At 47.8% G+C, this 71727-nt stretch overlaps 3 protein-coding genes across 3 annotated transcripts; 1 reads left to right on the top strand and 2 right to left on the bottom strand.

The window, feature by feature from the left end:
- Positions 1 to 33613: 33613 nt before the first annotated feature.
- LOC125513895 (hsp70-Hsp90 organizing protein) lies at positions 33614 to 39688 on the bottom strand. Its single transcript, XM_048679104.1, has 7 exons — positions 38617 to 39688; positions 35330 to 35618; positions 35105 to 35190; positions 34444 to 34667; positions 34283 to 34349; positions 34137 to 34196; positions 33614 to 34053 (listed from the first exon to the last, which is right to left on the bottom strand). Exons 1-7 carry the CDS (start codon positions 39520 to 39522, stop codon positions 33940 to 33942), a joined length of 1746 nt encoding a protein of 581 aa, XP_048535061.1. The 5' UTR covers positions 39523 to 39688; the 3' UTR covers positions 33614 to 33939.
- Positions 39689 to 39909: 221 nt separating this feature from the next.
- Positions 39910 to 45282, top strand: LOC125513896 (vacuolar-processing enzyme beta-isozyme 1-like). The gene is made up of 9 exons (XM_048679105.1): positions 39910 to 40366; positions 41323 to 41487; positions 43033 to 43189; positions 43269 to 43354; positions 43428 to 43627; positions 43923 to 43971; positions 44047 to 44253; positions 44579 to 44785; positions 44872 to 45282. Exons 1-9 carry the CDS (start codon positions 40142 to 40144, stop codon positions 45052 to 45054), a joined length of 1479 nt encoding a protein of 492 aa, XP_048535062.1. The 5' UTR covers positions 39910 to 40141; the 3' UTR covers positions 45055 to 45282.
- Positions 45260 to 47354, bottom strand: LOC125513897 (plasmodesmata-located protein 8-like). Its single transcript, XM_048679106.1, has 3 exons — positions 46481 to 47354; positions 45621 to 45722; positions 45260 to 45532 (listed from the first exon to the last, which is right to left on the bottom strand). The coding sequence occupies exons 1-3, from the start codon at positions 47337 to 47339 to the stop codon at positions 45528 to 45530; spliced, it is 966 nt and encodes a 321-aa protein (XP_048535063.1). The 5' UTR covers positions 47340 to 47354; the 3' UTR covers positions 45260 to 45527.
- Positions 47355 to 71727: the final 24373 nt, after the last annotated feature.

The raw sequence follows: 71727 nt of genomic DNA, 5'->3' as shown, positions 1-71727 counted from the left end.
TGCTGGTCGACTCCGACACCACGTCGCTCGACGCGTTCCCCACCAATGTGGTGGTCTACGACGAGCCTCTCCCTCGCGCGGAGAGCGACATAAGCACCGTCACCGAGGTGCTCGTCATCGGTCATGATGAGCCTCCCGGCGGAGGAGCGCATGACCCACTTGGCGCGACACTACAAGACCTGACTGCGCCCATTCCGGAAGACGCTGACGCGAAGACGTTGGAGGCGCGCCGCCTTCAGCTCGTCGAAGGCGCGAAGAAGCTGGCTAGCATGAGACGCTTGTCAGAAGCCTACCAGCGTGAGATGGATCGCGCTGTGGGTGGCTCGCCAGCCCTAGCTGGGCCCAGCCGCCTTGGCGCGGTCCAGCAGCGCGGCATGGCCATCGCCAACCTGTTCGGGGCAAATAGCCCTATGTACGCCACGCCTGCAGAGAACATTCGAGCCGCCCAGGCGGCGGCGGACGAGCTGGACAACTTCGAGGGCGAAGAGCGCCGCCTGATGATGGAGCGAGTCCAGCGGCTCCTCGACGCGGCTGCTGCGCAGAACGAGGCCGGCTGCCGCACGGAGGCGCCGCAACAGCAAAACGACGACCTTCGCCGAGATCAAGGCGCGACGTCTTGGACGCCGACTGGTCGCGCCCAAGGAAGGAAAGACAAGGATCCGGCTGTCAGCCACAGTCGGACTCACATTACCATAGAGCGCGACCGAGACGGCCGCCCGAGAGCAGTGGAACGACGGGACGACTGTCCGCCTCCTCCTCCTCGCAAGGAAAGGCGAGTCTCCCCGCCGCATGTTGACCATCCACTCTCGGTGACCGCCTTGGCCGCCAAGAGGGAGTCGGAGAAAACGATGCCCGCCACCGGATTGACCGACTTCACCGATCCCTGGCGCTGGAAGAAGAAGACGAGTTGGGTCCGCCTTGTTTCAGGCCCCGCATTCGAGACGAGCCCTTTCCCAAAGGGTTCACGCTCCCAAGAGACACGCCCAAGTACACCGGCTCCGTGAAGCCGGAGGACTGGCTGGTTGACTACTCCACGGCTGTCAACATAGCGAACGGCAACAAGCGTGTCGCCGTAAAATATGTTCCACTCATGCTCCAGGGCACGGCCCGGACATGGCTGAACAGCCTGAAGCCCCGCAGCATCAACAGCTGGGTCGACTTCACCGATGCATTCGTGCGTAACTTCACAAGCACGTACAAGCGTCCTCCCAAGCCTCGTCAGCTTTCCTTGTGCATGCAAGACCCCAATGAGTCGACTCGCGACTACCTCACGCGTTGGGCCGAGCTTTGGAACTCCTGCGAGGGCGTGCACGAGGTGCAGGCTATCGAGTACTTCACCGCCGGGTGCAGAGAAGGCACCCTCCTCAAGCAAAAGCTCCTCTGCGACGAGCCAGAAACCCTCGACGAGCTGCTGATCATAGCAGACAAGTATGCCACGGCTGACTCCTCCATGAAGGCGGAGATTCAAGTTAGAGCGACTGGCAAAGTGGCCCCTCAGGTTCCTAGAACTCCGGTAGGAGACGCCAGTCGGCGGCAACAGCAGAACGACCATAAGCGCAAGGCCCCGCAGCCGGCAGGTCGCGACAGTTGAAGACCAGCAGACGGATGGGCAGCCTCCACCCAAGCGACAGAAAGGTGGCAAGCCCAACTGGTTGCCGGCTTTCTCATACGAGCAGACTATGGATGGTCCTTGCAAGTTCCATAGCGGCGCGAAGCCGTCGAATCACACCACCCGGAAGTGCCACTAGCTCACCAGGATCGCCAAAGGAGACGACCTCCTACCTCCCCCGCCTGCTGGGCAGTAGCCTCCGCCTTCGCCCCAGTAGCCGGCTGTCAGGCCAGTCGGTGCAGTACAAGACGAGTACCCCAAAGAGCATGGAGCCTACGTGATATTTACCAGCATGGCTAATGATCGATGCAGCAGGCGGCTGCAGCGACAAGAGGTGAATGCAGTAGCATCAGAGACACCAGAGTTCATGCACTGGTTCGAGAAGCCTATCAGCTGGAGCAGGACTGATCACCCAGAGGTGATGCCGAGTCCGGGCTCTTATGCCTTGGTATTGGATGCCACCTTTGCCACGGATAGACGAGCTGCTCGTTTCTCGTGAGTTCTGATAGACGGAGGCAGCAGCATCAACATCATGTACAAGGACACCATGGAGAAGTTAGGAATCAAGCAAAGACAGCTTCAGAACAGTCGGACTGTGTTCCACGGCATTTTTCCTGGGCTTTCCTGCTCACAAATCGGCAAGATCCTGATGGACGTCCTCTTTGGAGACAAAGATCACTTCCGCCGAGAGTCAGTTTGGTTTGAGGTGGTGGACCTCGAGAGCCCATACCATGCATTACTTGGCCGACCCGCCCTGGCCAAGTTCATGGCGGTCCCCCACTACGCCTACCTCAAAATGAAGATGCCCAGTTCCAGGGGGATTCTGACCGTAGCCGGCGACTACCGGAAGTCGTCTGCCTGTGCGGCTAAGAGTAGTCGGCTGGCCGAGTCCTTGGTGATCGCGGCCGAGAAGCGGCTCCTTGACCGGGTTGTGGCGATGGCCGGCAAGCAGCTAGAGGTGTCACCTAACCCAAAGGAGTCGGAGGCTGAGGGTTCGTTCAAGTCGGCCAAGGAGACAAAGAAGATACCCTTGGATCCGGAGCACCCAGAGAGGTACGTTGTCGTAGGCACAAACCTCGACAGCAAATAGGAAGGCGAGCTCGTCGATTTCCTCTGTGAGAATTAGGACATCTTCGCATGGTCCCCCAAAGACATGCTAGGTGTGCCGACGGAATTCGCCGAGCACAAGTTACATGTCCGATCTGATGCAAAGCCGGTCAGGCAGCCCTTGCGCCGCCTATCAGAAGAAAAGAGAAGAGTTGTCGGAGAAGAGATAGCCCGACACCTAGCAGCCGGCTTCATTATGGAAGTATTCTTTCCAGAGTGGCTAGCCAACCCGGTCCTGGTACTGAAGAAGAACAAGCAGTGGGGAATGTGTATTGACTACACAAGCCTCAACAAGGCTTTCCCCAAGGACCCGTTTGCTCTACCAAGAATTGATCAGGTGATAGACTCCACAGCCGGATGCGAGCTGTTGAGCTTTTTGGATGCATATTCAGGATATCACCAGATCAAGCTGAACCCGGCTGACTGACTGAAGACCGCCTTCATCACGCTATTTGGAGCCTTCTGCTACCTCACCATGACGTTCGGCTTGAGGAATGCCGGCGCCACCTTTCAGCATTGCATACAGAAGTGCCTCCTCAAGCAACTCGGCAGAAACGCCCACGTCTACGTGGACGATGTGGTGGTGAAGACGGAAAAGCGTGGAACACTGCTGGAAGACCTCAAGGAGACCTTTGAGAACCTGTGCCGATTCCAGATCAAGCTCAACCCTGAGAAGTGCGTCTACGGAGTACCAGCCGGCCAACTCCTTGGCTTCCTGGTCTCTGAACGTGGCATAGAGTGCAACCCTGTAAAGATCAAGGCCATTGAGAGGATGGAGGTACCCAGCCAATTGCTGGACGTGCAAAAGTTCACCGGATGCTTGGCGTCCATCAGCCGATTCATCAGTCGGCTGGGCGAGAAAGCTCTCCCCTTATACCAGCTCATGAAGAAGACCACTTTTTTTGAGTGGAACCACAAGGCGGACGAAGCTTTTCTCCAGTTGAAGAAGATGGTGACTACTCCACCCGTTCTTGCGGCTCCGACTCCTAAGGAACCTATGCTCCTGTACATCGCCGCCACCAGCCGGGTAGTCAGCACAGTCATTGTAGTGGAACACAAGGAGGAAGGCAAGGCACTACCTGTCCAGAGACCGGTATGTTACCTGAGCGAAGTACTGTCGGCCTCCAAGCAGAACTACCCCCACTACCAGAAGATGTGCTATGGCGTGCACTTTGCCGCCAAGAAATTGAAGCCTTACTTTCAAGAGCATCCAATCAATGTGGTCTGCACGGCCCCACTTGCCGAGATCATCGGAAGCCGAGATGCTTCTGGCCGAGTGGCCAAATGGGCCATAGAGCTGGCTCCCTACACCATCCACTACCAGCCCCGCACCGCCATCAAGTCACAAGCACTGGCCGACTTTCTCGTCGACTAGGCCAAGACCCAGTACCTACCTCCAGCGCCCGACTCCACCCATTAGCGGATGCATTTCGACGGCTCCAAGATGCGCACCGGCTTGGGAGCCGGCGTTGTCCTCACTTCTCCTAAAGGCGACAAGCTCAAATACGCACTGCAAATCCATTTTGCCGCCTCCAACAACGTCGCTGAGTACGAGGCGCTCATTCACGGGCTCCGGCTTGCCAAAGAACTTGGCATTCGCTGGATCCTGTGTTATGGCGACTCGGACTTAGTGGTCCAGCAGTCGTCTGGCGACTGGGACGCCAAAGATGCAAACATGGTGAGTTACTGTTTCCTCATGCAGCAACTCAGTGGGTATTTCGAGGGGTGCGAGTTCCTCCATGTGCCAAGAAACGACAATGACCAAGCAGACGCCTTGGCACGAATCGGCTCTACCCGACAAGCAATACCATCCGGCGTCGCCCTTCAACGCCTCCTCAAGCCGTCTGTCAAGTCTTCACCAGAATAAGACTCCATCTTTGTGCCGGCTCCTCCTGAAGAAGTCAGATCCGACTCCAGAGCCCCGGCAGACGGTACGGGGATTTTGGCAGACGGCTCCAAAGCCGCCACAGTCGAGGCCGGCCCAGGGACTGCAGAACCCGGCCCGGGGACTGCGGCGGCTGGCCCGAAGACTCCAGAACTCGGCCCAAGAGCTGTGCCAGGCGACCCGGGGACTTCGTTAATCCAGAAAGCAGTTGCTGATTCCAGCCTGCCACCTCCCAGCCCAGCCGCCCTCGTCCAAGTCACAGTTCTGGCGGTCGAAGAAATAGCAGCACCCTCATGGGCCTAGCCCATCCTCAAATTCCTCGTGAGCAAAGAGCTGCCGACTGATGAGACCTTAGCTCGGCAAGTACAACGCCGAGCGGCAGCCTACACCATAGTCAACAGAGAGCTGGTCAGGCGCAGCATCACTGGTGTCTACCAGCGCTGCGTAGAGCCAAAGCAAGGCCAAGCAATTCTCAAAGACATCCATCAAGGCGAGTGCGGCCACCATGCGGCTTCAAGAGCACTCGTCGCCAAAGCTTTCCGACACGGTTTCTTTTGGCCAACGGCCTTAGAAGAGGCCAAGGAATTGGTCCAAAAATGCAAAGGGTGCCAGAAGTTCCGCTCCAAGCCGCATCAGCCGGCTTCTGCACTCAAGACCATCCCCATTGCCTGGCCTTTCACAGTTTGGGGTCTAGACATGGTGGGACCATTCAAGACAGCACGAGGTGGCTTAACTCACTTACTTGTCGCGGTGGACAAGTTCACCAAGTGGATAGAAGCGAAGCCAATCAAGAAACTGAACGGTCCGACTGCCGTGACTTTCATCTCCGACATCACAATTCGGTACGGCATACCACACAGAATCATCACCGACAACGGCATGAATTTTGCCAAAGGCGCCTTGGCCCGTTTCTGTGCGACACAGGGCATCCGACTGGACCTAGCATCCGCCGCCCATCCACAGTCAAACGGCCAGGTGGAGCGAGCAAACGGCCTCATCCTATCCGGCATGAAGCCCCGACTGATCGAGCCTCTGGAGCGCTCGGCTGGCTGCTGACTCGACGAGTTGCCAGCCGTCCTATGGAGTCTGCGCACGACTCCAAACAAGTCAACCGGCTTCACACCTTTCTTCCTCGTCTACGGTGCTGAAGCCGTCATCCCAACGGACATAGAGTTCGATTCCCCGTGAGTCACCATGTACACCGAGGAAGAAGCAGAAGAAGCACGACAAGACGGCGTCGACCTGCTGGAAGAGGGCTGGCTATTGGCACTCAGCCGGTTCAGCATCTACCAGCAGAGCCTGCGCAGATACTACAACAGGAAGGTCAGGCCGAGATATTTTCAGGAGGGCGACCTCGTGCTTCGATTAATCCAGCGAACAGCCGGCCAGCACAAGCTGTCGGCACCTTGGGAAGGCCCCTTCATCATCAGCAAAGTGTTGGGCAACGACTCCTACTACCTGATCGACGCTCAGAAGCCCCGAGCACGCATGAGGGACGACTCCGGCAAAGAGACAGAGCGGCCATCGAATGCAAATCTCCTCCGAAAATTTTACAGTTAAACGCAGTATGTATCACGCTACCTTTTGTATTAAAAGTACCAAGACTTCAGGCCCCCCGAGAAGAGCTCGGGGACTGCCCTCTTTTATCTATATGATAAGAAATATGCCTTCGAGTATATTACTCTTTGTTATGTCGCTTGGCACCGGGTTCGACTAGTCAGCCCGGGGACTTGCCGACCTGCGCTATGAAATGCTTCCTGCAGCCGGACAAGTAGTGTGTGGCGTCTAAACCGTCTCCTTCCAGAAGCCGCAGCTCACAGAGCGACTGTCTGGTGGGCAGGAGTAAGGAAGAATGGGCGTCCACATGAAAAATGGCTAAGGACTCAAAGCACAAACCTAGCTTAAGGCCAGCTTCCAGCCTTTTTTCGCAAACCGACTCTTGAATAGTTGGCTTGCCGCCTTCTATCCGACTTGTTAAACAACTCTAAAAACGGCTAAGTACCTGCCTTCCCAAAGTGACCAAGAATTTGATCCAGCAACAGTTCGCAGAGCGGCTGTCTGACTGACAAAGACGGCAACTGAGGGAAGACGGCAAAGGAAAAAGCCAAAAGAACAATGAGCAAGAAAGATAGAAGTCGGATGAATATTTACATAACAAATGCCCTTGGCCGAATCTTCGAGCAGAATTTCAAAATACACCCCGCGGGTGGAATTGTGCGAATTAACAAGTTCTTCAAAAACTATTAGAACAGATAAAACAAAGACAAGGTGGCAGCCTAGGGGGCGGCAGACGGGTTTGGAGGATCGGAGGAGACGGCGGTGTTGGATATTGGGGCGGCCGGCTGGGCGGTCTCAGCTTGATCACCTCCGGCAGCAGTCGGCTCGGGCGGGCACGGCTCGTTGCTAGAGGCACGGTCGAGCTGAGGCTGGCCGTCCGCTCCATCTTCCGGTGCCTCCGTCTCGCTCCCGTCCTCTGCCTCGTCTTCCTAATCGACGCTGGAGCTGATCACCTCTGCCGAGTTCTCGCCGTAGTCGGGGTTCAGCCCAAACCACTCCGGCGGCACCTCCTCGCCGTCTTCATCCCGCTCGGGGACAAAGATGCTGGTGTCGGTTTACTCGGCGATCGCCGCCGCACGCTTGACAAGGGCGTCTTCCACGGCTGCCAGCTCCGGCTGGGCCTCTGACTGGAGTGTGGCCAGCCGGTCTAGGTCCAGCCCCGGATACCACGCATTGACGAATTCCAAGGCTTGGCGCACTCCGGCCCGGGCCGAGGAACCCTTCCAGGCCTCAAGACGGCCAGCCGCGACCTTTAGCCAGTCGGCAGTCCGACTGGGGGTGCGCGGAGCCTGCACGTCTGGCCACAGGGCGGCGATCGCTTGGGCGCTGACACATTGAAGCCGGCGCAACATCTGGTGGGCCGGCCGCAGGCGAGCCCCAATGCTCAGAATATGCTCGTCAAGATGCCGAGGGGCATCAGCGGTGATCTCTGCGCCACCCGCCCTCCGCTCCTCGCGGTCGGCCTCGATAGCTTGAATCGCGGCCTGCGCCGGGAAAGAAGTCTGCCAAGACGGAAAGAATGAAGAACAAGTCAAAAAAACCAGGAGTCGGCTCGACATATAGTCGGCGGCTCGAAGAAGGAAAGCAAAGAAGCTCACCGTCGACGAGGTCCTCAATCTCGTGGAAGCCGGAGACCAGCATTGCCTCCTTGTCGGTCCAGGAGGAGCGCTCTCTCGCGAACTCGGCCAGGAGGGCGGCTTCCGCCTCTTCCGCCTCCTTCTGCATCTTCGTAAGCAGCTCCTTCTGCTCTGCCAATTGTGCGGCCAGCAAATCGCACTCTGCGGCGAGCTTGCTGCACCCCTCCCCCTTGGCGCGCAACGCGGAGTTGGCTTCGCTCAGCTGCTGTTGAAGAGTGGCGTTGGCCTCTGAAGAGAAAGAAGAAAGAAGGCGTTAAGTCATCAACGAAGAAGGTCACCGGGGAGATCCGGCCCGACTGCTCAGCAGTCGGCCCGAATCTCGGGGACTACAGCCCGCGGGTGCGCCAGCGCGCCCCCGTAAAGAAGAAAAAGGACTCACTCCGGCTCTCCGAAAAGTCGGCAGTCCACTTTCCCAGCTCTTCAATGTTGCGATTGAAGGCGGTGACACAGAGGTTGTGATAGTCCTACAACAAGTATTCCAGAACAAAGGTTAGTACCCGGAACTTACCAATTGGAGTTCCGAGCCGCCTGCTCAGCAGCCGGCCCAAAACTCGGGGACTACACCCAGTGGATGCGCTGGCGCGCCCCCATAGAGAGGAACAAGAAAACAGGGACAAAGGAGAAAGCATACCCGGATGGCTGCCCGCGACGCCAGGTGCAGTTTTGGATGGCGTCGCTCTCTGCTCGCAGCTTCGTCTGGACATCCAGAAGCGCCTGGTTCAGCGGGCCCGTGCCGCCTCCTCGTACCCACCCAATGGGCGCGGCACTCGTCGCTTCGGCGTCTGGAATCGTCGAGCTGGCGGTGCCGGTCTCCAAGGGGCGTGGTGCCAAAGTCGCCTTCTCAAGACGGTGGCGCGTTGGCGAGCCGACTTGAAGGAGTAGCCTTGCCACGGCCTCATCTTCAGTCGGCGGCAAGGGCGGATCCACCGGCTGTTTGCCTTGCACGCTTCTAGACGGCGGCGGGGCCGGCTATGGCGGCGCGACCGCGTCCGGCATGGGGGCATCGCCGCCGCCCCTCTCCATGATCAGGAACTCGCCGCCGGCTTCCCCTGACTGCCCCGTGAACTCCGGGGGGCGGCGCGGAGTTCAGAGGGGTGACGAACACCGCCGACCGCCGGGGCGCGACTTCCTTGGGTGGCCGCTTTACCGCAGCGGCGGCCTCAGCCGCCTCCAACTTCTTCAGGGCGGAGGCCTCCGCCTTCTCGGCCTCCGCTTTCTCCCGGCGGGCGGCCTCGTCCTCCTCGTGCTTCTCCCGCGCGTTCCGCTCCATCGCCTCCCGAAGGTCGGCGGCGGGGTCAATCCGCCGAGTGGTGGCAGACGTCTCCACCGACCCCATAACGGAGGCGGCGGCAACCCTCTCAAGAGTGAGGGGAGCCCTGAGGCAAGAAAAGCATATGAAAAACTCAGACAAGATCAACAAAGTGAAAATAAAGATAAGGGATGGAGGCGCTTACGCAGAGACCAGCGGCGGCTTCTTCACTTCCTTGCGGAAGCGGTTGGCTTTCGCGGCCGCCTCTTCCTGCTTGGTCACGGCGGGCGCTCCCTTGAACTTCTTCGACCGGGCACCAAGCGTACTCGGCCCGGCCCGGCGCTTCTTCGCACCACCTTGAGCGTCCAAGCCGACGGAGGAACTCGCGCTTGGCTGGCTGGCTTTTGGCTGGCGATGCGGGATGACTTCTCCCTCGGCCTCGTCGTCAGGCCAGTCGACGAAAGTAGCCGAAGGCCTGGAGCCGCCTGCTTCTCCTCCTCCTCCTTCGGCGTCGGCTTCCATGGCCGCGGCCCCCAAGTTAGGGTCGTCGACGTCGCTCTCCACCCGATCGGGGACAAACTGACGAGCCGGCCCCGCGGTGCCAGCCAAAGGAGGGACGAGAGGGTTCTGATTCAAAACCAAAAACAGTCAGGCTTGACAAGTCGGACTCGGCAACAAGAGAAACAGAAGAAAAAGGAAGACGACTTACAATAGGCGGGGGGTTGGCGCGCGAATACGGCTCCTTGCCGAACCGCCAGTCCACCGAGAGACCACAGTTCGTGATGTAGTTCACCGTGTTCGCCACCTCCGCATGAGGCATGTCCTTGGAGCACATCCGACTCGGGTCCCGATGACCGCTCATCTGGCAGATCAGGTGAGGTTGGCCTTGGAGTGGAAGGACTCGGTGCGCCACGAAGGCGGCCAGCAAGTCGGCCCCGGTCAGGCCCTCCGACTGCGTCAGCACTCGGAGTTGCGCGACGGCGGCGGCACCAGCGGGAGATAGCATCCTGGCTCGGTGTGACCAGCTGGGGAGCCTTCCAGCCGGTGCGCCGGCTTCGTAAGCCGGCAGGTTGACCCAGTCGCCTTCTGGGGCGACGTTCTTCACATAAAAATATGACCGCTGCCACATCTTCACTGACTTAATCAGTGCGATGGTGGGAAACGGATTGTCGGCCACTGATCTCCGCATTGCGATGAATGCACCGCACTGGGCCGGCACGCCGGCGACGTGTGTGCCGAGCTTGGACTGGAAGAACTCACCCCAGAGCTCGATGGTGGGGAGAACGCCGAGGAAGCCTTCGCACAGGGTGGCGAAGGCAGCCAGCAGCACCACCGTGTTCGGAGTAAGGTGGTGCGGCTGGAGCCCGTGGAACTCCAAGAAGGAGCGGAAGAAGCCGCTCGCCGGCAGTCCCAGGCCACACATGAGGAGCGAGCGGAATATGACCCGCTCGCCCTCCTCCGGCCGGCGATATCTCTCCCTCCGGCGCGAGGTGGACCCGCACTAAGTCCCTGCCAGGCAGCCGCCGTGTCTGGCGGAGGATCTCGATGTCGTCGTCGTCAACCTTGGAGCCATCCCACACTCCGGAGCGAACAACAGGAGGCGTGGCGGCGGAGGAGGAGCTCATCGCTGCGGGCGCAGCATGGTTCGGAGCAGCAGCGGCAAGAGGAAGAAGAAGCAGGAAGGAGCAAAAGGAAGTGGGGAGAATGGGCGCGCGTGCTTCGCCGCCCCCCTCCCCCCGCCTATTTCTAGGCTCGTGGGCTGAGAAGTCGAGGGGGCGGTCGTGGGATTAACTGCGCCCGGGACCCCATGACCCCCACGATTTACCACACGAAGTTACCACGTGCAATAACCGCGCGGGAACCCCAACCGTCCGCGCGGCCGCAACGGATCCGTTCGCATGCTAAGGCGCGGTAGTGGAGGGCCCCGCCTATAGACCTGTCATGTCGCGCGCATGGGTGATCAGACTAGCTCCGCCACGTGGCGCCTCGCGATGGGTCAACCACGGGCGGCAACCCGGAAGCTTATCAGACATGCCGCCTGAACTCCGCCGCAACGTTCAAACTTTTTTAGGGGCAAGTCGGCCTTGAGCAAGTCCGACTCCAACTAGTCAGCTTGACAGAAGACGGCTAGCGAAGCCCAGATCCAACCACCGGAGAGAAGAAACTGTTGAGGCTCCACGACATGTCGCCCTCGGAGCCTCACCAGCTTCGGGGACTACTGTCGGAGTAATGGGCCATGGGTAGGCTAACCCAGGCCCAGAACCTTTCAAGACATTGAGGCAGACTACGCCCCTCGAGACCCCAGGATGAAGAGCCGCCTTCTGAGAGTCGGCGGCGAGGCGGCCGGCTGCCCACTCGCGGCCGAGTCCTAGGGACGACTTCAGGATGAGCCGACTCTTGACTGGCGACTTCCAGAGAAGCCGGCCTTGGGGAGTCAGCCCGCGACGCCAACAACCCCATGACCTCATAAAGAGGGACGGGACGGGGAGTGGCCACAGTAAGGTCCACTCCCACCCCTTTTCCAAGGGCAGGCGTGGCTACAGTACGCCGTGCCCGCAGAGATCTCCGCGCGGCGTGACACTATTGCCATGACGGCCCTGACATCAGCCCCAGGGGGCGGAGCCCTGTGCCCACGATGGTCTGCTGGTACGACCCAGGGATGATGGGTCCCACCAGTCGGCAGGCGTATGAAAGACGGCGAAAGCACCACAAGTCGGCCCGGATGGGAGTCGGCCACCAGAAGTCGGCCAGACCCTCCCACGGGCCCCACGCGCCATTAATCAGACACGACAAGTAGTGGCCACAGTGATCACCCGCCAGACGGCGGAGCTGTCGCCATGACCTCATGACCGAGCCTGCGTCATTAGAGGCATGGCAACAGTAATCTGCAGCCGGCAAGACCCGCCCGCGGCGGACGCGGCCTGTCGGCTCCATACCAAGCCAGTCGGCGGGGCCCACCAGTCAGCGGGCCCCAGGAGTCGGCGGATAAGACGGCGGCCAGAGAGACTGATGGCTGGGCCCGCGCCCAGCCGGATTACCATTGTACCCATGGGGGGTAGGCCTATATAAACCCCCAGGGCATCCATGCAAAGGGTTGGAATCCATTAGCACTAGACCAGATCATATAGGAAGGAGAGAGCTAGCCTTGCCTTCTCCTACCGCCAGGAAATAGCTCAAGGAGCAACCGTGTAAACACTTTGCCATAGTGATCATGCGGAGACCCCGTAGAGCAGCAGTAGGGGTATTATCTCCCCGGAGAGCCCTGAAGCTGGGTAAGATTCGTCGGCGTGCATGTCTTCGCCTTATCCCGTTTCCAGGCACCGGCAACGTTCTACTCGCCCCCACCATGATAAGCCATCCTTTGGCATATGTCGCACCCAACCCCCGACACCACTGGAAGCGGAGCTACCCCAAATACTTTGCGGATAAGAAGGATGGCAAAGTGAACAAAGGTATATTTGATATACAGATTATTGATGTGTACTTTACTAGTGTTCATAATAGCCCCTGTGTATATGATACTGGTTCAGTTGCTATGATTAGTAACTTGAAACAGGAATTACAAAATGAACAGAAACTAGTTGAGGGCAAGGTGACGATGTGTGTTGGAAGTGATTCCAAGGTTGATAAGATCACCATCACACACTCCCTTTACCTTCGGGATTAGTGTTGAACCTAAAATAAATGTTATTTGGTGTTTGCGTTGAGCATAAATATGATTGGATCATGTTTATTGCAATACGGTTATTCATTTAAGTCAAAGAATAATTGTTGTTCTATTTACATGAATAAAACCTTCTATGTTCATACACTCAATATAAATGATTTGTTGAATCTCGATCGTAGTGATACACATATTCATAATATTGAAGCCAAGAGATGCAAAGTTAATAATGATAGTGCAACTTATATGTGGCACTGCCGTTTAGGTCATATTGGTGTAAAGCGCATGAAGAAACTCCATGCTGATGGGATTTTGGAATCACTTGATTATGAATCATTTGATGCTTGCGAACCATGCCTCATGGGCAAGATGACTAAGACTCTGTTCTCCAGAATAGTGAAGCAAGCAACTGACTTATTGGAAATAATACATACTGATGTATGCGATCCGATCAGTGTTGAGGCTCACGGCGGGTATCGTTATTTTCTGATCTTCACAGTTGATTTGAGCAGATGTGGGTATATCTACTAATGAAACACGAGTCTGAAACATTTGAAAAGTTCAAAGAAATTCAAAGTGAAGTTAAGAATCATCGTAACAAGAAAATAAAGTTTCTACAATCTGATCGCGGAGGCAAATATTTGAGTTACGAGTTTGGCCTTCATTAACAATGTGGAATAAGTTTCACAACTCATGCCACCTGGAACACCACGGAGTAATGGTGTGTCCGAATGTCGTAACCATACTTTATTAGATATGGTGCGATCTATGATGTCTCTTACCGATTTACCACTATCGTTTTGGGGTTATGCATTAGAGACAGCTACATTCACGTTAAATAGGGCACCGTCTAAAAATCCGTTGAGATGACACTGTATGTACTGTGGTTTAGCAAGAAACCTAAGCTATCGTTTCTTAAAGTTTGGGGTTGCGATGCTTATGTGAAAAAGTTTCAGTCTGATAAGCTCAAACCCAAATCAGAGTAGTGCGTCTTCATAGGATACCCAAAATAAACTAATGGGTACACCTTCTATCACAGATCCGAAGGCAAGGTCTTTGTTGCTAAGAGTGGATCCTTTCTAGAGAAGGAGTTTCTCTCGAAAGAAGTGAGTGGGAGGAAAGTAGAACTTGATGAGGTAATTGTACCTTCTCTTGAATTTGAAAGTCGCTCATCACTGAAACCGGTTCTAGTGATGCCTACACCAATTAGTGAGGAAGTTAATGATGATGATCATGAAACTTCAGATCAAGTTACTACCGAACCTCGTAGGTCAATCAGAGTACGTTCCGCACTAGAGTGGTACGGTAATCCTGTTCTGGAAGTCATGTTACTAGACCATGACGAACCTACAAACTATGAGGAAGCGATGATGAGCCCAGATTCCGCGAAATGGCTTAAGGCCATGAAATCTGAGATGGGATCCATGTATGAGAACAAAGTATGGACTTTGATTGACTTGCCCGATGATCGGTGAGCCATTTAGAATAAATGGATCTTCAAGAGGAAGACGGACACTGATAGTAGTGTTACTATCTACAAAGCTCGAATTGTCGCAAAAGGTTTTTTGACAAGTTCAAGGTGTTGACTATGATGAGATTTTCCCACTCATATCGATGCTTAGAAGTCTGTCCGAATCATGTTAGCAGTTGCCGCATTTTATGAAATCTGGCAAATGGATATCAAAACTACATTCCTTAATGGATTTATCAAAAAAGAGTTGTATATGATGCAACCAGAAGGTTTTGTCAATCCTAAAGGTGCTAACAAAGTGTGCAAGATCCAACGATCCATCTATGGACTGGTGCAAGCATCTCGGAGTTGGAATATACGCTTTGATGAGTTGATCAAAGCATATAGTTTTATACAAACTTTTGGAGAAGCCTGTATTTACAAGAAAGTGAGTGGGGCTCTGTAGCATTTCTGATATTATATGTGGATGCCAATTTCTGGATAGCATAAAAGGATATTTGAAAGGAGTTTTTCAAAGAAAGACATCGGTGAAGATGCTTACATATTGAGCATCAAGATCTATAGAGATAGATCTAGACACTTGATAAATTTTTTCATTGAGTACATACCTTGACAAGTTTTTGAAGTAGTTCAAAATGGAACAGTCAAAGAAGGAGTTTTTCCTATGTTGCAAGGTATGAAGTTGAGTAAAGACTCAAAACTTGACCACGGCAGAAAATAGAAAGAGAATGAAAAGTCATTCCCTATGCCTCGGTCATAGGTTCTATAAAGTATGCTATCCTGTGTACCACACCTATTATGTACCTCACCATGAGTTTGGCAAGAGGGTACAATAGTGATCCAGGAGTGGATCACTGGACATCGGTCAAAATTATCATCAGTGGAATAAAGAAATGTTTCTCGGTTATGGAGGTGACAAAGAGTTTGTTGTAAAGAGTTACGTCGATGCAAGCTTTGACACCGATCTGGATGACTCTAAGTCTCGATCTAGATACATATTGAAAGTGGGAGCAATTAGCTAGATTAGCTCCATGTAGAGCATTGTAGACATATAAATTTGCAAAACACATAAGGATCTGAATGTGGCAGACCCGTTGACTATACTTCTCTCACAAGCAAAACATGATCACACCTTGGTACTCTTTGGGTATTAATCACATGGCGATGTGAACTAGATTATTGACTCTAGTAAACCCTTTGGGTATTGGTCACATAGCGATGTGAACTATAGAGTATTAAATCACATGACGATGTGAACTATAGGTGTTAAATCACATGGCGATGTGAACTAGATTATTGACTCTAGTGCAAGTGGGAGACTGAAGGAAATATGCCCTAGAGGCAATAATAAAGTTGTTATTTATATTTCCTTATATCATGATAAATGTTTATTATTCATGCTAGAATTGTTTTAACTGGAAACCTAGTACATGTGTGAATACATAGACAAACAGAGTGTCCCTAGTATGCCTCTACTTGACTAGCTCATTAACCAAAGATGGTTAATTTTCCTAACCATAGACATGTGTTGTCATTTGATGAACATGATCACATCATTAGAGAATGATGTGATGGACATAACCCATATGTTAGCTTAGCATAAATGATCGTTTAGTTTTATTGCTATTGCTTTCTTCATGACTTATACATGTTCCTCTGACTATGAGATTATGCAACTCCCAAATACCAGAGGAACACCTTGTGTGCTATCAAATGTCACAACGTAACTGGGTGATTATAAAGATGCTCTACAGGTGTCTCCGGTGGTGTTTGTTGAGTTGGCATAGATCAAGATTAGGATTTGTCACTCCGTGTATCAGAGAGGTATCTCTGGGCCCTCTTGTTAATGCTCATCGCTATCAGCCTTCCAAGCAATGTGACTAATGAGTTAGTTGTGGGATGATGCATTATGGAACGAGTAAAGAGACTTGCCGGTAACGACATTGAACTAGGTATGATGATACCGACGATCGAATCTCGGGCAAGTAACATACCGATGACAAAGGGAACAACGTATGTTGTCATGCGGTTTGACTGGTAATGATCTTCGTAGAATATGTAGGAGCCGATATGAGCATCCAGGTTCCGCTATTGGTTATTGACCGGAGATGTGTCTCGGTCATGTCTACATAGTTCTCGAACCCGTAGGGTCCGCAGCTTAACGTTCGATGATGATTTGTATTATGAGTTATGTGATTTGATGTACCGAAGTTTGTTCAGAGTCCCGGATGAGATCACGGACATGACGAGGAGTCTCGAAATGGTCGAGAGGTAATGATTCATATATTGGAAGGCTATATTCGGACACCGAAAGTGTTCCGGGTGATACTGGGTCACCAGAAGGGGTTCCGGGCAATCCCCGGCAAAGATATGGGCTTAATGGGCCAAGTAAGGGAACACACCAGCCCACAAGGGGCTGGTGCGCCCCCTATAGGGCTAGCCACGTGGGGAGAAAGGAAAAGGAGAGGAGGAAAAGGAAAGTATGAAGTAGGACTCCTACTTCCTTCCCCTCCCCCCTCCTTCCTTTCCCCTTGTCCAAATATGGTAAGGGGGGGGGCGAATTGGATTAGGGGCCCAAGTAGGATTCCTCCTACTTGGGCGCGCCCTAGGGTGCCTCCCTCCCTCCCCCTCCTTTATATACGTGGGGAGGGCACCCCTAGAACACACATCAATTGTTCCTAGCCATGTGCGGCGCCCCCCTCCATAGTTAACATCTCGGTCATATCATCGTAGTGCTTAGGCGAAGCCCTGCACCGGTAACATCATCATCACCGTCACCACGCCGTCGTGCTGATGAAACTCTCCCTCGGCCTCAACTGGATCAAGAGTTCAGGGGATGTCACCGAGCTGAACGTGTGCAGATCGCGGAGGTCCCGTGCGTTCGGTACTTGGATCGGTTGGATCGCGAAGACGTTCGACTACATCAACCGCGTTACTAAACGCTTCCGCTTTCGGTCTACGAGGGTACGTGGACACACTCTCCCCGCTCGTTTCTATGCTTCTCCTAGATAGATCTTGCATGATCATAGGAATTTTTTGAAATATTATGTTCCCCAACAGACGACAGTTCGGCCAGTAGTCTGGCGCCCGATGATAGGTCAACATCGGAATCATCCTGCTCGTGTTCCATGAGTCTGGCGTCGAGCTCAGACCTCGATTATGTCTAGTTCATGGAAGGGACGCCGCCTCTGGAGTCATCAGACGACAACCAGACGGACGAGGAGCCGTCGAAGGACGAACAAGAGGACGACGATGATGATGAGGGGGAATGGTCGAACAAGGAGGAGGAGGACGGCGACAGCAATGATGATGATGAAGGCGGTGGCGATGAAAAGCCAACGATCAGCGGCAAGAAGTGTCCTCGCCAAGACGATGTCGTGGGGCCATCCAACAACAACAACAAGAAGAAGGACTAAATTAAGCAGACTGTATATATCTCTGTTTATCCCGTCAATCTCATCGCAGACGGTTAGTAATATGTATTCGACAAAGATCTTCTACATTATCGCCCACAGGTTGGTTTGTTGAACTGTGTGACCTGACGAGCACACAATTCACAAAAAAAGACCGTATGGGCTGTCTATAATGATCGCACACAATTCTGATTACCGACCTGTTTGCCGGGTATCACACACATCTTGTTACGCTGAATCGTTTGTGTTCACCTCAATCATCGTAAACAGTTCATCAGAGTGAATTGTATGTCGTATATCGCACACACCTTGATCTGGCTGCCCGTTTCTATTGTTCTGTCTCATCGCAAACAGTTCGTATAGATCAACCGTATTCCCCTCATCGCACACACAACTAAAATCGGAATCGTGTTTGATGTACCATCCATCGCAAACATTTTGCATCTTTTTCGACGGATTTTTTACATCGCCGTTTGTGATTAATGCATCACACACAGTTTCGTCAAAGGGTCTCTGATCGTAGTGTCGTGTTAGCAGCATACTGCAGTAGTGTCTCGCATGGCGCCACCTCTGATTACATCTGCCTATTAGTCGTGCATGCTAGAGTTTGTTCCACAATGTTGGTTGCCAATCCGTAGTTGAGTTATGTGTGTTTGGTGTAGTCCCGGTTGGTTGTTGTCTTTGTGGTAATGACCACTTAGTATGCTAGCAAGCTAGCAAGGTTCGTGTTTTTTCTACACTCACGTTTGCAATGCCCATTGATGGTGTTGATGCCAAGCCTCGAAACCTGAGTTAGCCAGTGAGCGGCTTGGGTGCAATGATTTATTAATGCAGTGATATATAACATTCGGCGAACAGTGAAAAGCCGTCGACACTCCACATTGATAGTTGTTGAGTAAGCGGGTGTTGTTGTTGCAATCCACTTGTTCTCGGCATGGTGATGCCTTTCAATGGTGCTGGGGGGATACTTGTCGAGTAAGTGGGTGTTGCTGCTGCAATCATCTACTTGATCCCGACACGGTGAGGCCTTCCGATAGTGCCGAGGGCACCCTTGTGCAGTGCTTGAGTTTATCTATGGTGATTAACCACATATAATATCGGTTTATTAGTGCTTTGTCAAGTTCGCGTGTCTATTCCATCCGTTTTTCCATTTCCTTCCTTTCATTGTAATATTTTCAAGTTTACGGAGTAAGGTTTCGGCTCAAATGTTTAACTAATGCCAGTGTAGGAGAAATTAGAAGCCTAGTTTTCTAGTTGTGATATTTTTAGGTAGTGCCAGATATATTCCAGTTGAGAATTTTTTGGGTAGTGCTAGTTATTTTCTGATTTGCTTGTCACTCAACGTGTACGTTCACGTTGCGCATGCATGAAGGAGAACACCTTTTCAAAGAAACACTAAATGAAGGAATCATTTCAGGTGTGCTAATCAGATAGTAGTGCAAGACCGCAAGGCTGACGAGACATGAAAGATGGCTACTCTTGATGTTTTGATAATTTGCCCGACCGATTGACATGAACGATTGAGATTGGCATGCATTCATGGTTGATGTTTCACTGAAAAGAAATCGATAAGGCGACAAACTCGTTCATCGATTGATCTTTGATTTATGTTTACCGTATGACAAATCTGTGCCGTCCTATCTTATTGCTTAAACTTGTATACTTCCTATATCATCTCGTATTTTTTTATCATGGTATCACCTCGGTTTCTATCCCTTGCTGTCAAAAGTAGGGGATTAAATATTGAGGAACCTCAGTTTTTTACGCATTTGTCACACAAAACTATAATGTTTAAAAATGATTGGACATAAGGAAAAGTTGTGCCTGCAACCCATAAATTTTAGAACAATATGTAACATTTTGTGTAAAGAACTCGAACATCGATGTGCCCGTTAGCGCAAACTAAAAGCGCAAACGAAGCCCTGGGCCTGACTTAAAACAACTTCCTGCTGACTGAGAAAAAGTTTTAAACCCATCCCTTGTGTCCCACAAAAGCCTAAAAACAAGTACTGTCAGCCTTAAAAAGGACGGCGACGGGCCTTCGCTCCACTCAGTCAGAAGTTAGCCCAGATATAAATTTGGATCACAACTTAATAGGTTGTCCGAGCTTGCGAGCCCGCCTTGTGTATGTGTGTCTCCTCGTCTCCTGTCACGCCTTCCTTCGAGCTGCGGTGGCAGCTCCGGTGTGGCAGCGTGTCGAGGCAACGGTGGTTGTTCCTCAGCGGCGTCTGCCTTCGGCGGCACGACGGCCTGGTGGTGCGGTGGGCGTGGGGCGCCTCGCAATGGGCTTTTGCCTGCGCTGCTCCGACCTCGGCGGCCTTGGGGCTGCATTCTCCAGTGTCTATGGCTTGCCACGTCCCGACGGCTATCGCCTCGGCTGTTGGGGTCTGCATTCTCTCCAGGGACTAGCTTGTCGGAGTTGTTGGCCGCTGTCGTTTCCCTGTGCTAGTCCTCTCTGCCTCGTCGCCTCCTCGACCTACTGTACACCTTCATACCTCACTCTTATGCGAGAGCCCCGCCAACCCCCTTCTCGACATGACGATTCCTACCATCGACATGCCCCCCTCATCTCCGTATCCGGATCAGGCAACTATGAGATTACTTAGACCCATCCAAGGAGAAATCCTGGCTCGGCTTGCCTATGCTGGCAGCGAAAATACTCGCGGGTGTCGTTCCCCTTCTTCGAGACGCTGCCATGGCCTTCATCTGCGTCCCTTTTTGAGCTCAGGGGAAACCCTAGGTCCGATTCTTCAGGCGCTAATCTCCTTCATGAAGGAGCTATATTGCTTGTTCGCGGCGTCCCCGGGGGTTGGCTTTGGCGACGTTGGATGTCACGTTGGTCTATTTCGTGCTTGGTTTTTAGGCCGAGCATCCTTGTTCCTCGGCTTTGGGCACCATGTTCATTTGTGTCATGTGAAACTCCCGTGTCTACAAAACATACCAGCTTCAATCCAACTCTTTTTTAACATAGTACAGACGCAACGCTCGTAAATACGTGCATACACTCAACCCTATGAACACGCACACCCCACCCTTATGAACACCCCCGAGAGACTGAGCCGGCATATCATCTTGAGATTTTACAAAGTCGCCATAGGTGCCTCGTAGTCGACGGGAACATATCCTCCCACTGAACATGTGTCGCCGGAAATCCTGAAATAAATTCAGGATAAATGCGAGCACCAAGATTTAAACCCTAGTGGACTGAGATATCACTGTTCACCTAACCATCCAGCCAAGGTTGGTTTGTAGCTTCAATCCAACTCCTTTTGGCATGATGTCCACCTAACTTTTAGTATAAAAACTGAAGTTCATGTGCTGATTTTCACCATTCACTTAGGCGTTGTTCGGTATTGCTCCGCCCCACAACTCCTGAGCAGAGTTGGCGGAGCTACAATTCACTTAGGGCATGTTTGGTAGCCTGCATGAGGCCCGGCCTGGCTCGCGCAGGACGAAAACGGGCCGATTGGTTGTCTGCTTTCACTGTTCGGCCCGCATGGCACGAACCTTAAAGCACTCCTGGGCCTGGCTCCCTGGGAATGCATGAATCAGCAGTTTCTCAAGGGCCAGGCCCGAGAGGTGCACGTGGGTGGCGGCAGCTGCACGCGCACGGCCACGCTCGAGAAGTCGCGTTGCTTCCCGAAGCGCCGTTAATTATTAGCCTCACCGCTCCCTCTCCCCACTCGCCCCCACTCTCCCAACTCTCACCGGCAGTGGCGGATCGAAGCAGATCAAGAAGACCACCAGACTCCATCACTGGCGAGCGGATCATCACTTGGCCTATGGCAATGGCGGTAAGCATTTCTCTCTGTTCGACATGTAGAACTTTTTCCCGTTCGATCTGGCGACAGATTCGATCCACGGTGAAGGGGAATGGGAAAGAGGGGTAGATAAGCATGTAGAGGTAGTTCATACTAGTTCATACGAGTTCATAGTACTTCAAACTAGTTCATGCAAGATCGGAATAGAGGTAGATGCGGATGCAGAAGGGGGATTGGGGGATTGGGGGTACACAACAGACACCGGCTCACCGCGGCGGTCGTCACCGGCGTGCGGAGCGGCGGGTCGAGCCGCTGGCCTTCTTCCTCTTCATTGTCGTGCGGGCTGGCAGGTTGTCGTCTTCGTCCTCGGCGGAGTCGAGGTCGATCTGCCAGGTACGACGGCCTGGCTCCGACGCCCTCGCTGGCATCTGCACCGGTTCTTCCTCCTCCTTAGGCTACCCACCGATGACCGACGGCGGCGCGATTGCCATCTCCCTGTACACTATGGCACAACGGTCATTACGAGCCCAGTAGTTCTTGTACTTGCACCACTTCTTCCTCTATTTAGTGTCGTTGGAGATGGCCTGATTCCTGGCTCAGCGAATGATGTCAACTACCATCGTGCCCTTCGCTGGGTCAGGAATCAGGGTCTTCAGCTCTTGTCTAGTGGACCTCATGAGCACTGCATTAGATTCCTTCTGCATTTCAGGCATGGAGCCAAAGTTCGAGCACACCTCCACGGTGTTCTCGAACTTGGTGCGGTCACCAGTCGACCACCCGAGGAAGAAGGCTCACCAGCCAATACCGAAGGAAATATGCCCTAGAGGCAATAATAAAGTTGTTATTTATATTTCCTTATATCATGATAAATGTTTATTATTCATGCTAGAATTGTACTAATCGTAAAATTAGTGCATGTGTGGATACATAGACAAACAGAGTGTCCCTAGTATGCCTCTACTTGACTAGCTCGTGAATCAAAGATGGTTAAGTTTCCTAGCCATAGACATGTGTTGTCATTTGATGAACAGGATCACATCATTAGAGAATGATGTGATGGACAAGACCCATCCGTTAGCTTAGCATAATGATCATTTAGTTTTTCTACTATTGCTTTCTTCATGACTTATATATGTTCTCGGACTATGAGATTATGCAACTCCCGAATACCGGAGGAACACCTTGTGTGCTATCAAACGTCACAGTGTAACTGGGTGATTATAAAGATGCTCTACAGGTGTCTCCGATGGTGTTTGTTGAGTTGGCATAGATCGAGATTAGAATTTGTCACTCCGTGTATCGGGGAGGTATCTCTGGGCCCTCTCAGTAATGCACATCACTATGAGCCTTGCAAGTAATGTGTCTAATGAGTTAGCCACGGGATGATGCATTACAGAATGAGTAAAGAGACTTGCCGGTGACGAGATTGAACTAGGTATGATGATACCGACGATCGAATCTCTGGCAAGTAACATACTGATGACAAAGGGAACAACGTATGTTGTTGTGCGGTTTGACCGATAAAGATCTTCGGAGAATATGTAGGAGCCAATATGAGCATCCAGGTTCCACTATTGGTTATTGACCGGAGATGTGCCTCAGTCATGTCTACATAGTTCTCGAACCCGTAGGGTCTGCACGCTTAAAGTTCGATGATGAATTGTATTATGAGTTATGTGATTTGATGACTGAAGTTTGTTTGGAGTCTTGGATGAGATCACGGACATGATGAGGAGTCTCGAAATGGTCGAGACATAAAGATTGATATATTGGTCAATGTTATTCGGACACCGAATGAGTTCCGAGAGGTACCGGATAATTACCGGAGTGCCGAGGGTTATCGAAACCCCCGGGGGAACTAATGGGCCTCGATGGGCCTTAGTGGGAAGAGAGGAAGGGCCAGGAGGGGCTGGCCGCGCCCCCCCCCCTTGGGTCCAAATTGGACTAGGGGAAGAGGGCGGCGCCCCCCTTTCCTTCCCTTCCCCCTCTTCCTTCCTTCTTCCCCCTCTTCCTTAGGTGGAAACGTACTAGGACTTGGAGTCCTAGTAGGATTCCCCTCGCCTGGTGCACCCTAGGAGGGCCGGCCGGCCACCCCTCGCTCCTTTATATACGGGGGCAGGGGGCACCCTAGAACTCACAAGATCAATTGTCATCACCGTCGCGTCACCGTCGTGCTGATGGAACCCTCCCTCATCCTCAACTAGATCAAGAGATCGAGGGACATCATCAAGGTGAACGTGTGCTGAACACGGAGGTGTCGTACGTTCGGTGCTTGGATCGGTTGGATCGCGAGGACGTTCGACTACATCAACCGTGTTACTAAATGCTTCCGCTTTTGGTCTACGAGGGTACATAGACACACTCTACCCTCTCGTTGCTATACATCTCCTAGATAGATCTTGCGTGATCGTAGGAATTTTTTTGAAATACTGCATTCCCCAACAGTGGCATCCGAGCCAGGTCTATGCGTAGATGTTATATGCACGAGTAGAACACAAAGAGTTGTGGGCGATAATAGTCATACTACTTACCAGCAACGTCTTACTTTGATTTGGCGGTATTGTTGGATGAAGTGGCCCGGACCGACATTACATGACCGCGTTCATGAGACTGGTTCTACCGACGTGCTTCGCACACAGGTGGCTAGTGGGTGTCTATTTCTCCAGCTTTAGTTGAATCGAGTTTGACTACGCCCGGTCCTTGTTGAAGGTTAAAACAACACACTTGACAAAAAATCGTTGTGGTTTTCATGCGTAGGTAAGAAAGGTTCTTGCTAGAAGCACGTAGCAGCCACGTAAAACTTGCAACAACAAAGTAGAGGACGTGTAACTTATTTTTGCAGGGCATACTGTGATGTGATATGGTCAAGACGGGATGATATAAATTGTTGTATGAGATGATCATGTTTTTTAATAGTTATCGGCAACTGGCAGGAGCCATATGGTTGTCGCTTTATTGTATGAAATGCAATCGCCATGTAATTGCTTTACTTTATCATTAAGCGGTAGCGATAGTCGTAGAAGCAATAGTTGGTGAGACGACAATGATGCTTCGATGGAGATCAAGGTGTCAATCCGGTGACGATGGTGATCATAATGGTGCTTTGGAGATGGAGATCAAAGGCACAAGATGATAATGGCCATATCATATCACTTATTTTGATTGCATGTGATGTTTATCCTTTATGCATCTTATTTTTCTTAGTATGGCGGTAGCATTATAAGATGATCTCTCACTAAATTTCAAGGTATAAGTGTTCTCCCTGAGTATGCATCGTTGCTATAGTTCGTCGTGCCAAGACACCACGTGATGATCGGGTGTGATAAGCTCTATGTTCACATACAACGGGTGCAAGCCAGTTTTGCACAAGCAAAATACTCAGGTTAAACTTGATGATACGTCTCCAACGTATCTACTTTTCCAAACACTTTTGCCCTTGTTTTGGACTCTAACTTGCATGATTTGAATGGAACTAACCCGGACTGACGCTGTTTTCAGCAGAATTACCATGGTGTTATTTATTTGCAGGAGCAAACGTTCTCAGAATGACCTGAAACTTCACGGAGCCACTTTCCAGAAAATAAGATAAATACCTGCCAAAGATGAAGGCCAGGGGGCCCACCACCTTGCCATGAGGGTGGGGGCACGCCTGCCCCCCTAGGGCGTGCCCCCTACCTCATGGGCCCCCTGTTGCCTCTCCGACTCCAACTCCACCTCCATATATTGAGTTTTGATGAGAAAAAAATCAGAGAGAAGAAATCATCGCGTTTTACGATACGGAGCCACCGCCAAGCCCTAAAACCTCTCGGGAGGGCTGATCTGGAGTCCGTTTGGGGCTCCGGAGAGGGGAATCCGTCGCCATCGTCATCATCAACCATCCTCCATCACCAATTTCATGATGCTCACCGCCGTGCATGAGTAATTCCATCGTAGGCTTGCTGGACGGTGATGGGTTGGATGGGATCTATCATGTAATCGAGTTAGTTTTGTTAGGGTTTGATCCCTAGTGTCCACTATGTTCTGAGGTTGATATTGCTATGACTTTGCTATGCTTAATGCTTGTCACTAGGGCCCGAGTGCCATGATTTCAGATCTGAACCTATTATGTTTTCATCAATATATGAGTGTTCTTGATCCTATCTTGCAAGTCTATAGTCACCTATTATGTGTTATGATCCGTTAACCCCGAAGTGACAATAATCGGGATACTTACCGGTGATGACCGTAGTTTGAGGAGTTCATATATTCACTATGTGTTAATGCTTTGTTCCGGTTCTCTATTAAAAGGAGGCCTTAATATCCCTTAGTTTCCGTAAGGACCCCGCTGCCACGGGAGGGTAGGACAAAAGATGTCATGCAAGTTCTTTTCCATAAGCACGTATGACTATGTTTGGAATACATGCCTACATTATATCTATGAACTGGAGCTAGTTCTGTGTCGCCCTAGGTTATGTTTGGAACCGCATCCGGCATAATTCTCCATCACTGATCCATTGCCTACGAGCTTTCCATATATTGTTCTTCGCTTATTTACTTTCCCGTTGCTATTGCTATCATCACTACAAAATACCAAAAACATTGCTTTTACTACTGTTACCTTTTGCTATCGTTACCACTACTATCATATTACTTTGCTACTAAATACTTTGCTGCAGATATTAAGTTTCCAGGTGTGGTTGAATTGACAACTCAGCTGCTAATACTTGAGAATATTCTTTGGCTCCCCTTGTGTCGAATCAACAATTTTGGGTTGAATACTCTACCCTCGAAAACTGTTGTGATCCCCTATACTTGTGGGTTATCACTTGACGATCCTAGCATATGCAGATATGGCCTCGGAACACTGAGACCGAAAGGTCGAGCGTGAATCATATAGTAGATATGATCAACATAGTGATGTTCACCATTGAAAACTTCTCCATCTCACGTGATGATTGGACATGGTTTAGTTGATATGGATCACGTGATCATTTAGATGACTAGAGGGATGTCTATCTAAGTGGGAGTTCTTAAGTAATGTGATTGATTGAACTTTAATTTATCATGAACTTAGTACCTAATATTATTTTGCATGTTTATGTTGTTGTAGATAAATGGCCCATGCTACTGTTCCTTTGAATTTTAATGCGTTCCTAGAGAAAACTAAGTTGAAAGATGATGGTAGCAACTACACGGACCGGGTCCATAACTTGAGGATTATCCTCATTGCTGCACATAAGAATTACGTCCTGGAAGCACCGCTAGGTGCAAAGCCTGCTGCAGGAGCAACACCAGATGTTATGAACATCTGGCAGAGCAAAGCTGATGACAAATCGATAGTTTAGTGTGCCATGCTTTACGGCTTAGAATCGGGACTTCAACGACGTTTTGAACGTCATGGAGCATATGATATGTTCCAGGAGTTGAAGTTAGTATTTCAAGAAAATGCCCGAATTGAGAGATATGAAGTCTCCAATAAGTTCTATAGCTGCAAGATGGAGGAGAATAGTTCTGTCAGTGAACATATACTCATAATGTCTGGGTACCACAACCACTTGACTCAACTGGGAGTTAATCTTCCTGATGATAGTGTCATTGACAGAGTTCTTCAATCACTGCCACCAAGCTACAAAAGCTTCGTGATGAACTATAATATGCAAGGGATGGATAAGACAATTCCCGAGCTCTTCGCAATGCTAAAGGATGAGGAGGTAGAAATCAAGAAGGAGCATCAAGTGTTGATGGTCAACAAGACCACTGGTTTCAAGAAGAAGGGCAAATGGAAGAAAGGGAACTTCAAGAAGAACGGCAAGCAAATTTCTGCTCAAGTGAAGAAGCCCAAGTCTGGACCTAAGCCTGAGACTGAGTGCTTCAACTACAAAGGGACTAGTCACTAGAAGCGGAACTGTCCCAAGTATTTGGCGGATAAGAAGGATGGCAAAGTGAAAGGTATATTTGATATACATGTTATTGATGTGTACCTTACTAATGCTCATAGTAGCTCCTGGGTATTTGATACTGGTTCTGTTGCTCATATTTGCAACTCGAAATACGGGCTACGGATTAAACGAAGATTGGCTAAGGACGAGGTGACGATGCGCGTGGGAAATGGTTCCAAAGTCGATGTGATCGCCGTCGGCACGCTACCTCTACATCTACCTTCGGGATTAGTATTAGACCTGAATAATTGTTATTTGATGCTAGCGTTAAGCATGAACATTTTATCTGGATCTTGTTTGATGTGAGACGGTTATTCATTTAAATCAGAGAATAATGGTTGTTCTATTTATATGAGTAATATCTTTTATGGTCATGCACCCTTGATGAGTGGTCTATTTTTATTGAATCTCGATAGTAGTGATACACATATTCATAGTATTGAAGCCAAAAGATATAAGTTTAATAATGATAGTACAACTTGTTTGTGGCGCTGCTGTTTATGTCATATTGGTGTAAAGCGCATGAAGAAACTCCATACTGATGGGATTTTGGAATCACTTGATGCTTGCGAACCATGCCTCATGGGCAAGATGACTAAGACTCCGTTCTCTAGAACAATGGAGCGAGCAATAGACTTATTGGAAATAATACATACTGATGTATGCAGTCCGATGAGTGTTGATGCTCGCGATATGTATCATTATTTTCTGGCCTTCATAGATGATTTGACTAGATATGGGTATATCTACTTAATGAAACATAAGTCTGAAACATTTGAAAAGTTCAAAGAATTTCAGAGTGAAGTGGAAAATCATCGTAACAGGAAAATAAAGTTTCTACGATCTGATCATGGAGGTGAATATTTGAGTTATGAATTTGGTCTTCATTTGAAACAATGCGGAATAGTTTCGCAACTCACGCCACCTGGAACACCACAGTGTAATGGTGTGTCCGAACGTCGTAATCGCACTTTATTAGATATGATGCGATCTATGATGTGTCTTACTGATTTACCGCTATCGTTCTGGGGTTATGCTTTAGAGACGGCTGAATTCACGTTAAATAGGGCACCATCTAGATCCGTTGAGACAACACCATATGAACTATGGTTTGGCAAGAAACCCAAGTTGTCATTTCTTAAAGTTTGGGGCTGCGATGCTTATGTGAAAAAGCTTCAACCTGATAAGCTCGAACCTAAATCGAAGAAATGTGTTTGCATAGGATACCCAAAGGAAACTGTTGGGTACACCTTCTATCACAGATCCGAAGGCAAGATATTCGTTGCTAAGAATGGATCATTTCTAAAGAAAGAGTTTCTCTCGAAAGAAGTGAGTGGGAGGAAAGTAGAACTTCATGAGGTATTTGTACCTTCTCCCGAATTGGAAAGTAGTTCATCACAGAAATCAGTTCCAGTGATTCCTACACCAATTAGTGAGGAAGCTAATGATGATGATCATGAAACTTCTGATCAAGTTACTACCGAACCTCATAGGTCAACCAGAGCAAGATCCGCACCAGAGTGGTACAGTAATCTTGTTCTGGAGGTCATGTTACTTGACCATGACGAACCTACGAACTATGAGGAAGCGATGATGAGCCCAGATTCCGCGAAATGGCTTGAGGCCATGAAATCTGAGATGGGATCCATGTATGAGAACAAAGTATGGAGTTTGGTTGACTTGCTCGATGATCAACAAGCAATAGAGAATAAATGGATCTTCAAGAAGAAGACTGACGCTGACGGTAATGTTACTGTCTACAAAGCTCGACTTGTTGCGAAAGGTTTTCGACAAGTTTAAGGAGTTGACTACGATGAGACCTTCTCACATGTAGTGATGCTTAAGTCTGTCTGAATCATGTTAGAAATTGTCACATTTTATGATTGTGAAATTTGGCAAATGGATGTCAAAACTGCATTCCTTAATGGATATCTTAAAGTAGAGTTGTATATGATGCATCCAGAAGGTTTTGTCGATCCTAAAGGTGCTAACAAAGTGTGCAAGCTCCAGTGATCCATTTATGGACTGGTGCAAGCCTCTCGGAGTTGGATTATACGATTTGATAGTGTGATCAAAGCATATGGTTTTATACAGACTTTTGGAGAAGCATGTATTTACAAGAAAGTGAGTGGGAGCTCTGTAGCATTTCTGATATTATATGTGGATGACATATTATTGATCGGAAATGATACTGAATTTCTGAATAGCATAAAAGGATACTTAAATAAGAATTTTTCAATGAAAGACCTCGGTGAAGCTGCATATATATTGGGCATCACGATCTATAGAGATAGATCAAGACGCTTAATTGGACTTTCACAAAGCACATACCTTGATAAAGTTTTGAAGAAGTTCAAAATGGATCAGTCAAAGAAAGGGTTCTTGCCCGTGTTACAAGGTGTGAAGTTGACTCAGACTCAATGCCCGACCACTGCAAAAGATAGAGAAAACATGAAAGTCATTCCCTATGCCTCAGCCATAGGTTCTATCACGTATGCAATGCTGTGTACCCGACCTAATGTGTGCCTTGCTATTAGTTTAGCAGGAAGGTACCAAAGTAATCCAGGAGTGGATCACTGGACAACGATTAAGAACATCCTGAAATACCTGAAAAGGACTAAGGATAGGTTTCTCGTATATGGAGGTGACAAAGAGCTCATCGTAAACGGTTACGTCGATGCAAGCTTCGACACTGATCCGGATGACTCTAAGTCACAATCTGGATACGTATTTTTATTGAATGGTGGAGCTGTCGGTTGGTGCAGTTCTAAGCAGAGCACCGTGGCGGGATCTACGTGTGAAGCGGAGTACATATATAGCTGCTTCGGAAGCAGCAAATGAAGGAGTCTGGATGAAGGAGTTCATATCCGATCTAGGTGTAATACCTAATGCATCGGGTCCAATGAAAATCTTTTGTGACAATACTGGTGCAATTGCCTTGGCAAAGGAATCCAGATTTCACAAGAGAACCAAGCACATCAAGAGACGCTTCAATTCCATCCGCGATCAAGTCAAGGAGGGAGACATAGAGATTTGCAAGATACATACGTATCTGAATGTTGCAGACCCGTTAACTAAGCCTCTCTCACGAGCAAAACATGATCAGCACCAAGACTCCATGGGTGTTAGAATCATTACTATGTAATCTAGGTTATTGACTCTAGTGCAAGTGGGAGACTGAAGGAAATATGCCCTAGAGGCAATAATAAAGTTGTTATTTATATTTCCTTATATCATGATAAATGTTTATTATTCATGCTAGAATTGTATTAACCGGAAACTTAGTACATGTGTGGATACATAGACAAACAGAGTGTCCATAGTATACCTCTACTTGACTAGCTCGTTAATCAAAGATGGTTAAGTTTCCTAGCCATAGACATGTGTTGTCATTTGATGAACGGGATCACATCATTAGAGAATGATGTGATGGACAAGACCCATCCGTTAGCTTAGCATAATGATCGTTTAGTTTTTCTGCTATTGCTTTCTTCATGACTTATACATGTTCCTCAGACTATGAGATTATGCAACTCCCGAATACCGGAGGAACACCTTGTGTGCTATCAAACGTCACAACGTAATTGGGTGATTATAAAGATGCTCTACAGGTGTCCCTGATGGTGTTTGTTGAGTTGGCATAGATCGAGATTAGAATTTGTCACTCCGTGTATCGGATATCTCTGGGCCCTCTTGGTAATGCACATCACTATGAGCCTTGCAAGCAATGTGTCTAATGAGTTAGCCACGGGCTGATGCATTACAGAACGAGTAAAGAGACTTGCAGGTGACGAGATTGAACTAGGTATGATGATACCAACATCGAATCTTGGGCAAGTAGCATACCGATGACAAAGGGAACAACGTATGTTGTTGTGCGGTTTGACCTACAAATATCTTCGTAGAATATGTAGGAGCCAATATGAGCATCCAGGTTCCGCTATTGGTTATTGATCGGAGATGTGTCTCGGTCATGTCTACATAGTTCTCGAACCCGTAGGGTCCGCACGCTTAACGTTCGATGACGATTTGTATTATGAGTTATGTGATTTGATGACCGAATTTTGTTCAGAGTACCGAATGAGATAACGGACATGACGAGGAGTCTCGAATGGTCGATACATAAGATTGATGTATTGGACGATGTTATTCGGACACCGGATGAGTTCCGAGAGATACCAGATAATTATCGGAGTGCCGTAGGGTTATCAGAACCCCCCGGGGGAACTAATGGGCCTCGATGGGCCTTCGTGGGAAGAGAGGAAGGGCCGGGAGGGGCTGGCCACGCCCCCTGGGTCCGAATTGGACTAGGGGAAGGGGGCGGCGCCCCCTTTCCTTCCCTTCCCCCTCTTCCTTGGGTGGAAACCTACTAGACTTGGAGTCCTAGTAGGCTTCCCCTCTCCTGGCACGCCCTAGGAGGGCCAGCCTCCCCTCCCCCTTTATATACGGGGGCAGGGGCACCCTAGAACACACAAGATCAATTGTCTTTGCCGTGTGTGGTGCCCCCCTCCACAGTTACACACCCCGATCATATCGTTATAGTGCTTAGGCGAAGCCCTGCGCCGGTAACTTCATCATCATCGTCGCCACGCCGTCGTGCTGATGGAACTCTCCCTCGTCCTCAACTGGATCAAGAGATCGATGGACGTCATCGAGCTGAATGTGTGCTGAACGCGGAGGTGCTGTACGTTCGGTGCTTGGATCAGTTGTATCGCGAACACGTTTGACTACATCAACCACGTTACTAAACGCTTCCGCTTTCGGTCTGCGAGGGTACGTAGACACACTCTCCCCTCTCGTTGCAATACATCTCCTAGATAGATCTTGCATGATCGTAGGAATTGTTTTGAAATACTGCGTTCCCTAACAAATACCCCAAGGGAAGGGGTTGGTGTTGGGGCTGGAGCTAGAGCTCATGGCGATGGGGAGGAGGAAGGTTGACAGTGAGAGAAGAGAGAGGGTGGGTAAGTAGTGGTGGGCGGGGTGAGTAAATATAGGGGCGATGGAGAGGAGGAGAAGAGCGACAGTCACGCCGTTTTACCTACATGCTCTTCAATAAGCCATGAACTCGATGCTGTGTCTGACTCCATGAATTATGTGCAGATCGAGGAGAGCAATGAGATGGGCACGGAGGTGCTCCCGGCCGTTGACAACAAGGGCAAGCAGCCCCTTCACCCAATACCCGACGAGGTTGTGCTGCCGCCCACCGCCGAGGAGGACCCGAAGACGCCTGAGGGTGGCGACAACGAGGGCATGGAGGAGCCCCCCAGCAACAAGCGTCGCAACTACGGCCACTACCATCAAGAGGATGGCCCAACTCACTTCTGCAAGGTCATCCTTGCACCGAAGCTTGAGTGCATCCCCGTGCCCCTGGACTTCACCAAGCACTTCGTCGCGGTGCCGACGGAATTCAAGCTCAGTAACAACACCGGTTGCTCCTGGAAGGTGACGGTGAAGCTGATGAACGGCAGGGTGACCCTGGATCAGGGTTGGGCCACCTACGCAGCCGTTCATCAGATCAAAATCGGCTACATGGTGACGTTCAAGCTCCTCCCGACACCCTCAAGGTCATCATCTTCGACAACGATGACATTGAGGTCGTCAACAAGTGCGGGAAGCACGACGAAGCCTTCGCCACCAAGGAGTAGGGCCGGGGCCTCCCTAAGTACTATCGAGTCTGCTTTGAACTGTTTTATGTTTATGGTTTATGCGTAGAACTGTTATGAAGTGTGGTACTGCTTATCTAAAATATATTCTGAAGTAGTTGATCCTCTATTTATACTCTGCTCTTCTTATGATGTGTGCTACATGGTTGTACCGAAATGTGCTGGTAACCTCACCAACTAACCAAAAAAGTTACCACACACCAGATGTTGCATACAACCAAACACCATCTCTTGGATTTGTCCACTAACACACAGACAACCAAACATCAGGCAAATGGTGCATTTGAGACTGCATTTGCATAGCCAGACTGAGTTGAGAAGGCTATACAATACAGCTACTGTTGGCGCAAGTATTGGCTATACAATACAGCTACTGTTGGCGCAAGTATTGCTCCGCTCCACAACTCCTGAGCAGAGTTGGCGGAGCTACAATTCAAAATGGTGGAGTTGCAATTTTCCCCGCTCCGATTATCGAACAGGGCCTTATTTGATTGTTTCAAAGCCAATGCTTCAGACTTCCTGCTTGAGCAGAGTTCAACCTCGTGATTGTATAATAGAGAAGGAATCAGTCGGAATAATTAGTGCTTGGCGCCAGTTACGAAGCCTTTTCAGGAAAGAAATCCACATTTGTTTCCTTCTTAGCTCCGCATCAAAATAAAATATCATCCAGACCAGAGGCGGCAATGAATTTTCTCCATTGACAGCATTTCCCTAGAGCAAGAAATAAAATACAATAACATTCTACTGTTGTCTGTCCACTGTGAAGGCAAAAACGGCTACAACTAATAATATGGGGCATTGCCCACATAAAACTGTAATAACATAATATAGCCGTAAACAGGAATAACGTTGTGGCAGGCTGTACTCACGAATCCAACAGAAAAGCCCCATGGCATACAATAGAAGTTCGTTCACGCTGGGCAGAGAAGCAGTGTACAATGGTGACACAACCGAGCACAATCTCAATACAAACGCCCCTGGCTTCGTTCTAGCTTTGCTTGATCATCTCGTTTGGACTATTCCAGCGTTTATGAGCTTTTGGATCTTCTGTGCTACTCCAGGGTCCTTCAGATGATCCTGAGCAGCCCTAGGGTTCTCCTGGAAATCCATCAACACCTGCAAAACATTTCCAGCGTCATTTGTATGAACAAATAGACCGAATGGCATTACTCTCACAACGAACTGAGATTCGATGATACCTGTCGCATGATGGGATCGGTAAGGATGTTCTGGATTTCTGGGTCCTGCATAGCTTTACTCTACAAAAATAACAAAAAGGGTTAGCGATATTGAGTTTGTGGAACAGCCAACATAAAGAATCCCTGAAGTGCATCAAGAGGCTTACCTGTTTCTCCTGCAAATCCTCCTGACTTATGTCACCCCTGTTAGCTTTGTTGATCTGCTCAACACACCTGCAAAAGCCAACAGCAGTTAAAAGTTTGTTTATGCATATTTTCAAGAGATTATGTGAGTAGACTAAATGGTTGTATGGCCTAACTTCATTACCTCCTTATACCATCAAGCAGTTCCTGGTTATTTGGGTCAAGTTTCAACCCAGCCTGGTAAGTTTCCATTGCCTTTTCGTATTCCTTCATGAAAAACTGAACTGCACCTTTTCTTGTATACCCTTTGGTGAAGGTTGGGTCTAGCTCAATACACTTCTCTGCGTCTTTAAGACCTTCAGGCATGGCTCCCAACTTGGTGTAGCATGCAGCCCTATTACTGTACACCTGTAGGTGAAGTGGTAAACCATTAAAACAGTTAAAGCTGTAACAAACATATGTAAAATGATAGACAATACACAACTGCAGTCAACAAATGCAATAAACAGACATACATGACAACAAAAGGAAAAGGGGGCAGCAGTTGAGAGTTGATTGAAGGATGGAGTTCAGGTGCAATTTCAAAATTGTTAAAGGCATATGATCAAAGTGCCAAGTGTTCCGAAAAACAGGACACTTTAAAGCAAACATACATATTTCAGTGGTCTACAATCTGCTGAGTTCCATATGTTGTAGAGTTGCAAAACTTGCAACCACCAAGATTTTTCTATCATCACATTGTCCCAGAGGTTCCATATATTGGAACAATGAAACAAACTTTTCCGTCACATATATACTTAAGCTACTTCAAAGAAAAATAACCAACAGGGACTAAAAAAGTTTACCCTAGCATCCTTCGGGTTCCTCCTGATAGCCTCATTGTAATGCTTTATTGCTTCTGGATACTTCTGCTGCTTGAACATCTCATTACCTACAAAACCATCAGATAAGCAAGACTGCCACGAGCATAAAAAGCAACACTGAAGATAAATCTGCAACAAACAGATGCTACCAGAAGAAGATAAAAGGAGTGTGGAAGACTAATGATGACAACGCAATGCCACTCTTACCTTTCTCCCTCTCCTCATCAGCTAACTTTGGGTCATAATACTCTTGTTGCTCTAAGTCTTTCTTTGCCTTCTCAGCCTCATTTAACCTTTTAAGAGTGTCTGGATTCCGATGCTCAGTTAGAGCCTTCTGGAAAGTCTCAATGGCAATATCATAGTCCTTCGAGTTCTTAGCAAGTTTGGCCAGAGCAGTTCCTTTTCTTGTTAGTGCCCTTGCAACCATCTTGAAATCAGCACGAAGTTCTCTTCCCCTCTCCACAGCCTTATCACAGTCCTCAATGCACTCATCGTACTGCAGAAAGGAAATGATAAGACTACAATAAACAAGAAATAACATATATTACCAGGATATATTTAGTTGCAGAAAATAAGGAGAGGGACAGTAATCAGCTCTATGGACGGTCGCAAATCTGTAATCATAACACTACACTCTTCTTACTCAAAGTAAACAAAAGTGGCATGTTAAGGCAACACACATCCAAGAGCACACAGGCGCTTCTAAGAATCTTTTCCATAAGTATATTGTAGAAAACCTTCACGGATTGATATTAAGAAAATGCAGCTTTTCCCTCTAGGGTCATATCTATATTTGGTGTTCACTCTGAAACCTTTATGGATACACAATAGCCATAAACTGCAAAAGATGTGGCAACTGTATGGTTTGCTGCCATAATTGTGGCATGCCACACCTCCTTATCTACCCAAATTCAAAGGGCAAGGGTGTGTCATTATATTCAAATCAAAATGGAAACAGAACATTTCTATTAGTATGGCACCTGTATAATGTTAATTTGTATTACATGCACAGCTCCAACGCAGGGGTCAGTGATCTCCTAAGCCAATATAGCAGTCTGTAAATTAGTACAGGGCTACCTGTAAGAGCTACTCTAGCAGATGCGCTGTATTCCTGCTGCAAAATCGTTTTACTATTCCCCCTAAAACAATTTTGCGGGAAGTGATGCGCCCCGGCAGAACAGATCCCACAAAAGCTTACTGCAAATTTAAAAACATAGTTCCCGCTACAAAGTTCATCACACAGGAATTCATCATATACATAGATAAAACGAGATCTAGCTGCAGGAGCGGCGGTGGCTCGGTGGTTGACACCGAGGAAGAAGAGAACGCCTCCGCCGACTGGCGGCAAGCATGGGCGTGCTCCTCCTTCACTGCGGCGAGCCTGTCAGCGGCCCCTTCTCCGCATCAGTGTGTGGGTAGAGCTCCTCGTGGAGACGGTTCAAGTGGGCCCAAGTGGCTTGCTGCAACTGCCAAGCCTCGACAGGGGAAGGAAGGAGCTGCCGGCCTCCATGTCGTCGTGGAAGATCTTGCACGGCGGCGACCCGCCACAACCACCACGCCTGCGGATCCCCCTATCACTCGCTGGAAAAAAGCTTTGTACCGGGTCCGGGTGGAATCGCTCTCCCGAGGGAGAGAGAAAGGTAGGCAGCGGCTAGCGAAGGAGGAAATGCAAGACGGGAGCCCTAAAATGCATGTCGTCTGGTAGATATAGCGGCCGAAGTGCAATTTTGCAGGCCACTCGTATAATTTTTACGGGCAGGGCTAAATATAGCGGACCTGTTCAGGCCACAAAACACGCAAAAACGCTCTATCCACCGGATCTATTTGGTTCCTAGAGTAAGAGCAACTCTAGCAGATGCGCTATAACCTCATCGACCCGTATAATTCCGGCCGACATAGCGTATTTGCGTTTTTTGCGGCCCAAATAGATCCGTTATATCTAGCCTGGCCCGCAAAAATTATACAAGTGGCCCGCGAAACAATCCTTCCGCCTCTATATCTAGTTGACCACCAGCGTGTTAGGGTTCAGGCCTCGCATTTCCTCCGCCGCAATCCACCGCCTCCCTTACTATCTGAAGCGAGCAAATCCACCCGACATAGATCTTTTTTCCTGGCGAGCGATGGGAGGATCCGCATGCAGGTGTTGTGGCCGTGGCCTTGGCGGGTCGCCGCTGCACACTATCTCACGCAAAGACGCTCCAGCTAGCCACCCGTCAAAACCTGGCGGTCCAAGCAAGTGCGGCTGGCTCTCCCACAAAGACGAGCGGTCCCCTTGGGTCAACTTCCATCGCCTCCACAAAGAGCTCTAGCCGCACACCGTGTCATGCTGCAAGGCGGATGCGGAGCTCTCGCCGTGAAGCACATTGTCAAGGCCAGAGAAGAAGGGGCCGCTAATAGGCTCCCGCGGCAAAGGAGGAGCACGCCTACGCCTACGCTTGCCGTAGGTCGGCAGAGGCGTTCTTCCTCGGCGTCGACAACTGAGCACCGCCTCCCTATCTATTAGATCTAAGTTTACCCATATATGAACTTCGGTGTGTTGTGATGAACTTCGTAGCGGGAAATATGTATGATCTATGTTTTTAAATTTGCAGAGATAGCGGATCTGTTCTCCCGGGGCGAATCAGTTCACACAAAATAATTTTAGGGGGAACCGTAAAACGATTCTGCGAGACAGGAATATAGCGCATCTGCTATAGTTGCTCTAGGTTAGGCACGCCACAGTTGCGGCTTTACACCCTTAATTATACACATGATCCAAAAGTCGTAGACTCAGATTCTCCGTTACATGTTGCCACAAGTGTGGTGCTCATTCTGCAAGCCACACTTTGCCTAAACATGGTTGTGGTGAATAATTTTAACAAAACAGGCCCTCATATTCTTCACAGACTTTGCTAGAAGTGTGGCAAGAAAAGTGTGGGAAGACTTAGCAGCTTCGCTTGCTTAACAAGACAGTATCAAGCGTGGCAAGAGAAGTGTGGTAAGACTTGGCAGCTTCGCTTGGTTAATAAGACAGTATCAAGCGGTGCACTTCTGAGATATCTAAGGTTGTAAATTGCAATTGCAATAGAAGTAATTAGCAAAGCGTCGGTCAAAAAGAACTGCAAACCGTCAATTATTCGCAACCCAGGAGAGACCAAGCAGACAAAATTCAATTCACATTATTTTCCTAACACTAACAGTATCAATAACTTATGGTTAGTTTTAGGCCTCTTTCAATTGTCCTATTAGTCCCCAAGACCTCTTGTACCTAGAACCCAGACCATCTTACCTTGATGTTCATCAGTTTAGCACATCAACCAAACCGCTAATCCTCTCAACTGCTAGTCACTATATATATATGCAGCACGTGCCATGACCTAATTGCCCGATAGTCAAAACTACTAGTACTACCAATGCTTACAGTGCAGCAACCAATCATATACAAACAGTAGGGGTGAACTGAAGATCAGATCCTTCACTTTAAGGCATGGAATCTGTACAATAATAAACCTCACCTTGCCCATTTCGATGTACACCGCTGCTCGGTTAGTGAGGTAGGAGATGTCCTCGTCATCAAGTTCCAAGGCCTTTGTGTAATGCTGGATCGCCGTCTCAAAGTCCTTCTTCTTGTAGGATGCATTCCCTGCCTCCTTCTCCTTCAGAGCAGCAGCTTTCCTCTCCTTCCGCTCCTTCTCCTCATCAGACACCTCCATCGGCTCCGGTTGTGGCTCAGGCTCCATCTCCCTCGCCTTTGTCTCAGGCTGTTGCTTCTGCTGCTGCGGTGGCGGCTGCGACGGCGAGGAAGACTGCGAAAAATCGGAGTCCTGGGGCGTCTGGATCTTGATGTTAAGCATGAGGCTGAGCACCTGCATCATGCGCGGGTCGGACAGGTACGTGTTGAGGCTGCTGGGATTCCGCTGCACCTCCCGCAGCATCTGCATGAAGTCGGGCTGGTCGAGATAGGCGCGCGTAGCGGGGTCGGAGGCGATCTTGGTCCAGAGCTCGGGGCCCTGGAACATCTGGCCGATGGCGTCGGCGCCGCCAGACGGCGCGCGGCGCGGCGGGGCGGCGGCAGCCTTCTTGGCGTCAGCGAGGCCGGCCTTGAGGCCCTCGTTGCTGGGATCGAGGGCGAGGCCCTTCTCGTAGGCGGCGGCGGCGCTGGCGGCGTCGCCGAGGCCGAGGTGGGCGGCGCCGAGGCGCGAGTAGCCCTTGGCCCAGTCGGGCTTGAGCTCGACGGTCTTCTCGGCGTCGGCGAGCGCGTCGGAGTAGCGGTGGATCGAGGCGAGCGCCGCCGAGCGGTTGGAGTAGAGCACGTGGTTGGCGGGGGCGAGCGCGATGGCGTCGGAGAAGTGCCCCGCCGCCTCCTCGAAGCGGCCTGCCGAGAAGGCCGCATTACCTTTGGCCTTCGCCTCGTCGGCCATGGCGGGCGGGTGGTCCGATCGGATCGGGGCGGGGGCGGGGCGGGGAAGCTTCGAGAAGGTTTGGCGGCTGGGTGGAGGAGGACAAATCCTGGGGTTAGATGGGGATTAAGGCGGAGCAGCAGGCCGGGCCGAGCGAGCTCGCTCAAGGGTTCCGGAACCTTCCCACGGCCACTCCAGCGACCCGACGAGCCGATGCGTCGTGGACTCCCGTCACGCACTCCCTGTTTACGTTTTGCTTATTTAGAAAGCGTATAGCATGTAACGACTCCGTCTGCCCCCTTCTCTTCTCATCGGTCCATCACGAAGCCTTGCTTATTGGGCCGGCCCGGCCCATGTTTTGAGATTAAGTTGGGCTCTGGTCCATTGTTTCGCTTGGGCTTGTTGACCAGGGGGGAGTGGTAGGGAGACGACGCCGCCGCCGAAAGCCGACGAGCCGCACCACCACCTGGCACCTCGCGCCACACGCGTCCGCTCTCCAGGCTGCTCGACCTCCCTGCATGGCGGCGCTGGCGCCTACTTTACCCCGCACCCTGCGCCGCTCTTCTCGCCCGTACGTTCCGGCTCCCCCACGCGGTGCTCTTAGGCAGTAGTGCTACTGCGACCTCGCCTGCGCAGACGGATGGCGCCGCGGTGGTGCTTCGCGTTGCTCCTGCTGCTGTGTGCGGCGGCCAGGGCGCGGGCGGGGGCCGACGCCTCGAAGTGGAAGTGGGACCCGGTGATCCGGATGCCGGGGGAGGAGGAGCCCGCCACGGGCGACGAGAGTTCCGAGGAGGAGGACGGCGTCGGGACGAGGTGGGCGGTGCTCGTCGCCGGATCCTCCGGCTACGGAAACTACAGGCACCAGGTGAGCAGCTGACCGCAGTCGGAGATCATCGGCGTGGTGATGCGTGCGTTTGCGCGCGTTGTTGTTGCGTACGTAGTTCAATTTGGCTGGAAACGAGATGAGCGTGACAGCTGAAGGATTGGCGGTTTGTGGAAGTTCTTTTGCGGCAATCAGTGTGCAGTTCTGAATATTGCCGATATTATCCGTGTTGAGATGTTGGAGTTCGCAGATTTGGAGTTTTGCACGTTCAATCTCAATTTTGGGGGTCATGGGTTGATCGGTGATCCGGAAGCTCAAAGCTTAACTCTATTTTTCCCCCAAGTTGTGAAATCAACACAGTTGTTGGTACTCGGCGGCAGGTGCAGAACTTGACAACTCCAAGGTTTTCCTAGATAACTACTCCCTCTGTAAACTAATATAAGAGTGTTTAGGTCACTACTTTAGTATTCTAAACACTCTTATATTAGTTTACGGAGGGAGTACTACTTAAGAATCACAAGAATCTCCAAATAGTATCCTGCTATCCCCAACTGCAGCTGTCTGTGCTCCAGACAGTGATGTTTTGTTCTGTTTCTTCTCTTGATCTTGTATACTACTGCTAGCTGTTTTCAGGAGAGATTCAGTATTGGTAGCAGCTTCATTCATAATGGGAAAAGGGTTTCTGATTTTTAGTGTTTGGGTAGAAACGAGATAAATTCCACTGAAAAATAATGGTGATGCTGGACAGAATTTAGATGACAAAAGAAATAAGAGCTAGATATTCATTATGTGGATACTTGCACTTTTGATCAGATCACTAGTGCACACTGGAATTTTGGTGCAGCCCTGAAAGTATGATTGAAACATTTTGCCTGTGGATACAATAATGTGTGCTTACATCTTGCTTTGGTTTGAAACTAGGAGATACCAGCAAGCAGCTATGTTTCCTGGACCATTTGTTGAACTCTTGATTTATTCGTGGTGTGTTGCTGTTGCAGGCCGATATATGCCATGCCTACCAGATATTGAGAAAAGGGGGCGTAAAGGAGGAGAACATCGTGGTTTTTATGTATGATGACATTGCCAACAACCCTCTCAACCCGAGGCCAGGGGTTATCATCAACCACCCAGAGGGCGAAGATGTATATGCTGGCGTTCCAAAGGTATGACTTGGTAGCTTAACTTGGAGTTGAACATTAGGATCACTAGTCATCAACCAACGCATTTCCATGAGCTAGTTTGTATGATATTATATTAAATTTAATCACGTAGTATATTCAAAATTATTAAATTAAGTAATCCCTCCGTTTCTAAATATAAGCCCTTTTAGAGATTTCAATACAAACTACATACGGATGTATATAGACATATTTTAGAGTGTAGATTCACTTGTTTTGCTCCGTATGTAGTCCATATTGGATTCTCTAATAGGCTTATATCTAGGAGAAATTTAAAATTGCAATGTAGAAATCTCCAAAATAGCATTGCATGTGGGCTAATGTATGCTGTTGTGTGCGTCCATATAACTCAGCCTCAACATTGCGAGTAGCTTATTTTGTGTTCTAGCTATTAGCTACTTACATGATGACGGTCTTACCATTATTTTTGTCTCCTGAATCCTGATGGGAATCACTAATATATTCTTGGGGAATAAACAGGCGTGTTGTTAGGCAAATACTTCAATATGTAGGTTGTTCCCTTGTAGTCTATTGGTTTCGCCAATTAAGTTGTTTGGCTTTGTCAATTAGTACCTTTTACAGCACGTATTTTACTTCAACTCAAAATTTACCTTTATTTCCAAGTAATTTAATGATTTTTATTACCAAGATATATGATTTGAGTTGCCTTGATTATTACCTACTCAACACTACCTCCTTGCTCATTCGAATCTGAAGTACTTTACTGCGACATCCTGCCTACAAACTGATCATCCTAACATAGGTCATTTTGAATCAAACATTTGTGTAGTCCTATGATTTGTAAATAGAGTTTCAAAGGGGAAAAGCGCAGCAAGTTGTGTCCTGCTGCTATCTTATATTATCACTATGCGCTATGGAGTTCTCTATTGCTTGTGTGCTGGTGGCAATAATCAGCTGGTTCCACTCCACTATCGCTAACGAAAGACTTATCTTCATTGATAATGCTCAAGTTATGCTGGATTTGGAAACAGCGGAATGCTGCCGTCTTCGACGGAGTTAGACTCGACACTGCAATGTTGTTTGGCACTATCCGTGCAGTGATGGGATTGTGGTCTAAGCCAGGGAGACGGTCTTCAGGCCACACTTTCAGTGGAGCGCGGTGCTTAGGTGAATGGCATGTGTTTTAGGCAGTTGCTTAGCCAGCCTCAGCGCCTCAGCCTATGCCCTGGGCCAGCCCTTAGAGCTGCAGTAGCTACAGTATACTAAGGATTCGACCGCCACGCCCCAGGCCGCGGCCTGGGCAGCCTGGGGTCTGGCTATACCCCTGGTTGTGGGGGCTGTGTGGGTTTCGGTGTACTTGTACGACTGCTCTACATAAATTTAACTATCACTGCATCAAGACACAAAAAAGTAGTTCAATATCGGTATGTTCTTTTCGAGCTTCATATGGCTCAATAATTGTGTATAGTAGAAGTACAGAACATATCTATTGCCCTTCTCTCAAGTTTGATGAAGATATCTATTGCCCTTCTCTCAAGTTTGATGAAGATAGCATCATTATAATTTCAGGACTACACTGGAGAGGCAGTTACTGCTAAGAACTTCTATGCAGTTCTCTTGGGCAATAAAACTGCGGTCACTGGAGGGAGTAAGAAGGTCATAGACAGCAAACCAAATGACCATATATTTATCTACTACTCAGATCACGGGGGTCCTGGAGTCCTTGGTGTGTGGAAGTTGTATCCGCTGCTTTGTTGTATTAGTTAGTTTTGTTCATCTTGTGTATTGACCTTTGCAAGTTTCAGGTATGCCCAACCTGCCATATCTGTATGCTGCTGATTTTATCAAGGTCTTGCAAGAAAAACATGCATCCAATACCTATGCAAAAATGGTAAGGCTGCCCATGGTTACTTGTTTGTGCTAACCGTTTCCTGCTTGACCGAAATCAGTGCTATAATTGGCAGGTTATATATGTGGAAGCTTGTGAAAGTGGCAGTATTTTTGAGGGTTTGATGCCTGCAGACCTCAATATTTATGTCACAACAGCATCAAATGCAGAAGAAAGCAGCTGGGGTACATACTGCCCAGGAATGGAACCATCGCCTCCTTCTGAATATATTACCTGCTTAGGTGATCTCTACAGTATTTCTTGGATGGAAGACAGGTATGTAACTTGTAACCTAAATTCACAATGATAGGATTAATTTACAGAGTACCAGTGTTTAGCAGAATAGGTTACAATGACCAGCAGCTGATGAGTTATATTTGGTTGCATTACTTTGCACTGCGTAGTACCTCAAGGAGGATTTTGTAACAAGTCATGTCCATTCCTTCCTTTAGTTCCTAAGTACATGACATAGAACCTGCAAATCCGGATTACACAAGCTTGCTGAAGAATCTGTTTGTATATTAAGCATTCACTTAATGACGTGTTTGGTTATCTGCATGCTATTTCACAGTGAGACTAATAATCTGAAGGAGGAGACAATCAAGAAGCAGTACGAAGTGGTGCGGATTTATTTGCCTTTTTACCATTTTCATTTGTAATTGTAAAGATCCTGGTACTGAAAGTTTCATGTGCAGGTAAAGAAGCGAACCTCAGACATGAACAGCTATAGTGCCGGTTCGCATGTTATGGAGTATGGCGACAAGACCTTCAAGGATGAGAAGCTTTACCTTTATCAAGGTTTCAATCCTGCAAACACCAACATTACAAACAAGCTATTTTTGCAAGCCCCAAAGGCTGCAATCAACCAAAGAGACGCAGATCTTCTTTTCTTGTGGAGGAGGGTATGTTTTAGTGTTATGTAGTCTTTCAGTTGGTTTGCTAACCTCTTCAACACTAATTGCAGTAATAGACTTCTGTTTCAGAAGGATGATTTACCTGAACTGAGCAGTCTACTGTCTATTGATTTAGAGCTTTTTGTTGCATTTTCCCTTGATATATCAGTTGCTATTTCTTGTTCACAGGAAATTCTCCATTTTAGTTGTACTTGCTACCGAGTTACTTTCATCGGAACCTACAGCACTGTGTCTGCGACTGATTAGTATTTGTGTTTAGTATTGGCCTCTGCCTTATGCCTATGTTAGCTGAAGGTTCTTGGTTTGGTTTCAGTATGAGCTGCTACATGAAAAGTCGAAAGAGAAGACGAACGTTCTGAGGGAGATCAGTGAGACAGTCACCCACAGGAAGCATCTTGACAGCAGCATCGATTTTATTGGGAAGCTTCTATTTGGCTACGAGAATGGACCTTCGGTGCTTCAAGCTGTCAGACCTTCTGGGAAGCCTCTAGTGGACGACTGGGATTGCCTGAAGAGGATGGTGAGTAGGAGACTCTTGTGTTGTGTACACCTGCATAGTTTCAGCTCAGTCCTTCTAATGTTTTGAATCTTGAGCGCCTTCTTCAGGTGCGGATCTTTGAGTCTCATTGCGGATCGCTCACTCAGTACGGTATGAAGCACATGCGAGCTTTCGCAAATATATGCAACAATGGGATTTCTGGCACAACGATGAAGGAAGCAAGCATCGGGGCTTGCGGCGTTCAGAACTCCGCGAGATGGAGCAGCTTGATCCAAGGGTACAGCGCTTGATCAACCAACCGGCTGAGGTGCATGCTAGTATGTTACTTGTCGTCGGCTTATGTGAATATGTAGTATTGTATGGGGCTATTATTAGTAGTGTATCATCTAAATAACCTTGAGGCCGACTATATAAGAATGTGGCCATGTCCGTTGCTTTAGCTGTGTGATGTATATTGTACGTACTAGTATTAATCCTGCATGGTGTGTGGTATGATGAACAACCAAGTAATGCGTTCACAAGCAGGCCTTTCTTTCTTGTCTTAATTATTCAAGAGCAGTTTTCCCCCTCAAAGTAAAATACTGTAGGAAAAACCGAGGCGATACTTCTGAGACAACTTGAAGATCAGTCGACCTATGCAAGTGCGAGTGTCCAGCCAGTAGGAGTCCTTTTGCTGGGTTTTTCCTTGGACTCCTGATGCCATGTCGTCCTGTCCTCTAGTCTCTAATGCTGTAGCTGGAGGTAACCTGGGCCGTGTGGGCTTCTAGCCTGCATTGCATTGGAAAAATGGTTTAAAAGTTTGGTAAAATTAAATAAATAAACTGAAGTTTGGGCTGACATAATCTAGAGGACTTACATGCTTTGCTGAGGAAAGAGATGAACACCACCAGGAGTGCTAGCCCGGCCAAGATGCCAATTATTATAGCCACGGTCCTCCCAAATTCGTCTCCCGAATAGTCTGTCACCAAAGCCAAGCAGATTAATAAGTCCATTCGAAACAAGTGCAGCACTCGCAGAAAAGTGTCTCCTTTGTTCACAAGGAATATAATCAGTAGGCGTAGCTTCTATCATATGATCAGTAAATTTGTACGGAACACGTCGGTGTGTGTAAAGCGCCATGATATGAAAGTCACCCCCCACAACCATGTTTATACCAGTAATCACATCTAATCGTGTTTCGAACCCCACCATTACCTCTCACATCTAACAAAACGCTAGTTTGGAATATATTCCGCTTGTCCTCCTCTTTATCAACTTTGGATTGGAAGTTTACCAGTTCGGAATATATGCTCGTTGCCATTGCCCCATGCCCTCCATATCACCTTTTGACTGATCATCACTAATAATAGTTCTATATAGTGGTCTCCAGTTGCAATTGACGTCTAATTCGCGCATCCGGTGGGGCCACGGTATGCAAGTTCTCTATACATTTTTCACCGTTGTCTAATCTCACAGATTTGAATTCATGTGTTTGTCTCAAACTTCATTGATAAAACAATGTTAAACGTTAGGACTTCTGAAGAAAATCGTTTTTTTGGCTAAAAATAACTTGTCAAGGAAAGTGAGGACTTGTTGTGATCTGTTGAAGCTGAAGATGGTTTTACTCCTCCCCCGCAAAAAGAAAAGAGAAGAAGAAGATGGTTTTACTCCTACGGCGATGCTTAACATAGTTGGCATTGTACCACGCAGACGTATTCCTAAGAAAATAATACGTACCCTGTGAAGAGCGGAAGTCGTGTCCGTTTTGCCAGTACTTGACGTAGCACTGCTCCAGGTAGACGTCGGCGGCCAGCGCGGAGCCGCACGTGCCCTTGAGCTGCACCACCGCCTGCGCCAGGCACGCGGCGCAGTCCGGCGCCGCGATGTCGCCGAGGCACTGCGCCACGCCCTGCACCGTGCCGGAGCCGGTCAGCTTGTACCCCGTCGCGGCCCGCGCCTGCAGCTCCCTGAGCACGGCGTCGCGGCTCTTGAGGAACCCGGCGTCCTCGCTGCTGCCGGAGCTGCACTTGCGGTACGCGACGGTGTTGTCGGCCCGGCCGACGAAGTCGCTGGCGTCGTACCGCACGTAGCAGCCGTCCACCTGCAGCGACGCGGCGTACGAGTTGGCGCACACGGCGCCCAGGCGCGCCACCGCCTCCCGCACGCACGCCACGCACTCGCCGCGGCCGAGGTCGCCGCGGCACTGGTACAGGCCGTACGCGGCCGTGCGGGTCGCCTCCGCCTGGCCGACGCCGCCGCCGGCGGTGAAGCTGTTGTAGGCGGCGCCGGAGGACGCGGTGGAGGCGATGGAGGCGAGGAGGGAGCCGAGGTTGCTCTCGAAGGCGGTGTCGCGCTCGTACTTGGACGGCGAGCACCCGGCGTAGATGAACGCGCCCGTCGCGGCCTGCGCGAGGCCCGTCGGCGCGGCGTGGAGGTGGAGGAGTAGCGTGATGGCGACGAGGGTGCCGAGCTGAGGCATTGGTGAGGAAGTGGCCTGGACAGTAACAGGGCATGCACACGCGCACGAGCTAGCTTTGGATTTGCAGCTGGGCGCGCGTGCCGTGGATGGCCTTGTGATTGTTGGCAAGAGATGCATATACGTTCGAGGTATGACAATATGGGTGTGTTTAGGGCGTATCTAGATGTGCTCTAGTTATTGCACATCTAAGTGAGTGAATTAAGGATAAAAAGAAAAAGAAAAAAGGGAAATAAAATATTCGCACGAATCTCATTGTAAGATCAATGACATATGATTTAGATGTGCAATACTTATGACACATCTAGATATGCTTTAGCAAAATTGTAACAATATGTCTGGCTGAAACGGTCAGTGTGGTGCCGCTCGTATCAGAGACTCCATTTCTCTCACAATTATTTTCGAACAGAGTACTACTCCCGCCGTCCCAAAATAGATGACCCAACTTTATATTAACTTTGTACTAAAATTAGTATAAAGTAGAGTCATCTTTTTGGAACGGAGGGAGTACTTTCCTGCCATTTCTTTTCTTAACACCTACTCCTTTCGTTTCATAATTATTTTTGTCGTGGTTTTACTTCAAAACATGAAGAAAATTATGAAACGAGGGACTAAGGGCATCTCCAATGCGGGACCTGCAAACCTCCCGCAACCATTCAGACCGCGCTATCCGAACCGAGGAAGCTATTCAAAACGGTCTTGTATCGGTCCACGGAACGGTCCGAACACGATTTCTTTCGCAAATTGGAAACAAACATGGGGAGTTTTGTGGGAGTCTGTACATCCGCCTGGCCAACCAAAGGGCATCACCACTAGTAGAAAAAGGGTCAAATGTTCAGCTCATTAGTCCTGGTTTGTAATTGAGCCGGCACTAATATGATCATTAATGCTGGTTTCAACGGCTAGCTGGGCCACTACCATTAGTACCGGTTCATGGCGAATCTTTAGCATCGGTTCGTGCCACGAGCCGGTACTAAAGAGAGTGGTGACAGTATGTTGTCAGTCTGGGGCTCCTTCAACATCTTTAGTATCGGTTCGTGGCACGAACCGGTGCTAAAGGTCGTCCTATATAAACCCTTCGTCCACCGCGAGCGAGCTCTCTTTGTTTTTCCCTTTTTTCCTCTCCTCTCTGTTCTTCCCCCTCTACCTTGAGCTCATCTCACATTTTGCCCAAATTTTGTCAAGATTTGAAGGCCCCCATCCATTCAAGTGATCACAAAGGTAAGCAACTTTGTCCTTTCATCTCTCGTTGCTAGATTAGCTTTTGCAATGCTTTATATAGTCATTAATTTGTGGGTTTTAGTAATTTGGGAGGAATTATATGTGGTAGTTTATTTGATTTATATGCAATTTGAGCTTAAAATAACTCTTAGTTTGCATATGTAGGTGTGGTTTACTTAGTGCCTTCCCGTCTTCGTCCTAACCACCGTCGATCGTCCGCACCATCTTGTGGCCGGCACCACCTTGTGGGGTAAGCCCTCTTGTTCTTATCTTTTTTGTATAAAAAGAATCATGTTTGTGTGATTTAGATATATAGTTACTTGTATAATTATCTTACCCGTATGCCATGGTTTTGATATCCGTCCCCGTCGGTCCTCGTCCGGGTTATGATTCGGATGTGGTATATTTTATTTTATAACTATTTTGTTGCATTTCGTGTTTATGACAAATTATGCCCATCAAATTGATATAGATATTTTTATCTAGGAGGTATGTGAACCGGAAATTCCAACCGACCCTATTGTCGAGAGGTTAAATTTAGTTGAAAGAGAAAACGAGTATTTGAAAGAAAAATTAAAAAGAATTTAGGGGAAGAAGATGGAATTGGAGTTGCATGTTGCTGATGTTGTCGATGGTCACAAGATCAAGATGGAGAAAATGCACTTGAAGATTAGAAAGATTAGAAAATATGCCATTCATAGTGAGGCTTGGTATCATTGTGTTGTTGGATCAATTGTTACCTTAGTTGCGATCTTGATCGCATTTGTTGTTGCATTTAAATTCTTTAGCTAGAGAGCTATTTATATGTTTGCTTTATGAGAATAAGTATTGTATGAACTTTATGTATGAACTTGTATTAATTTGGTCTATTCGGTGTTGTGTAATGAAGATGAGCCGGCAATGGATGTACGATGACCAATGCTCTCTCCAGTTCGTTGAGGGTGTGCATACTTTTCTGATTACGGCTCAGGCAAACAAGCGGATGGATGGTTTTATGCCTTGTCCATGTGCTGGCTGTAAGAATGATCACAATTATTCTAACGCAAGAACCATTCACATACACCTGTTTGAGTCCGGTTTCATGCCCCACTATATTGTTTGGACCAAGCACGGAGAAAGAGGGGTTATGATGGAAGAAAATGAAGAAGAAGAGGACGACGATAGCTATCTTGGCCATGGGTTCCTTGAATATGATGATACAACAATGGGGGAGAAGTTGAGCCGGCAATGCCGGAAGAAGCTGAACAAGAGGCATGAGATGAGCCAACTGATGATCTAGGTCGGGCCATTGCTGATGCAGAGAGAACTGCGCAAGTGCAAAGGAGAAGAAGAAGTTGCAGCGCATGTTAGAGGAATCACAAGAAATTGTTGTGCCCGAATTGCGAAACTGACAATAAAAGGCTAGGCACCACACTGGAACTACTGTAATGGAAGGCAGATAATGGTGTATCTAACAAGGCATTTGGAAAGTTGCTGGTAAAGTTAAAGAAGATGCTTCCAAAGGACAACGAATTGCCCGAGAGTACGTATGAAGCAAAGAAGGTTGTCTGCCCTCTAGGGTTAGAGGTGCAGAAGATACATGCATGCCCTAATGACTACATCCTTTACCGCGGTGAGTACGCGGATTTGAACGCGTGCCCAGTATGCGGTGCATTGCGCTATAAGATCAGTCGCGATGACCCTAGTGATGTCGAGGGCGAGCGCCCCAGGAAGAAGATTCCTGCCAAGGTGATGTTGTATGCTCCTATAATACCACGGTTGAAATGGTTGTTCCTAAACAAAGAGCATGCCAAGGCTATGCGTGGCACAGAGAATACCGTAAGAAATACGGAAAGTTGAGAGTACCCGCTGACGGGTCGCAGTGAAGAAAAATCGAGAGAAAGTACAGGAAGGAGTTTGCAGGTTACGCAAGGAACGTATGGTTTGGTCTAAGCGCAGATGGCATTAATCCTTTTGCGGAGCAGAGCAGCAACCATAGCACCTGGCCTATGACTCTATGTATGTATAACCTTCCTCCTTGGTTGTGCATGAAGCGAAAGTTCATTATGATGCCAGTGCTCATCCAAGGCCTTAAGCAACCCGACAACGACATTGATGTGTATCTCAGGCCATTAGTTGAAGAACTCTTACAGCTGTGGAATGAAACAAGTGTACGTGTGTGGGATGAGCACATGGGGAAGAATTTGACATAAAGATGTTGCTGTTCGTGACCATCAACATTGGCCTGCTCTCATTAACCTTTCAGGAAAGACAAATAAGGGATACCGCGCATGCACACACTGCTTGGATGATACCGATAGTATATATTTGGGTAATTGTAGGAAGAATGTGTACCTGGGACATCGTTGATTTCTTCCGAGCAGGCATCCCGTAATAAAGAAAGGCAAGCATTTCAAAGGTGAGGCGGATCACCGGACGAAGCCTCGCCACCGTACTAGTGCTGATGTACATGATGTGGTCAAGGATTTGAAGGTAGTCTTTGGAAAGGGTCTTGGCAGATAACCTGTTCCGAATGACGCTGACGGACGCGCACCCATGTGGAAGAAGAAATCTATATTTTGGGACCTGCCGTATTGGAAAGACCTAAAGGTCCGCTCCGCAATCAACATGATTCACTTGACGAAGAATCTTTGTGTGACCCTGCTTGGCTTCTTAGGTGTGTATGGGAAGACAAAAGATACACAGGAGGCACGGGAGGACCAGCAACGTATGCACGGAAAAGACGGCATACATCAGGGTCATGCCAGCTACGCTCTTACCAACGAAGAGAAGGAAATCTTTTTTGAATGCCTGCTCAGTATGAAGGTACCGTCTGGCTTCTCGTCGAATATAAAGAGAATAATAAATATGACAGAGAAAAAGTTCCAGAACCTAAAGTCTCATGACTGCCAGATGATTATGACGCAACTACTTCTGGTTGTATTGAGGGGGCTTCTACCGGAAAACGTTCGATTAGCCATTGTGAAGCTATGTGCATTCCTCAATGCAATCTCTCATAAGGTAATCGATCCAGAAATTATACCAAGATTAGAGAATGATTTGGTGCATTGTTTTGTCAGTTTTGAGTTGGTGTTTCCATCATCCTTCTTCAATATCATGACGCACGTCCTAGTTCACCTATGCAAAGAGATTAACGTTCTTGGTTATGTATTTCTACACAATATGTTCCCCTTTGAGAGGTTCATCGGAGTCTTAAAGAAATATGTTCATAACCGTGCTAGGCCAGAAGGAAGCATCTCCAAGGACCATGAAAATGAGGAGGTCGTTGAGTTTTGTATTGACTTTATTCCTGACCTTAAGCCGATTGATGTTCCTAAATTGGGGCATAAGGGCAGACTGGATGGAAAAGGCACGCTAGGAGGGGATCAAATAATATGTATGGACGGGCATTCTCTCACTCAAGCACACTACACAGTTCTACAGAATTCCGCCTTGGTGGCTTCGTATATGGACGAACACAAGAATTTTCTACGCTCCAAACACCCAGAGTAGTCTGATGACTGGATTACACGTGAACAAACGGGGACTTTCGCCGGCTGGTTGCAGACACGTGCCATGCATGACGCCGCTATTGAATATGACATGTACTTGCTGTCCCAGTTACCATCTTTGAATGTAATGACGTTCAAAGGGTACGAGATAAATGAGAATGCATTTTACACGATCGCCCAAGATAAGAAGAGCACCAACCAAAATAGTGGTGTCCTCTTTGATGCAGCAACCAAGACGGGAAAGAAAACATATTATGGTTACATAGAGGACATATGGGAACTTGACTATGGACGTGGTTTGAAGGTCCTTTGTTTCGGTGCAAATGGGTGAATATGACACGAGGCGAGGTAACGGAAGACCTGCAGTACGGAATGACAATAGTGGATCTCAACAATCTTGCGTATGAAGACGAACCATTTGTCTTAGCCAATGATGTGGCACAGATTTTCTATGTGAAGGACATGTCCACCAAACCGAGAAAAAGAAAAGATAAAGTAGCGGATGCATCATACGATGAGCCAAAGCACCACATAGTTCTTTCTAGGAAAAGAAACATGTGCGAGTGGATGACAAAATAGACATGTCAAAAGATTATGAAAAATTTCATGAAATTGCTCCATTCACCATGAATATTGACCCGAGCATCCAGTTAGATAATGAAGATTGTCCATGGTTACGGCGCAAAGGGACACACGCGAAGAAAAAGTTTCACATGGCCCAAAGATCCCACTCTGGGATGTGATCAGCTTCTCACTGTCATCACTTTCTTCTCTAGTGAGTTTCTAGACTTATATATATATGGAAAGTCCCGATTCGAACAAACCGGAGGGAATCTTTGTAATAGTTAGGGTACTTATGTGTTTTGGCATTTGAAACGCGAAGAAATTTTATGTGCAAACAAATTCTTTCATGCATTTACTAATTTTTTTCAGCTAAATGACCCTCAAATTGAAAAACACTTCAAATGAACTCTGAAAAGGTTGAAAGTTGGCATGGTATCATAATTTCACCCACATAGCATGTGCAAAAAAGTAGAGAGGGTTACGACAAAAATTGGATGCACTTCGTGTATAAAATGGACAATCTTTTTCGAAGTATCAGGGTTTCGGACAAAAACTCATCTGTTACAAAGGCATTTTATTTTTTAAATAATCTAAGTATTACCAAATTGAATTTAATGATAAAACACACTAATATTAAATATAAGAAAAAAGAATCACTGAAAATCTATTTCTAAGGTTAAGTTATTCACAAACTAGTGATCCACACAAATTTCAAAAAATTCAAATTTAAACTATTTAAATTTGAAAACTACCGGCACTAACAGATAGTTTGTAATTTTTTGTACCTAAAGCAAAGATATTCACAAAGAAACTCTAAATACAGCAAAAAAACAACTCAGAAATAAATTAAAGAAAATAAATAAAGCAGAAAAGAAAAAGAAAAAGAAAAAACTAAATTAAAAAAGCCCACCTACTGGGCCACAGCGGCCTGCATACGACTAGAAACCCAACCTCTAGTTGGGCCAGGATGCAGGCCCGCTAGCCCAGTAGGCCCACCAGGGCATCACAGCAGAGGTAGGCCCAGAAGGCCTACTTTAGAGAGGAGCTCGAGACAGCAGCGGTGGCGAGGCTTATAAGCAGGTGCGGGCGCCCCTCGGCTAGCGAGGTGGGACTAAACTTCTGCGCCCCTCGCCTGGCAGCGCACCACCTTTAGTACCGGGTGGTGGCTCCAACCGATACTAAAGGGGGGGGGTCTTTAGTACCGGTTGAAGCCACGACCCGATACTAAAGGGGTGTCGTTCCCGCCGCTTGGCCTGGCCAAATTTGACCTTTAGTACCGGTTGGTGGCTACAACCGGTACTAAAGGTCCCTCCTATATAAACAACACTTGAAAAGATTTCATTCTCCCTTTGTTTCTTCCTATGTTTCTTCATCGACGACGCATCGCCTGCCCCGCTCGATCGACGCCGTCGCCGCCCCCGTCGCGCGTCGTTGTCGTCGGCGCCCCCGTCCCCATCGCTGCCCCCGTCTCCATCGCCACCCCCGGCCCATCCCCGTCGCGCCGCCCCCGGCCCGTCCCCGCGTCGCCGCCCCCGTCGTCTCGCCTCGCCGTCGCTGTCGCCCCGCTGTGAGCTCTCCCCCCTCTCCCTCGCCTCCGGCCACCATGGCCGCCCCTCCCCGAGCCCACACACACACACACACACATGCATGATGGACACACACACACACACACATTTTCTTAAGTTAATTAGTATATATGTATTTTTGTATGTTTAATTAGTTTAGATGTTTTAGATTATTATTTTTTCACTAGTATATATGTATGAATGCATGTTAGATGGATATAATTAGTGTTTAATTAGTATGGATTTTTTGTATATAATGTTGTTTTTATATTTTTTAATGGATGTATAGAAGTTGCTTTCTCTGTTTTTAGTGGTAGATGCTTACTTAGTGTTTCTGTTGCATATCCTAGTATGGAAAAAATTGCATATAAAAAAATTGCATAGGAAAAAGTTGACCATATATATATTTGTTAGACAAAGGACTAGGAGAAGTTGCATAGGAAAAAGTTGCTCAAAATTTCCTAATGAAATGACATTGCATATATAGGAATTTTTTTCATAAGAATTTGTTATCGACATCAACGATGCCCGGCCCGCATCCTCGCCGTCGACCCGTTCGCGACGACATCCTGGTTCAGAGGACCCATGTCTGGGATTGGGCTCCCCCGGGCTGGCACTGGGAGGTGCTACCTTCAAGGGCTCGCCGCTTGGTGAGGAACCCGGCCCCGCGTCCCATCGTCGACCCTGAGCTCCTTTGGTAGAGTTCGCGTGGGCCACGTACGGTGCAGAGGGAGCTGGTGTCGGTGTCAAAACCGGCGGATCTCGGGTAGGGGGTCCCGAACTGTGCGTCTAAGGTCGATGGTAACAGGAGATAAGGGACACGATGTTTACCCAAGTTCGGGCCCTCTCTATGGAGGTAATACCCTACGTCCTGCTTGATTGATATTGATGAATACGCCTATTACAAGAGTTGATCTACCTCGAGATCGTAATGGCTAAACCCTAGAGGTCTAGCTTGTGTGGCTATGATAATGAATCTCTTCCTCCAGACTAAGTCCTCCAGTTTATATAAGCACCGGGAGGATCTAGGGTTATGATGACCCACAAGTATAGGGGATCTATCGTAGTCCTTTTGATAAGTAAGAGTGTCGAACCCAATGAGGAGCAGAAGGAAATGATAAGCGGTTTCCAGCAAGGTATTCTCTGCAAGTACTGAAATAAGTGGTAACAGATAGTTTTGTGATAGGATAATTTGTAACGAGCAACAAGTAACAAAAGTAAATAAAGTGCAGCAAGGTGGCCCAATCCTTTTTGTAGCAAAGGACAAGCCTGGACAAACTCTTATATAGAGAAAAGCGCTCCCGAGGACACATGGGAATATCATCAAGCTAGTTTTCATCACGTTCATATGATTCGCGTTTGGTATTTTGATAATCTAATATGTGGGTGGACCGGTGCTTGGGTACTGTCCTTACTTGGACAAGCATCCCACTTATGATTAACCTCTATTGCAAGCATCAGCAACTACAACAAAAGTATTAAGGTAAACCTAACCATAGCATGAAACATATGGATCCAAATCAGCCCCTTATGAAGCAACGCATAAACTAGGGTTTAAGCTTCCGTCACTCTAGCAACCCATCATCTACTTATTACTTCCCAATGCCTTCCTCTAGGCCCAAATAATGGTGAAGTGTTATGTAGTTGACGTTCACATAACACCACTAGAGGAGAGACAACATATATCTCATGAAAATATCGAACGAATACCAAATTCACATGACTACTAATAGCAAGACTTCTCCCATGTCCTCGGGAACAAACGTAACTACTCACAAAGCATAATCATGTTCATAATCAGAGGGGTATTAATATGCATATAGGATCTGAACATATGATCTTCCACCAAATAAACCAACTAGCATCAACTACAAGGAGTAATTAACACTACTAGCAACCCACAGGTACCAATCCCGGACTTGGAGACAAGAATTGGATACAAGAGATGACTAGGGTTTTGAGAGGAGATGGTGCTGTTGAAGATGTTGATGGAGATTGCCCTCTCCCGATGAGAGGAGCGTTGGTGATGACGATGGCGATGATTTCCCCCTCCCGGAGGGAAGTTTCCCCGGCAGAACAGCTCCGCCAGAGCCCTAGGTTGGTTCCGCCAAGGTTCCGCCTCGTGGCGGCGGAGTTTCGTCCAAGGAGATGGCTTATGATTTTTTCCTCATCGAAAGACTTCATATAGCAGAAGATGGACATCGGAGGGCCACCAGGGGGCCCACGAGGTAGGGGGCGCGCCCAGGGGGGTAGGGCGCGCCCCCACCCTCGTGGGCAGGGTGTGGTCCCCTTGTGAACTTCTTGCACTCAGTATTTTTTATATATTCTGAAAACGTCTTCCGTGGAGTTTCGGGACTTTTGGAGCTGTGCAGAATAGGTCTCTAATATTTGCTCCTTTTCCAGCCCAGAATCCCAGCTGCCGGCATTCTCCCTCTTTATGTAAACCTTGTAAAATAAGAGAGAATGGGCATAAGTATTGTGACATAATGTGTAATAACATCCCATAATGCAATAAATATCAATATAAAAGCATGATGCAAAATGGACGTATCAGGTTACACAAGGTCGGCTACAAAGAAAGGAATCTACATATCTGGTCGCCAAGCTTGTCTTCCACGCCAAGGAGAGTCCTATCCGGACACGGGTACAGTCTTCGGTCTTCGTATCTTCACAGCCCATCAGTCCGGCCCATGGCTAACAGGCCGGACGTCCGAGGACCCCTTAGTCCAGGACTCCCTCAGCTGGCCCCGTCGGAGGTGGTGCATCGCTGTGTTAGGGAGGAGGACGAGCACGTCCGTCGCTACATGGCTGCTATGGACGCCAAGTTCTCTAATACCTGGCATGTTCTTTGGGGAGATGACCGGAGCTATGATCCTGTGATGGTTCCTTCTCTTTGGGTGTCCACCGCCCGCGCCTCAGGAACCGTGAGTGGCCTAGATTCTTCTGTAGTATTCAATCTTTATTAGCTAGCTAGCTAGTGATGTATTTGATATATATTATTCAAGACAATGTATTCGAGATTATATATATTATTCAAGACGATGTATTCGAGATTATGTACTATGATTCACTTTTTACTTATTGATTGCATGCATGCATTGTAATTTGAATACTAAGTTGTTTTATATTTCTTCTTGATTAGTTCAATAAAAGCTATGGCGGACAATATCGGCAGAGAGGAAGAAGAGGTCTTGTTCGAGATCATACACTCCCCTCGCGGGCCAGATGATCAGAATGAAGATGATGACAGCTCCCAATATCTGAACAATACCGGGGAGGGTGATGATATGATATTCGGTCGCGATGACCGAATTGATGAAGTCATGAACCATGATGATGATGACGCTGAAAATGATTATGATGACGCCGAAAATGATGATCTGGAAATAACAGAGACCGGTGAGGTATATTTATATATGCAGACACCTTGTAATCATCACATGTTTTTAATGATTTGAAGATATATTAACGAATCGATGTTTCTTCTTTCAGCCCTCCGGATCGAGCAAATCTTCTACAGGCAGCAGGACAGTGCGAGGCCCGGGCAAAAAGCTGAGGATGGCGTAAAGTACAACATCAATGCCATCAAAGCTAATGGCGAACCTAGCGCGCCTAAGAACTTTGCGAACAAGTTCATTCGTCAGTGCGGAGTTCTTGTGAGGGACCAACTCCCGATCTCCATTCAAGAATGGAAAGAGCCAACAAAGAAACATCCAGATCTTACTTGGGTCGACGACAGAGCAAAATCAATGCTTTGGGAATCTCTCATGGAACATTTCACCCTACTAGATCATTTCACTGATGTAGATGTGCAGAAAGTCAAGGACGCTGCTCTTAGGAAGATGGCAATTGCAATCAACACCCACAAGAAAAAAATATGGACCAAGTACGTCGAAGGAGGAAAGAAGACTACAGAATTCAAGGGAACACTGGAGAAGCAAAGATAACACTGGCCCGCTTTCGTGAAATTCAAGGAATCATAATTATCTAAGGAACGGTCGAGAAAAAACAAGACCAATGCCGCAAAAAAAGTAGTTCCATAGGTTGTGGCCAGGTGTCTACGCGGTGGCAATGCCTAAGTGGGATAAGTATGAGAAAGAGATGCAGGCTGCATAGATCACTCCAGTTACATTGAGCTGGGCCCCCAGGTGCAGAACTTGGTTCTATGCGCATGGGGGGGGCGTTGGACCCGAATACAGGCCAAGTTTCGAAGAAGGCATGTCTTAAAGGAGCCAAAGATAAGTTACTTGATGCAATAGAAGATGCTCGAAAGGGGTGTTCACGCCCAGCAGAGAGAACGACGAGCTTACGCGAGCCCTGGGAAATCCTGAACACCCGGGAAGAACACGAGGCAAGGGCGTTGTTCCGTGGTATGATGGCTTTTCGGACTGGAACGCCGACTACAGAAGCCGTGCGAGAAGGAAGATGGAGGAGGAGAAGAAGAGGAAGCTGGAGGAGGAGCAGAGGAAGTTGGAGGAAGAGCAGAGGAAGCAGGAAGCAGAACGCCTTTAAGGCCTAGAATCAGCGCACGCGGACTTGGCACTCAAATTCCAGCGGCAGCAGCAGCAGATCGACTCACTTAGCCAGGAAAGGGGTCTCAGCAGCGGCAGGAGCTAGCGGATAATCCAGCATTGGATAGCACCGTCCCATCCATGCCGAGAAGCAGTGTGGGTTCCGCCCCGGGCGACGCACTGCTCGATAGATACCCTGTGGATGACATCATGGAGAACACTAACCGTGAGCTACACTTCAAAATGAAGAACATACCCATGAAGGTGGCGGACGCCATTTCTTATACAAGTTCCCCCGAAGAAACCTTCCATTGCAACCCGATTCCAGCTGGCTATGCTCATGTCTAGGTTGATGAAGTGGTGGACCAATATTTGGGGCTAGAGCTTGACATTCCTGGATGTGATGAGGAGCACACACTGGGAGAGGCCAAACATCGTATCATCCTATGGAGAAAGGACTGCATCATTTTTCCAAGGCCACCGACACCGCATCAGCGACTCCTCCTCGAAGTCCGCCACCGCGTCAGCAGACTCCCGCTCCTCCAAGTCCACCAATGCATCAGGCCACTCCTCCTCCTCCAAGTCCGGCACAGCGTCAGGCCACTCCTCCTGCTTCAAGTCTAGCACAACGTCAGGGCACTCCTCCTGCTTCAAGTTTGACACCGCGTCAGGCCACTCCTCATGCTTCAAGTCCAGCACAACATCATGCCACTCCTCCTGCTCCAACTCGGCCACGTCATCCGTCTCTGGAGCCTCGGCAATCGCGGAAGAGAGCCGCCGCAGCTATGGTGCGTAGCGATACGAGTCGAGGTAGTACAGGAGGTACAGGCGGAGGCAAGCGATTTCAATATGGTCCAAGCCTCACTCCTCTTCCTCTGAGGCATTACGACATGACCAAGGAGCAAAACGTATCCATAGTGAAGGCCCAAGTGGACGTCCATTTTGGACTGAAACCGGCACCGCCGCCAAGGGAGAAAGTGCCAGAGAAAAAGTTTGACCACTTTATTCGTATGGCTAACCACCAGCTCCCAAGCTTGTTGACTCAGACTATGAGCGCCAAATCAGGAAGGCACGTTGAGCATGACTACAGAAGTAGTTGAGCTCGAGCTCGAGCCAAGCAGCTGGCAAAAAATGCGGGAAAACCGTTCCCCAGCTGGGAGAACAGGCGGCGCAATCGATCCCCCTGCTTGTTGTGCCAACACATGAGAGTACCGGCGCCCCATGTGGGCAAACCGTTCCCCAGCTAGGCAATCAGCTGGTAATAACCGACGAGTATAGAAGCCAGGCTAAAATGCTCGGTATCACTGTTGGAAAACTCCTTGAGATTGAGCCCATGTCTCCGCTTAGAGAGGAGGACATAAAACGGAAAGATATCCGCGGCGAACCTTTGGTCGAGCCTGAGGAGGTCAAGAAACTCCCAACGAGAATGTATGAATTGCATGATTGGTACATGAAAATTACCAAGAGTTCCAATCAAGAGTCCCTCATGGTGAAAGTCAAGGAGGAGCATTACTTTCATGGCTAGCTATCTCTGTTGAGTATTCAGAACTATTTCAGTTATTCAATCAAGATGCACTCGACAAATCTATCGTCAGTTGCTATTGTCTGTAAGTGATTTCTTTCTGTAATTTAAGTCTCAAGCTAGCTGTAGTGCTCATTGATCGATCATTACCTGTAACTATCCTCACTATATTCTTTTTTCTGGTATTATGCAGGATGAAGATGTATGAAATGAAAAAAACTAGACGCTATGGCATTGGGTTCATTGACCCAAATACCTGTTGGGGAACGTAGTAATTTCAAAAAAAATTCTACGCACACGCAAGATCATGGTGATGCATAGCAACAAGAGGGGAGAGTGTTGTCCACGTACCCTCGTAGACCGAAAGCGGAAGTGTTAGCACAACGCGGTTGATGTAGTCGTACGTCTTCACGATCCGACCGATCAAGTACCGAACACACGGCACCTCAGAGTTCTGCACACGTTCAACTTGATGACGTCCCTCGAACTCCGATCCAGCCGAGTGTTGAGGGAGAGTTTCGTCAGCACGACGGCGTGGTGACGATGATGATGTTCTACCGATGCAGGGCTTCGCCTAAGCATCGCTACGAGGTGGATTATGGTGGAGGGGGGCACCGCACAAGGCTAAGAGATCAAGAGATCAATTGTTGTGTCTTTGGGGTGCCCCTGCCCCCGTATATAAAGGAGTGGAGGAGGGGGAGAGCCGGCCCTCTCTATGGCGCGCCCTAGGGGAGTCCTACTCCCACCGGGACTAGGATTCCCCCTTTCCTAGTAGAACTAGGAGCCCTTCCAAGTAGTAGGAGTAGGAGGGAAGGAAAGGGAAGGGAAAAGGAGAAGGAAGGAAGGGGGCGCCCCCCTCCCTAGTCCAATTCGAACCAGCCCATGGGGAGGGGTGCGGCCACCCTTTGAGGCCTTTCTCTCCTTTCCTGTATGGCCCATTAAGGCCCAATATGAATTCCCGTAACTCCCCGGTACTCCCGAAAATACCCGAATCACTCGGAACCTTTCCGATGTCCGAATATAGTCGTCCAATATATCGATCTTTATGTCTCGACCATTTCGAGACTCCTCGTCATGTCCCCGATCTCATCCGGGACTCCGAACTCCTTTGGTACATCAAAACACATAAACTCATAATATAACCGTCATCGAACTTTAAGCGTGCGGACCCTACGGGTTCGAGAACTATGTAGACCATGACCAAGACACGTCTCCGGTCAATAACCAATAGCGGAACCTGGATGCTCATATTGGCTCCTACATATTATACGAAGATCTTTATCGGTCAAAACCGCATAACAACATACGTTGTTCCCTTTGTCATCGGTATGTTACTTGCCCGAGATTCGATCGTCGGTATCTCAATACCTAGTTCAATCTCGTTACCGGCAAGTCTCTTTACTCATTCTGTAACACATCATCCCGCAACTAACTCATTAGTTGCAATGCTTGCAAGGCTTATAGTGATGTGCATTACCGAGTGGGCCCAGAGATACCTCTCCGACAATCGGAGTGACAAATCCTAATCTCGAAATACGCCAACCCAACAAGTACCTTCGGAGACACCTGTAGAGCACCTTTATAATCACCCAGTTACGTTGTGACGTTTGGTAGAACACAAAGTGTTCCTCTGGTAAACGGGAGTTGCATAATCTCATAGTCATAGGAACATGTATAAGTCATGAAGAAAGCAATAGCAACGAACTAAACGATCATGTGCTAAGCTAACGGAATGGGTCAAGTCAATCACATCATTCTCCTAATGATGTGATACCGTTAATCAAATGACAAATCATGTCTATGGTTAGGAAACATAACCATCTTTGATCAACGAGCTAGTCAAGTAGAGGCATACTAGTGACACTCTGTTTGTCTATGTATTCACACATGTATTTTGTTTCCGGTTAATACAATTCTAGCATGAATAATAAACATTTATCATGATATAAGGAAATAAATAATAACTTTATTATTGCCTCTAGGGCATATTTCCTTCAGTCTCCCACTTGCACTAGAGTCAATAATCTAGTTCACATCGCCATGTGATTTAACACCAATAGTTCACATCACCATGTGATTAACACTCATAGTTCACATTGGCATGTGACCAACACCCAAAGGGTTTACTAGAGTCAATAATCTAGTTCACATCGCTATGTGATTAACACCCAAAGAGTACTAAGGTGTGATCATGTTTTGCTTGTGAGAGAAGTTTAGTCAACGGGTCTGCCACATTCAGATCCGTAAGTATTTTGCAAATTTCTATGTCAACAATGCTCTGCATGGAGCTACTCTAGCTAATTGCTCCCACTTTCAATTTGTATCCAGATTGAGATTTAGAGTCATCTGGATCAGTGTAAAAACTTGCATCGACGTAACCCTTTACGACGAACCTTTTGTCACCTCCATAATCGAGAAACATATCCTTATTCCACTAAGGATAATTTTGACCAATGTCCAGTGATCTACTCCTAGATCACTATTGTACTCCCTTGCCAAACTCAGGGCAGGGTATACAATAGGTCTGGTACACAGCATGGCATACTTTATAGAACCTATGGCTAAGGCATAGGGAATGACTTTCATTCTCTCTCTATCTTCTGCCGTGGTCGGGTTTTGAGTCTTACTCAACTTCACACCTTGTAACACAGGCAAGAACTTCTTCTTTGACTGTTCCATTTTGAACTACTTCAAAATCTTATCAAGGTATGTACTCATTGAAAAACTTATCAAGCATCTTGATCTATCTCTATAGATCTTGATGCTCAATATGTAAGCAGCTTCACCGAGGTCTTTCTTTGAAAAACTCCTTTCAAATATTCCTTTATGCTTTGCAGAATAATTCTACATTATCTCCGATCAACAATATGTCATTCACATATACTTATCAGAAATGTTGTAGTGCTCCCACTAACTTTCTTGTAAATACAGGCTTCACCGCAAGTCTGTATAAAACTATATGCTTTGATCAACTTATCAAAGCGTATATTCCAACTCCGAGATGCTTGCACCAGTCCAAAGATGGATCGCTGGAGCTTGCATATTTTGTTAGTACCTTTAGGATTGATAAAACCTTCTGGTTGCATAATATACAACTCTTCTTTAATAAATCCATTAAGGAATGCAGTTTTGTTTATCCATTTGCCAGATTTCATAAAATGCGGTAATTGCTAACATGATTCGGACAGACTTAATCATAGATACGAGTGAGAAACTCTCATCGTAGTCAACACCTTGAACTTGTCGAAAACCTTTTTGCGACAATTCTAGCTTTGTAGATAGTAACACTACTATCAGCGTCCGTCTTCCTCTTGAAGATCCATTTAATCTCAATGGCTCGCCGATCAATGGGCATGTCAATCAAAGTCCATACTTTGTTCTCATACATGGATCTCATCTCAGATTTCATGGCCTCAAGCCATTTCGTGGAATCTAGGCTCATCATCGCTTCCTCATAGTTCGTAGGCTCGTCATGGTCAATAACATGACCTCCAGAACAGGATTAATGTACCATTCTGGTGCGGATCTCACTCTGGTTTACCTACGAGGTTCGGTAGCAACTTGATCTGAAGTTACATGATCATCATCATTAGCTTCCTCACTAATTGGTGTAGTAGTCACAGTAACATATTTCTGTGATGAACTACTTTCCAATAAGGGAGCAGGTACAGTTACCTCATCAAGTTCTACTTTCCTCCCACTCACTTCTTTCGAGAGAAACTCCTTCTCTAGAAAGGATCCATTCTTAGCAACGAATATCTTGCCTTCGGATCTGTGATAGAAGGTGTACCCAACATTTTATTTTGGGTATCCTATGAAGACGCACTTCTCCGATTTGGGTTTGAGCTTATCAGGTTGAAACTTTTTCACATAAGCATTGCAACCTCAAACTTTAAGAAACGACAGTTTAGGTTTCTTGCCAAACCATAGTTCATACGGTGTCGTCTCAACAGATTTAGATGGTGCCCTATTTAACGTGAATGCAGTTGTCTATAATGCATAACCCCAAAACGATAGTGGTAGATCGGTAAGAGACATCATAGATCGCACCATGTCTAATAAAGTACGGTTATGACGGTCGGACACACCATTACACTATGGTGTTCCAGGTGGCGTGAGTAGTGAAACTATTTCACATTGTTTTAACTGAAGGCCAAACTCTTAACTAAAATATTTTACCTCTGCGATCATATCGTAGAAACTTTTATTTTCTTGTTATGATGATTCTCCACTTCACTCTGAAATTCTTTGAACTTTTCAAATGTTTCAGACTTGTGTTTCATTAAGCAGATATACTCATATCTGCTCAAATCATCTGTGAAGGTCAGAAAATAACGATACTTGCCGTGAGCCTTAACACTCATCGGACCGTATACATCAGTATGTATTTCCAATAAGTCAGTTGCTCGCTCCATTGTTCCGGAGAACGGAGTCTTAGTCATCTTGCCCATGAGGCATGGTTTGCAAGCATCAAATGATTCATAATCAAGTGATTCCAAAAGTCCATCAGCATGGAGTTTCTTCATGCGCTTTACACCAATATGATCTAAACGGCAGTGCCACAAATAAGTTGCACTATCATTATTAACTTTGCATCTTTTGGTTTCAATATTATGAATTTGTGTATCACTACGATCGAGATCCAACGAACCATTTTCATTGGGTGTGTAACCATATAAGGTTTTATTCATGTAAACAGAACAACAATTTATTCCCTTACTTAAATGAATAACCGTATTGCAATAAATATGATCAAATCATATTCATGCTCAACGCAAACACCAAATAACACTTATTTAGGTTCAACACCAATCCTAAAAGTATAGGGAGTGTGCGATGATGATTATATCAATCTTAGAACCACTTCCAACACACATAGTCACTTCGCCCTTAACTAGTCTCTATTCATTATGCAACTCCCGTTTCGAGTTACTACTCTTAGAAACTGAACCAGTATCAAATACCGAGGGGTTGCTACGAACACTAGTAAAATACACATCAATAATCTGTATATCAAATATACCTTTGTTCACTTTGCCATCCTTCTTATCCGCCAAATACTTGGGGCAGTTCCGCTTCCAGTGACCAGTCCCTTTGCAGTAGAAGCACTTAGTCTCAGCCTTAGGACCAGACTTGGGCTTCTTCACTTGAGCAGCAACTTGCTTGCCGTTCTTCTTGAAGTTCCCTTTCTTTCCCTTTGCCCTTTTCTTGAAACTAGTGGTCTTGTTAATCATCAATACTTGATGCTCTTTCTTGATTTCTACCTTCATCGATTTCATCATCATGAAAAGCTCGGGAATCGTTTTCATCATCCCTTGCATACTATAGTTCATCACGAAGTTCTACTAACTTGGTGATGGTGACTAGAGAATTCTGCCAATCACTATTTTATCTGGAAGATTAACTCCCACTTGATTCAAGCGATTGTAGTACCCAGACAATCTGAGCACATGCTCACTGCTTGAGCTATTCTCCTCCATCTTTTAGCCATAGAACGTGTTGGAGACTTCATATCTCTCAACTCGGGCATTTGCTTGAAATATTAACTTCAACTCCTGGAACATCTCATATGGTCCATGACGTTCAAAACGTCTTTGAAGCCTCGATTCTAAGCTGTTAAGCATGGTGCACTAAACTATCAAGTAGTCATCATATTAAGCTAGCCAAATGTTCATAACGTCTACATCTGCTCCTACAATAGGTCAGTCACCTAGCGGTGCATTAAGGACATAATTATTCTGTGCAGCAATGAGGATAATCCTCAGATCACGGATCCAATCCGCATCATTGCTACTAACATCTTTCAACTTAATTTTCTCTAGGAACATATCAAAAATAAAACAGGGGAGCTAAACGCGAGCTATTGATCTACAACATAGATATGCTAATACTACCAGGACTAAGTTCATGATAAATTAAAGTTCAATTAATCATATTACTTAAGAACTCCCACTTAGACAGACATCCCTCTAATCTTCTAAGTGATCACGTGATCCATATCAACTAAACCATGTCTGATCATCACGTGAGATGGAGTAGTTTCAATGGTGAACATCACTATGTTGATCATATCTACTATATGATTCACGCTCGACCTTTCGGTCTCCGTGTTCCGAGGCCATATCTGTTATATGCTAGGCTCGTCAAGTTTAACCTGAGTATTCCGCGTGTGCAACTGTTTTGCACCCGTTGTATTTGAACGTAGAGCCTATCACACCCGATCATCACATGGTGTCTCAGCACGAAGAACTTTCGCAACGGTGCATACTCAGGGAGAACACTTATACCTTGATAATTTAGTGAGAGATTATCTTATAAAGCTACCGCCAAACTAAGCAAAATTAGATGTATAAAAGATAAACATCACATGCAATCATAATATGTGACATGATATGGCCATCATCATCTTGTGCCTTTGATCTCCATCTCCAAAGCATCGTCATGATCTCCATCGTCACCGGCATGACACCATGATCTCCATCATCTTGATCTATATCAATGTGTCGTCACATGGTTGTCTCACCAACAATTGCTCTTGCAACTATTGCTATCGCATAGCGATAAAGTATAGCAATTATTTGGCGCTTGCATCTTATGCAATAGAGAGATAACCATAAGGCTTTTGCCTGTTGCCGATAACTTCAACAAAACATGATCATCTCATACAACAACTTATATCTCATCACGTCTTGACCATATCACATCACAACATGCCCTGCAAAAACAAGTTAGACGTCCTCTACTTTGTTGTTGCAAGTTTTACATGGCTGCTACGGGCCGAGCAAGAACCGTTCTTACCTACGCATCAAAACCACAACGATAGTTTGTCAAGTTAGTGTTGTTTTAACCTTCTCAAGGACCGGGCGTAGCCACACTCGGTTCAACTAAAGTTGGAGAAACTGACACCCGCTAGTCACCTGTGTGCATAGCACGGTGGTAAAACCAGTCTCGCGTAAGCGTACGCGTAATGTCGGTCCGGGCCGCTTCATCCAACAATACCGCTGAACCAAAGTGTGACATGCTGGTAAGCAGTATGACTTATATCGCCCACAACTCCCTTGTGTTCTACTCGTGCATATGACATCTACGCATAAAACCTGGCTCGGATGCCACTGTTGGGGAACATAGTAATTTCAAAAAAATTCCTACGCACACGCAAGATCATGGTGATGCATAGCAACAAGAGGGGAGAGTGTTGTCCACGTACCCTCGTAGACCGAAAGCGGAAGCGTTAGCACAACGCGGTTGATGTAGTCGTACGTCTTCACGATCCGACCGATCAAGTACCGAACGCACGGCACCTCCGAGTTCTGCACACGTTCAACTCGATGATGTCCCTTGAACTCCGATCCAGCCGAGTGTTGAGGGAGAGTTTCGTCAGCACGACGGCATGGTGACGATGATGATGTTCTACCGACGCAGGGCTTCGCCTAAGCACCACTACGATATGATCGAGGTGGATTATGGTGGAGGGGGGCACCGCACACGGCTAAGAGATCAAGAGATCAATTGTCGTGTCTTTGGGGTGCCCCCTGCCCCCGTATATACAGGAGTGGAGGAGGGGGAGGGCCGGCCCTCTCTATGGCACGCCCTAGGGGAGTCCTACTCCCATCGGGAGTAGGATTCCCCCTTTCCTAGTAGAACTAGGAGCCCTTCCAAGTAGTAGGAGTAGGAGGGAAGGAAAGGGAAGGGAAAAGGAGGAGGAAGGAAGGGGGCGCCCCCCTCCCTAGTCCAATTCGGACCAGCCCATGGGGAGGGGTGCGGCCACCCTTTGAGGCCTTTCTCTCCTTTCCCGTATGGCCCATTAAGGCCCAATATGAATTCCCGTAACTCCCCGGTACTCCCGAAAATACCCGAATCACTCGGAACCTTTCCGATGTCCGAATATAGTCGTCCAATATATCAATCTTTACGTCTCGACCATTTCGAGACTCCTCGTCATGTCCCCGATCTCATCCGGGACTCCGAACTCCTTCGGTACATCAAAACATATAAACTCATAATATAACCGTCATCGAACTTTAAGCGTGCGGACCCTACGGGTTCGAGAACTATGTAGACCATGACCGAGACACGTCTCCGGTCAATAACCAATAGTGGAACCTGGATGCTCATATTGGCTCCTACATATTCTACAAAGATCTTTATCGGTCAAACCGCATAACAACATACGTTGTTCCCTTTGTCATCGGTATGTTACTTGCCCGAGATTCGATCGGCGGTATCTCAATACCTAGTTCAATCTCGTTACCGGCAAGTCTATTTACTCATTCTGTAACACATCATCCCGCAACTAACTCATTAGTTGCAATGCTTGCAAGGCTTATAGTGATGTGCATTACCGAGTGGGCCCAGAGATACGTCTCCGACAATCGGAGTGACAAATCCTAATCTCGAAATACGCCAACCCAACAAGTACCTTCGGAGACACCTGTAGAGCACCTTTATAATCACCCAATTACGTTGTGACGTTTGGTAGCACACAAAGTGTTCCTCCGGTAAACGGGAGTTGCAGAATCTCATAGTCGTAGGAACATGTATAAGTCATGAAGAAAGCAATAGCAACAAACTAAACGATCAAGTGCTAAGCTAACGGAATGGGTCAAGTCAATCACATCATTCTCCTAATGATGTGATCCCGTTAATCAAATGACAACTCATGTCTATGGTTAGGAAACATAACCATCTTTGATCAACGAGCTAGTCAAGTAGAGGCATACTAGTGACACTCTGTTTGTCTATGTATTCACACATGTATTATGTTTCCGGTTAATACAATTCTAGCATGAATAATAAACATTTATCATGATGTAAGGAAATAAATAATAACTTTATTATTGCCTCTAGGGCATATTTCCTTCAATACCATTAATGAAGCCACATAGAAATTGGAATGGTATAAAACAGATGTAGAGAAAAAAATGCTTAAGTTCTTTAAGCGCCTCAATAGCAATGAAGATATACTACTTCCTTACAACTTCATGCGAGTCACACTGTCTTGTACTACAAATTTTGTTTTTGCTTACTAGCTAGCTAGATGTTTATAATTAAGTGTATAGGGCTTAGCGTAGTTGATGAGTGTTATGCACATGCCCGCTTAATTAAGACATGCAAACGTGTGTGCATGCGGTTACCATTGGATCTTGTTAATCATTAAAGTTGAAGAAGGAACAGTTGAAGTACCGGACTCACTACTTAAAAAACAAAAGCACTACACCATTGTGAAGGGGATAGTCGATAGGTAATTTCAAGCATTATTAACTATATCTCGGCCTCTTTAGTTCGTCATTTCCTGATATCAACTATTTAATAACTCTTTTATTCATTTTCTTTTCCGGCGGGCAGGGCTTGAGAAAAGTTCATCAACATGACTCCAGGCCAATGGCGAAAAAAGTTGTATTGGTTTCAACCCAAGGTAAGTAATTAAGTAGTACTAGCTAGCTACCATCTCTTTAATTCTTGTTTCAATACAGTTAATTAATTATCATGCTTGATTAATTATTATCTGATTAAATTCCATTCTCATAAAGGCCCTGAAGCAGGCGTAGGGGACTGATCTCTGTGCATACTACGTTTGCGAGAACATTCGCATGATGGCGTCCGAAAGGAGCAAATCTGATAGACAGCAATGGGTACGTTTGCCAGAACACTATTCACAATTTTTACATGATTATCGATATCTAGTCACACAACTAATACACATGCATATTGATCTCCTTCTTAACAGTTCATAGATGTGCGGGAGCAGCTCCTACCAACGGAGCGCATACTAGCAATTCAAGAGGAAATAGCGGGATTTTTGCTCGACCAGGTCATAGATCCCAAAGGAGAATACCATTACCCGCTACCGCCCCCATGAACCACTCCCAACTGTCATCGTGCTCCGAAGGCACCAAGGCAACATGTATGATAAATTGTATATATACCTAATTCTATATATATACACACACATGTGTGTATGTGTGAATAATGGTGGTTGTGAGACATTCGATGGATACTAATTCTCTCTCTCTCTCTCTATATATATATGATCTGATCGGTTCTACGAGAAATTCTGTTTATATATATGCATAATGTATACAATATGTAGTATCGTAAGAGAAAAGTATATTTTTCATCCTTCAACTCTTGATGAAATCTAGATTTAGTCCCTCAACTATAAAACTGGACAACATGCACCTCAAACTTTTAATACCGAACAAATTTCGTCCCTCCACACAACCGAAGCGGTTTCCAAGCTGACTTGGCATGTTTTTGACCGGTCATTGTCTAGGTGGCAGTATTTTTCTATCCTACTTGTCCTATCTCTTCTTCCCTCCTATTATCTCTCTAATGGGCATTTCATTGAGCACTTAGAGTGCACCGGCGACAAGCGCTGCCGTGGCATGCTAGGATGCCGGCAGCGATGGCACCGAGCCAGCACTCAAGGGGGTCTGGAGCGCCCGTGTCTTTAGTTGTTGTGCCAGCTGGTGTCTGTTGTTGTGGCGGCAAGAGGGAATCGTGCTGCAACTCGTTGGGAGCAGCACGGGTTGCCCGTAGCGGCATAGGCCTCCTCCATGGCTCACCATATCAAGACGCTTCACCTCACCGTTCTAGTAACAAAACCAAAGGAAGCGACGCAGAGGCCCTAAATTGCCGCTGCCCAAATCGTCTTCCTCGACTCCGGTGACCATCGCCGCGCCGCGAGCTCCTCATACGGCAACCTCCGGTTCTTCCTATCGGCTTCCTAAGCTCCCCGTGGTCCTACTGAAGCCTCGCACGTCCTCCCCAAGAAGCCCCTCATCCACGAGCTCAGCCAGCCGCGTGCCTATGCTCCGCCGCCCACTGCCGTCGACGCAGTCGTCGCTCTGGTGCCTATCCGTCGCGTTTGAGCACGCGTACGTGCTATAGATGAACCCATGGTCGTTTATTCTCTCCCTGAGCCACCCCATGCCATCTAGCTCGTTGCCCACTGCCCGCATGGCGCTGCTCGTTTCCTCCACTGGACGTCGTCGCTGATGAAGCTCTGGCCATTCTGATTCCGTATGCCCGTGCTTGCTTGTCTAGCCGCACGGACAACCCAGCTCGCTCCCAGGCATCGCGCAGTCTCTCCACGCTGGCACCCGCATCGTCCAGATCGCCACCGCCGGCGCAAGCTATTTTTTGTTCCGAACCGAAAAGTGATTTACCATCTCCTTTGCCATGTTGGCGTGAACCGGTCAAAACCAGTCAAACATGTACGCCAAGTAAGCAGCAAAATTAGGTCGGCTGCTACAAGGGACGAAATTTGTCCGGTATTAAGAGTTTGAGGTGCAAGTTGTCCGATTTCATAGTTGAGGGATTAAACCTAGACTTCGCCAAGAATTGAGGGATGAAAAGTATACTTTTCTCTATCGTAAAATACCAGCAAATGAAAAAGAATTAAATGGAAAAATGCAAAATTAAAGGAAAAAGAAATCATGAATCCAAAACCCCCAAACATTTTAGTACCAGTTGGTGTTACCAAGCGGTGCTAAAGGGCTCCCCGCCCCCGGCGCTGACTCATGCCACGTGGTGGCCCTTTAGCGACGGTTCGTGCAGAATCGGTACTAAAGGGGTGGACCTTTAGTCCCCACCCTTTAGTGTCGGTTACAGAACCGACACTAAAGGCCCTTA

Source organism: Triticum urartu, chromosome 6, assembly GCF_003073215.2.
Source record: "Triticum urartu cultivar G1812 chromosome 6, Tu2.1, whole genome shotgun sequence".
Taxonomy (NCBI): Eukaryota; Viridiplantae; Streptophyta; class Magnoliopsida; order Poales; family Poaceae; genus Triticum; species Triticum urartu.
Note: the sequence above shows the minus strand (reverse complement) of the source record. Positions and strands in the feature narration are given on the sequence as shown.

Excerpts from the sequence above, each read along its gene's own strand:
- LOC125513896 (XM_048679105.1), top strand. The coding sequence starts at position 40,142 with ATGGCGCCGCGGTGGTGCTTCGCGTTGCTCCTGCTGCTGTGTGCGGCG. Across the intron at positions 43,190-43,268 it reads CGGGGGTCCTGGAGTCCTTG|GTATGCCCAACCTGCCATAT; the intron begins GTGTGTGGAAGT and ends TGCAAGTTTCAG. Across the intron at positions 43,628-43,922 it reads ATTTCTTGGATGGAAGACAG|TGAGACTAATAATCTGAAGG; the intron begins GTATGTAACTTG and ends GCTATTTCACAG.
- LOC125513895 (XM_048679104.1), bottom strand. The coding sequence starts at position 39,522 with ATGGCCGACGAGGCGAAGGCCAAAGGTAATGCGGCCTTCTCGGCAGGC. Across the intron at positions 35,191-35,329 it reads TGATGAGGAGAGGGAGAAAG|GTAATGAGATGTTCAAGCAG; the intron begins GTAAGAGTGGCA and ends ATGGTTTTGTAG. Across the intron at positions 34,197-34,282 it reads AGGATTTGCAGGAGAAACAG|AGTAAAGCTATGCAGGACCC; the intron begins GTAAGCCTCTTG and ends TTATTTTTGTAG.
- LOC125513897 (XM_048679106.1), bottom strand. The coding sequence starts at position 47,339 with ATGCATCTCTTGCCAACAATCACAAGGCCATCCACGGCACGCGCGCCC. Across the intron at positions 45,723-46,480 it reads CGACTTCCGCTCTTCACAGG|ACTATTCGGGAGACGAATTT; the intron begins GTACGTATTATT and ends CTTTGGTGACAG.